Source organism: Numenius arquata, chromosome 2, assembly GCF_964106895.1.
Source record: "Numenius arquata chromosome 2, bNumArq3.hap1.1, whole genome shotgun sequence".
NCBI lineage: Eukaryota > Metazoa > Chordata > Aves > Charadriiformes > Scolopacidae > Numenius > Numenius arquata.
The window spans coordinates 54,704,515-54,760,665 of record NC_133577.1 but is presented as its reverse complement, the minus strand read 5'-3'; the positions used below and the strand labels follow the sequence as shown (position 1 = coordinate 54,760,665).

General features: G+C 42.6%; 1 protein-coding gene across 1 annotated transcript; it reads right to left on the bottom strand.

Moving 5' to 3' along the window:
• Positions 1-2,839: 2,839 nt before the first annotated feature.
• Positions 2,840-55,671, bottom strand: KIZ (kizuna centrosomal protein). The gene is made up of 14 exons (XM_074169002.1): positions 55,586-55,671; positions 50,076-50,138; positions 48,453-48,609; positions 42,962-43,054; positions 37,958-38,324; positions 35,040-35,280; positions 30,589-30,723; positions 29,314-29,478; positions 27,876-28,026; positions 24,218-24,377; positions 23,142-23,207; positions 13,124-13,223; positions 4,973-5,016; positions 2,840-3,080 (listed from the first exon to the last, which is right to left on the bottom strand). Exons 1-14 carry the CDS (start codon positions 55,669-55,671, stop codon positions 2,977-2,979), a joined length of 1,932 nt encoding a protein of 643 aa, XP_074025103.1. The 3' UTR covers positions 2,840-2,976.
• Positions 55,672-56,151: the final 480 nt, after the last annotated feature.

Genomic DNA, 56,151 nt, shown 5'->3' with positions numbered 1-56,151 from the left:
CTGCTGTACCCTCTCTAGCAGTTCCCTGTCCTTAGTTTCACCTCACAACTGTGTGTGACACAGGAAAGAAGAAGGTAGCGCCAAGCCATGGCACATACAGAGCAGGAACACGGGGAGACTTCGTTACGGTATTTTCCGTAGATGAGTGGCATGCTGATTTCAATCTGTTAAGGCTGTATTGATTACAGTCCCCCTGTCCATCAGCATCATCTGTCATCATCTTCGGGCTGCCAGTATGACAGCTGTGAAGGAGCAGAATAAAGTTGACTGGCAGAATGTTTTGCATCTAATGAGTCTGTGCACAATGAGAGTATAATAAATAATGCTTTGGAGGAACTCGGCTATCGCTTAAACACCGAAAGAGAGATATTGCCTTAGCAGAAGCTCCCCAAGCCATCTGTCATCTGTCACGAGTCGCATGTCTGTGGCTGAGCTGGACGGAGGGAATGGAAAGCACCAAAGACTGCTGATGGGCGCCTTGTATCGCGTACGAGGAGATATAAAGTGGGCTGACATCAGGAACCTGGAGTCACTCAGGAAGAGCTTAAAACGACAAAGGCACCGTGGATTTGATACCGCGTTACTTAGCAGCAGGGGCTGCTAGAGAGACTTCTTCCAGATGAACCTTGGGCTGACATTCACTGAAAAAATCACGTAGCTATAGTCTGTCTGTGCTGTGACGCACTGGTGAGCTGACGCTCAGCAGATGGCTAGGACCATCAGGAATGAATTACTGCGGCTTAGGGATGATCAGGAAAAAGCAGCGAGGAGTGATGGCCCAGGCACCAGCCCTCGGATGGTGGGTTCAGACATTGGTTCTGCTACAGGTCTCCTGGGTGACATTGAGCCTACAGCACCCAAAGGACAGTAACAGGCTGCTAGGAGAAGGCTACTGAGAAGCCCCTAAACCTACCTGATGGTCCACCAAGAGCAGCAGCATGATGGGTGCTAGCCCTTCTGGTTATACTGCCATCACACTGCAGAATTTGGTTTCAAGTGTCACATTTGGCAGGACAGTCCCCAATTCCCCCCAGCTTGAGGCTTTGATATCCAAGTGTTGACCGAGGTTGCCGGTCAGCAAGGAAGAGCTGGGAGGTGTGCAGCCCTCTCCAGCAGCCTGGCACGTGGGAATTGCTGCTTTGGGAAGCAGGAAACCTCACGTGGTCCCCACGGGCTGCCTTCTTTCCTCCTCTTCCTCTCTGTGCACCTCCCATCCCTTGACCAACTTGCCTGTCACAAACCACAGGGGCTTCTCTGTGGGGCAGCGGTCCCACAGGACACAGGGAATCAGTCTGGTAAAAACCGAGAAGGAGGAAGGGAGGGATTTTCTGGCCGAGGCTGTATCAGCTCGCCAGGCTCTGAAGGGAGGGATCACGGGAGTCTTAATCCAAAATAGCCTGTGGTTGAACAGGCACGGAGACCTCAGCGCAGTGGGGGAGGACATGAAAGCCTCCAGTGCAGTCCAGCTTTGGTCCTTCAGTTGAGCCCAGCTGTCTCGCATGACATCATCCCCGGTCATACAGTCGCCCAGCTCCGGCCGTGGTGCAGCTGACTTGCCAGTTGTTGGAATATTCAGCCCTGCACCACCGCCAACGTCAGACTGACAACCGCCGGCTGAAACGCAAGCCAGCAGACATCCGCACTCAGGATTTCTTCTCCTTTTCAGTCCTTTTGCAAGCCTTGATTTCATATTCCCGAGCTCGTCTTAAGACTACATGCTCTTTTTATTAAATTGAATATTGATACCGTTTAAAAATTTTTTTTTTTTTTTTTTTTTTTTTTTAAAATTGGTGCCTGTATTCAGAGATGCAGTACTCTTTGCAGCGGAGTTTAATTGGCATGCTGTTTTTTTGCTTTTGAACTTATCGTAATTATGAACAGATTTTTTTTTTTTTAACGTGTCCCCTGGTTTCTCCCTTTGGAAGAAAAATCTCATGTTTAATGAACTTAATTTTAGATAAAAGGAATTAAAAGAAGAAAATTAAAAATGCATGAAGCTCCTAGAGTCATCCAATTACTGTGATGTCCACACAGCAACGCCAGCATGGATTTTACAAAGCAAGTGAAAGCAGAAAACCACCGAGGCTTGCCACATGTAAATGCTGCTCTCTTCCAAAATGTGCTGAATTAGAAATGTACGATTTATGCATTTCTTCTTCTTGATCTGTTGCAGAAGAAGATAAAGATCAAACATGCCAGCCCACTCTGAGTAGCATATGTATGCATACCCAGAATGCCTGCTCTCTTTGCAAAACCACATCTAGCTCCGTATCCTAGCACAAGGATACACACGAGCGGCAGAAGAGGATGGTCTTTGCGCTCACAGCACAATAAAAGCAGGAGCCAGGCTGGTCCAAGCGGCACTGCTGAGCGCTGGCCATGGACTACTGCTGTTACACTCCAGCTCACCACTGATTTTGACTCCTCGGCTGCGACAGCCTCTTGGTGCCCCACAGAAGGGTGACCCGTCGCTGCTTCCCGCACCCTTCCTGCCGGCACCAGGCAGGAGACACTCGCTGTGAGTGGGGGACAGCAAAGAAGCAGCCCCCAACCCCAGTAATGGGGAGATGGGACACTGTACAGAGGGACCTGGGTCCCTCCCAGAGGAGGAAGAGGAGGAGGCTGTTTTCTAGACAGCCCCCACCCTCTGAGGTGATAACGCTCAGAGATGACCACCATGCAAGCACCTCGCAGGAAGTGGACATCTCAGGACATACCTTCATTTATTCCCCCAAAATGAAGGTGTCACAAAAAGGCTCAGTCTCATGGGGCAGCATTGCCATCAGAGCAGGAAAACACTTTGCAGTTAAGAGAAAGCACGCATACAATGAGGCCATGTATAGTACCAAATAATATTTATTTTGTATTTAAATTTTCTTTGACTATGAAGCGACGAGCCGCACGTTAGACAGCGGCGCGCTCAATATGTACAAGATGATATTGTTTACTTCTTCCCAAACGCAAGCGGGGGGAATCTTAATCATAGAAGTCATCAAATTCGTCTGCTTCGGTGCTGTGAGTTTGCGGGCGCAAAGCAGGCTCAATCTCAGAGCTGCTGTCGTCAGATTCGCCCCAGAAAGCTGAGGGGAAAGGTGAGGAGGAAAAAAAAAAAGAACGAACTATAAAACCTTTTCCACGTTTGTCATTTATGTCACAGACAGGATCATTCTGCAGCTCTCCGGAGGCAGACAGACACCACAGCTTATGGAGAAGGTCTGAGTCACAAAGACAACGAGACCAAGGTGTGTGTTTCCAATACAGCGTGCTGTCAACACCTCGTGGTCTCCTATAATGGAGCTGCAGTGGCCAAACAGCGAGCCCATTCAGAGGTCCCACTTCATTGTTCCTCAAGGTAGCTTGAGAGAACATTTCCACTCCAAGCGATTTACTTGACCAGCTGCTTGCCTGAATTACAGCTTTGTCTATTATGTTCCCCTTTCTCCCTCTACTTGACCCTGCAGTGAAGTCACAATCAGAGCATGACATCACAGAGTTGGCGTAAAAATGGCAATGATGTCACAAATGAAAAAAATCGCCGCTTTTGAGATAAGATCAAATACAGGCAAGATTGACTTCAAACAACTGCACGGCTTTAAGAATCACTCTGTGAATCAGCAAACAATTTAACTGAAACGAACAAAATCACCTTTAAATTCACAGTGCCTGAGAGATCCCGCAATACAGAAATTCATTTGACTCGCCAAAAAAAAAAAAAAAAAAGAAAAAACAAAGTAAAAAGCATGGCACGTGAGGAAGCCTAAGTCAGGCCCACGGTCGCTCACAGAGCCGTGCTGTCCGCCTGGCCCTGACCACTGTCAGAGGGCTGCTGTCTGCCCAAAGTCAGCGCAACAGCCGCGATGCCTCAAGTGAAGCTAAGACTTGGCAATCGGAATTCAGGCGGCAGGAGAGAGGAAGGCTGTCACGCCTCATACAGAAATTTCAGCTCGTGTTCGACTGAGGCGCTGTTAATGTGCTCCGTGCTTTTGATGGCACAAGCTATATAAACATCTTATCTACAAATGCAGCAGCTGCATCTTTCATCCTATATCCCCGGCCCCCTGGACTGCGGGTCTGCGCTCAGCCGGGAGCGGCAGAGCGGTGCCGGCTACACCCTGTGCTCGCTCCCACGCTCGACACCTGGGAAGAGGCTGAACACCTCAAAAGGCTCCAAAGAAAAAAAAAAAAAAAAGAAAAAAACAAATCAAACTCCCTAGCAGAGAAGGAAATGAGCTGGCGATATGAGAGCGCCTTTCAAATGGCACCAAAGCAGCCATCGTTTATGGCATCCTTAAGTCAGCTCTGAAACGCATTCTGTACCATTCCGGACCACACAGCGCTTAAAGCCGAGCTCCAGGGAAAGAGCTCCCTGCTCCCAGCACTGACTTCACTCACGGGAGGCTCCGTTAGAGGTGGCTTTCAGACACCAGTGGTCCTTATGGTGGTTAGAGAGGAAAACGAAATGCAGGGCAGAATGAAAACACGCAGGGCCCAAACACCGGTTTAAAAGAAAGCCTGCTTGCTCATGGGGGAAAAAAAAATTGTTCCAGATGCACACAGGGCTGCGGAAGCACCTTTGTGCGCCCACCTAGGGTAACCCTGCAAGTGCACGTGCTGCTGCCCACCCACTTCTGCAACTCCTATTTCAAAGGGAAGATGGAGAAAACATCAGCTTTTCTCCTTCTCTGCATTTTCTCCTACCTGCTATTTGCTACTGCTTGATTTAAACCCTGAAGCGAAGATCCCGACACCCTCCACATCGTACGCACTATGAAACACGTCCTCTCTGCTCCACAATCTGTCATTGTCAGCTATTTGCTCGGTTTTATGTTGAGGCAGAGAAGTTCCACGCTTTCCCCAACTCCTTATACTCGTATTTTATACAGTTCCATAGTGTTGTTCTTGGAGGTTTTCTACCGTATAGATTACACTTAGAAAGACATCGATTTTAAGCAGCATGATGTTTGTGTCTTACCTTTGGATTTTATAGCAGTTACCATTCCCTTCCTGGGTTCAGTCCTGTAAAAGAGACAGATTTCAAACAAGCAGCACAATGTCACAAAATTAAAAGAATGTAAGTTGACTTTTCTTTAAAAAAACCTGTGAAATGGCTTAAAAAAAAATAAAAATCAGTAACTTCTGTATCTGCTTTTTAAAAAAGCCCCAACAACTATTTTATCAAGGGTTTCTTCACTTTTATGTCTTCTAAAAGGTGGAGAAATTAACGTGCAGCAGGGACATTGGTCCAGATGTTGGGGCAGCGTGAACTGGAGTCAACCCTTGGTAACAGCACCCATTTACACCAGCAGCAAATTAAGGGTACAAAGGATCAGAGCTCCATCTATCCTTTACAGCCTTTCAGATAATGCAAAAAAAAAAAAAAAAAGTACAGAAAAAAATCCAAACAAAAATAAAAGCACCCCCCACTGATGCTCACTGAACTTCCTCGTTCCCCTTCCTGCCTGCGCGCTGCTCCAGCCCAGCTACTGGGTTCCCATAGCATCCTCCCCGTCCCTATGTAAATGTGCCATCTCCCGGCTGCCTTTGATCTACCTTGATGTATATGCAGTTGCGACTCCGTTCTGTTAAATGACTGCTCTTGTGTCTAGAGCATCACAGGCCCTTTTGAATCTCTCAAACAAGCTGGAATCATTTTGATCTTTTGTGTGTAGCGTGTGTATTGTGTTGGTGCTGTGAAATAATCACACAGGGGCAATGATGTAGGAGAATTAACCGTTATATTAACAATCCTGCAATAAGCTCTAAAAATAAAGCTTCAGCTGATTTTAATAAGGAAGATCAAATAGGAGATATTTGTGACATTACTGTGCGAACTTGTAAAATATAAGCAAGTGTCAAGCTGCAATTTGAAGCTGTTGCTGCAGGCGACAGGACTCAATCAGTTGTCAAAAATTTCATACAATTTGCTGCATTTCATTTAAAGACATGGCAGCTAATATGTAATTGCTCAAAGCGGGGACTTAAAAATATTCTAACTACTATTGTGGAGGCATTTGTGAAGGAGATAAAAAAAAGCAGAGATGACTGACTGCTTGTCTTATACCACTGTATTCCGTAAGAATTCAGGATTGCAGCTGGAAAGCTAAACTTAAAGCAGGCCAAAGTTTCATGATGTTACAGAGAAAGTTTCATGATGTTGCAGCTACCTACGTTACAGAAACTTTCCCTTTTAAAATAAGGGAGAGCCCATACTGTTTAATGCATATTCCTTTTCTACAAGCTGTGAATGCCATTAGCACACAATCTCCCCCTTTGCAGACATACAAAATTTCCCAGAAATAGGGAAATTTCAGCTATTAAACATAGCTGAAGTTCAACTGAGATGCCGAACTGGGGCTTAAGTACTAACACCAAGTACTAGCTAAGCATTAACAGTAACGTAACTAATTATGAACTTATTATTTAAGTAAAAAAATTAAAATGTTAGCCTTTAAAGGTTTATGTGACACTTTGTTAGCATGCCATCCAAACACCTTTCTGTTTTACTCAGAGTCAAACCCTACGCTGCATTACACTTCAACTTCTCATTCAAATACATTTACTCGACAGTTATTTCCAGCAAGTATTTTAAGTCAGAGCCTCTGGGTTGAGTCCTGCAATATGCTGCACGCCCTTAACTCTTGCTCGCTTTGGTGAGATTTCATGACCCTCAGCATTTCCCAGGAGGTGCTCCATGTATCCCAGGCTCAGCCCATAAAAATGTGCTCAAGAGGAATGCAACTCTTTTTCCCCTGGGTGTAGAGTGAGAAACCACTTGTTGCTGAGCTACAAATTGAGAGGTGACTTCTGTGGCAGACTGCACAAGAACTGTTTTATCTTCAAGTAGTTCAATAAAACAAGATGAGGCAGCTGGCAGCTACCGCTTCCACTGCCTGCTGCTTCGACTCCCATTGTCAAGGGAGGCGCATGGGGTTTCGTTATTCAGCCATGCTAGGAGGTCCCTAGAAGTGATTTTTTTGCTTCACGTTTGTCTGTAGTTGAAGCCCACATCAAACACGAGAGGGTTGGTCATCTGGGCCCAGAGCCTCTGCCGCGCTGAGGACCACCATGCACCACGTGGACCGCAGGACCACCAGTGGAGCACTGCCTAGGGCTCGGGTGGCTTGGTCCACTTACACAACTCAAAGCACTGCAAAGTGCTCCAGGTCCAGCCAAAGGCCAGTGGTCTCACAGAGAAGTGGTGCTGGACAAAGACCACCACGGTTGAAGGAAGGTCCGGAAACCTTCCCTCTTCTGCCCCAGCTTCTCATGAAGAAAGAGGTAAATGCTAACAGGAAAGGAGGACAGCGGGGAGTGAGGGGGGAAGACAGATGTTTGTATTTACCAAAACCCAATCCATTTGTTGGGATTCATCCTCCCGGGGTGAATGCACCACACCCAAGAGTGGGATTGACTCCCAGAACAGCACTGAGCGCTAGCACCGCGCGCCGGGAGCTGGGTGTTAGTGTGACACAGCAGTCCATAAAGAGAGAGATGGGGAACAGGGTGTCAGCAAAGGCTTGGCATGAAAGCTGCTGGCACAGAGAAATGCCTGGGGAGATAGGGAAAATGGAGCTAGGACATCAGAAAGGCCAGATGGGAAATCGCAGCTCCACCAAACCAAGCCTGGAAAATGCTTCAAGATAGCTTTGTAACAGGGAATAAAAATTCCTGAATTATGTCTGAAGTGTTAGTCAAGGCTGATAAGATGCAAGAAGACTTCTACGTTGCAAAACATTTGTATTCAGAAATCGCTAAATTCAATCATGAAAGTTATCATGCGGTATACTGAGCACACAATAACCACACAGACCTCTGCAGAGAAATTTTAGGAGTATAAATGAAGTAAGGCCAGTTTCACTGCCTCAACTAATCCCCCGTTGTGACCCTTCAATATCCATTTACACATTTGCTTTTTCCCTAAAATAATTCCAAACTGAACCCAGGCTCTAACAAAGAAAAAACCCAAACCAGTTTAACTTCAAAGGGCCTTTTAATCTCTCCTTTACTCCGATGAAATGGGCTTTTTGTATTGAAGATGCTGCAACAATAAGAAGTGAAAAAGCTCCAAGAAAATATTTTTCCCCTCTGTAAAGAAAATTAATATTATGAGGAAAATATCAGACCAACAAGAGCCAAGTTAATAAAGTTGGCTTACTGAAAAACAGCAGAAAATGTTTGCTTTAGCCTGAGTATCTTTTTGCTGAAGCACCTGTTGAACCTCTGTTTTAGTGTCAAGTGAAAAAAAGACACCCAAATGCCAAGGGGAAAAAAAAGGAAAAAAAAAGACACCCACTTGCCAAAAGAAAAAAAAGGACACAAAGAAAGCTATGCAAACACAAAAGGGGGAAAAAACACAACAGCGAACCAACAAAAAACACCCAAGCAAAAAAAAAAAAAAACCCACATCACCGAAATGCTAGATTTTATGAGAAAAACCAAACAAAATGCAGAGTGCAGCGGCCTCGGGAACACTGATCCTGTGGCTCATCTCGTGAGAGGCTCGAAGCCTGCGCGCCCCCGTCCTGCACGGGCATTGCTGAGGCAGCACCCCCCAGAAAACAAATCGAGCCGTTCTTTTTCCGCAGGGTGGTGCTTATTAACTCTCAGGGAGGGAAGCGATGAAGCTTCTCCTCCCTCAGCAATACGTGAGGATGCGGAGCCGCAGATCCATCTTTAAAAAAAAAAAAAATAAAATCGTTTTTCAAAAACATCTAAAAGCCTTGTGGCAATAAGTGAACCGGGCAGCTCCCTGGCAGTGCCTCCAGTGGGACCGTCTCAGCTGGGCACCCCCCGGAATCGCACACGCTCCTGCCAGCCCCTGCAGAAGCCTAACGGCTCTATCGTTTTCTGCTGATCGTTTACTAGAAATTTGGCATCGCAGGAATATTCCCCCACCCCCGCCCCGGAAAGTCAGTATAAACTAACAAATCCATTCATCGTGCCAGAATTGGAGGAATACTGTTGAATTTAAGTAATTATATTGCAAATAGGATGATCTTTATTTTAGGATACAAAGATTTATATCGAGCTACATTTATGACTATTCTCTGCTTAGATATACCAGGCTGAACAAAAAAAAAAAAAAACCAAAACCCATTCTTGCTTAGAGAAACCACTAACACAAAGACTCTATCACAGTGCTGTGATGAAACAGTGCTGGAAAAGCACAGGGCATCACCACAAAAATAAACTCCATTTCCTCTGTACTACAAAGGCAATATATTTAGATGGATGTTGTTGCCTCTCCCCACCAATATTCATAGAGCATCACACTGCAACGTTACTATTTCTGCAACAGCTGGATGTTAATATTTAGGAAACAAGGCTCACAAAAATGTCTGTAAGGTCAGAAAAATGTGCCCAAATTGACAGGCAGCTTCTTACAGAAGCGATCTGGCAACTGAAAGTACAGCAAAAGCGTAAGACAGGCAGGTATGTGCTCACGTACAGGTGCTCCTCTCTCGGGAGTGGGGGAACACGCTACACCTCTTCCCCTCAATCTCCTGCTAAACACATCTCCTGAACGCTCCCAGCCCCAAACCCTTGGGGTCTCTCCTCAGAGCCCCAGCCAAACCCGACGGTTCCCCCCCCTCTCCCCCCAGCTAAGCAATGTCAGGAGTGGTTTTGAGGGGGGATGCGGGGCACTGGGCTGCGCAGAGCCCGAGTGCCCCCCGATGGCCAGCCCACCTCGGTGCCGAGAGCTAGCTGGTGTTAAACATCACCCCCGAGAATCTTTAATAGGATGAATTATGATCTGTCCATTTTTATTTGCATATCATTACATCTGTGTTCGGTAAAGGCAACGTTCGACTGAAAAACAGCCTTCAGAGACCAGACCGGATTACTTCCAGAAGACAGATTAATCGAAGTTTAAAATACTTTACACTGTGCTTATGTCCTGACAAAATTGTTCTTTGGTTCTCGGTCGATAATGCATCTTTAATCTCCAGGTTATTTTGAAATGAGACAGCGCAAACAAGTCCAAGAAAAATAAACTGCTCGCATCAAAAATCCAGAATTACCCAGAAAGCTAGTGACCTCCACTGGCTGCATCCATCGCTACAGGACCACGAAATGCCACACACATCGCCTGCCACCCGCTCTCGCGGAGAGATTCAGTCCTGACTTCTGATACCTTTTCCCCCAAGTAATTGTATCATTTAACACGCTCTTTGCTGCTGCAAAACACTAACTCCTCAAACAAACATTGCATCTCCATGCATGTAAATATTCCCTCCGTAAAGTAAATGAAGTCAGGGAAAAAAAAAAAAAAAAAAGTAGTTTTATAGCTAAGGGTAGCAGAGGATATTTGCGGGAGAAGAGGAAGCTCTGGCATGCACCCCCGAACAAAAGGGAACAAGTGGTCTTTACTCGGAGAGCAGCTTCCTATTAAGACTCACTCCTTCGTACATTATGCCTTTCATCCCCACTCAACCACAAAATGATTTTGCTGTAGGAAATACAATGGCAGAAAAAGATTTACATTGAAAGAATCTTTAATAATAAACTGTTGCAGATCTGCCTACTTCCCCATGATTTATAATACAATAAACATCGGATTCTATTAAGTCTCATGCACTGAAGACATGCACTGAAAAACCGAATATGAAAGCCCTCAATTCTTCCCGTCTCCAGTACCATAATAGTGAAATGAGCATGTATAAATGTGCTAAGAGTATCTCTTTGCATCTTTTATAGCTTGTGTGTATTAATCTGTAAAGCTTATTAAGAAAGTCATTGCTATGCAAAGCAGCACCCAATCTCTTTCTCTCGCTTTTCAACAGAGCGCAGTGTTTAGCCAATGGGACCGGTCCCCTGCCCCTCATTCGGCATTCATAACATGCAACATTTGCACAATGTATCTCTCAAAGGCTGCTGAATAGAAAGCCTTAATACTCATGTAAACAACTGCAAACCAATTACTTAATGAATCAGGCCCACACATAATGAGGTGCCAGACAAAGAGCTATAAATGCATTTTTTGCGCCCCAGCCTCTGCTTTAAAGTAAAATCCCTCAGCTGTAGTTTGGGCTTAACTGGCACATCATAATTATTGTCTGGAGGACATCAGAGGAAGCCATTTTTTTTATTTAGGTCCAGCAGGGTCTTTTGCGAGGTCACTCATCAGCTCAGTGACAAAATGGAGCAAAGAAGAATTTATAAAAAAAAGTACCACCGCAGCGCTACGCAGTTATGTTTATTCTCAAGTAGTGGGTTTCGAGACCACTTGTAAAAGCAATAAAGCCCGAGAAGTGACTGCAGTAAGTGGAGCGCTTAAATGCGAGCCACGAAGAAATCGCACCGCGTCCTGGCCGCAAACGAGCCGCCGGCCGCCCTGTCCGTTCCTCCGTCTTTCCCTCGACTTTGGCTGCTCTCTGCCTCTGCAGAGCGGATGCCGAGTGCCCCAAAAGCAAAGGCTGATAACAAACTTCACGTTTAGGAGGCTGCATTATTTTTGAGTCATTTAGGAAAAAAAAAAAAAAAACACAACAAACTAACTTTAAGCCATCACAAGAGATTTTCTTTCTCTTTTTTTTTTTTTTTAAAGCAGCACCATCATGTATCAGTGCATAAGGTACGCTTCCTTTTCTGCGCTGAAAGGCATGAGATTATAGGGCAGAGTGAATTATTTCAAAATCTATTGCAAATAATAATCGGGGAAAAAATAGCAAAACACCCCCATACGCCATATGAACAGCATCTGAAAAATGCAGAAGGCCCCGAGTGCATTATTGGTAAGCAGGGCAACATCTAAGGGGGGAAAAAAAAGCCTTGGAGCCTTTTTGTAAATTAAATAAAAAAAAGTTCATTTTAAATGATACATATTTTATTCAGCTGCTTAACAGCAATCTTGTAAGCGAGTTCTTCAGGGCCAGATCCTTCTTTTCCTGCCGTCCTGGGCTTCAGTGAATGATGGAAAGTAATTCTCAAAGTTCCAGAAAATTTTAAAAGAAAGGAAAAGAGGAAAATAAAAAGAGTTTGACCATAAGACTGTAAGAATTAATCCTAAAGAAAAGCATAAATGCCATTCATCAATGTTGTATAATATGGCTTGCTTTTATTTACTGTACTTGAAGAATTACAGAAATACTATGATTTTAACACAAAATGCAGAACACCACTTGCAAAAGTGGAATTGTCTCTCATATCAAAACTGGCCTCAGCAGTAACAGCATAAAAAAAGCTACAGAAAGACACCAATGCTGTATAAACAGGACTCAAAAAATTATCAAAATGCTTTAAAGTCTCTTCCTGAGTGCTACTGGTGGCAGTTTTCAGACCAGGGTGGCGTAGCAGCAGCATCCACTTGCTGGGCTGTCCTAATAAAGAGCAGATAAGGATCTAAAGCCCAGGCAGTATTTCATGTGATGGCTGTGTTATAGCCTTTTTTCTGCTGCTTCTTGACCACTAATTTGATTGCTCCTGTTTGATTACTGTTACATGCCAATGAAGGCGGCAAGAAACATCCAACAGAACTGCTCAGGGACTCAAAGGAAACTGCTGCAGTTGAAGAAAAACAACCACAAAACAAAACCACAAAAAAAAAAAAACCACAAACCAACTTTTTTAAAAAAAAAAAAAAAAAAAGAACTGCCCCCTTTAGGTACATGTAAGGCCATTAAACATACTCAGTTTGAAAGTAAGAAAGGCATGTTATAAATACTCCAGTATCAAATATAAAAAAAAACCCCACCCCAAACCCCGAGCCCATGAAAAGCGTTATCCAGTTACAGCTAGTTTACATCTCGGATACACAGAGAAGAAACCCACCACTTTATTTCTTGAAGACTTTATATTTTATGTCTGCCTCTTTCCTGACAACTCCTATTGTCTGGCCCCTGAGTAGCCCTACTGAGAGCAGCTGTACACGCTAATTTGTGGTTCACTGAGATGTCAATTGAGTCTTAAAATGAGAAAACAACAGCTGCAAAACAATACTTGGCTTTGGCACAAATATTTTCTAAGGTGTACCAAAGTCTAAGATGTTTTCTTAGATAAACAAATATGAACCTTAACCCTAGACCAAGTGGGAAAAATAAAATAATCAAAGTTCCTTCATTTTCTGTCGGTGTTTCTCATTCTACAGAAGCATTTCAAATGTTAAAGGATTTAACAACTTTACCTTGAGAAGGGAAGACTTCTTTCATTCGATGAAGAACTAGTTTCCAAATGCATTTCTTGGCTTGCTTTTGCTTTGGAATTATTATCACCACTATCGCAACCTGTTAAGTAAAAACATGAAATATAAATTATCAAATAATAATGGCTGGACCTTACAACAGCCTCCAAGTCCCTAGCAGCAACAAATTCTTCTTTTCAAACAGATGCACGTAATGGCCACGCTCTTGGTTTGACGATGAAGTCTAGACAGGAGCATACAGCACACAGTTAGGGTGTCTGCCTCAAGATTGTTTGTTCACAGTTAGGTGGAAATTAGTTAAAAAACACAAGAAAGCAAGATTCCCCCACTATCAATTAAGTTATCCGATGATGATTCCTTGTGAATAGTGAACTTTTTGTACATTTTACTGCATTTTAGAAAAAAGAGCAAACACTGCAATTCTCTTAAGAGCTGTATTGCATCATGGCAACTTTAAGCAAAACTGAAGGATTTCAAGGGTCTTTTTACTCTTTTAATCTCTGAGTTCTCATTTACTTTAGCTAATCTGGAAGCAAGGTTATTTTTATTCTCCTCCTTAAACGTAGATTATTTTGGCTAGTTACCACTCTTTTAATATTATTTGATACGTCAGTATTTTTAACCACTCTCTTCTCTCTTGAAATAGAACTATGTTTCAGAGACACAAATCTTGGGATTTTTATGACTTAAACAGCCAAATACCCAACTATTCCAAAATCTTTTATCTATGCTTTCCGTTCTTTCCTTTCTCTGCCCTCTGTGTATCTCATTTCCATTCTGTAGAGATTGATTTAAAAAAAAAAAAAAAAGAGGTAAATTAATTAATTCACTAGAATTGTACAATTGCTCATCTTTGTACTTATTTCCAAAGAACATGATACTCAAGTACAAATCCCACTTTAAAAGGCTACTTTGCATATGTACATATAGTACTGAAATTATAAACAAGCCCTAATTGTTACCAACTTCATTCCAATCCAGGACAATTTAGTATTTTGGTCCATCTTGGACACTCCTACTTTCTAACCGGGCACCGCACGTTACCAGTGCGCTCCAGCGGATCACACCACTCTGTGCTTGGATTTCAGCGGCAGAAATCCTGCTCGGCCTCAAGGCACTTCCAACAAAGAGGTGCAGGACGTCTGACTGGCACAGGAGATGGCAGAGCTCAGGCATAGGAGCTGCGCTGGCAGTAGCGTGCTGCTTTACAGAACAAAGTCTGACCGCTTCGCAGAGGACGCAGGAAGGAAAAAGGAAAAAAAAAAATTTAAAAAAATGAAGAATGGAGAGGATTAAAAGAAAAGAATGGAAAAAAAAAAAGGCAGGGGGGGCGCTCCCCATCCCTATGATGTGCACGTGCAGAGTAGAGACCTGCTGAGATCACAGAGAATGTCCTACATGCAAGACTGATGGCAGGTCATAGCTGCAGACCAAGCAACGTGGGCATGCACTGAGAAACCACTGACCACAAAGGAACGAATAGTCGCACTTGTTTGTACATCACCTTGGGAAAGCAAATAAAGCTAATTTAATCAAATCAAGTCAGAACTCTCAGAAACTACTTTTCATTCCAGTAAAGTACTTAACACAGGGGTGTTTTTCAGGATCCTCATGCACGGATTCAAACTACAAAACACAACAGGGCCGAGACTGTGTTTGCTTCAGGAGAGCATCCCTCTGCCTCCAGAAAGCCTTGCACAAAGCAAGTTGTGCCTGGCTAACAGAACACCACAGGCCAAAGACTCCGCAAATGTTCAAAATCCAGTTACACGTGCCCTCAGACGTGGCTCCAGCATGTCCATGGCTTGCTCCTTGTGTGAAGGAGAATGTGAAGCAAATGGCCTCCATGCAAATCATCAGCTCTAAACACCCTTCCCATTTCAGCCCTGGGTGTGCAGAGGGACACGTCCACCTCGTTACAGTCTGTTCATGGACCGAATGCTTTTCCTCCATCCCAGCCACAACAGGTAGAGAGTTTTCAGAGTGGATGGTAGCCACAGAGGGTGTTAGCATGCCGGCTAAGTAGCTGCATCTGATGTGTGCCTCTCAAAGCCTTCCCTTTTGTTTCAGGCTAATCCTGGGAACCCCACCTTGAGCAGGGACCTGATACTGAGCTTGCTGTCAGTGAGGTCCCCTGCAGCAAGAACGCATCTGCAAACTCAGGGAAGCGCTTCTACCTGTGGATGAGTAACTTTCTCTGTTGCTGTTGAATGCTCTTCCCGTCCCTCATGGCAGTGACATGAGGCCCATCTTTGATCCAGGAATACCTGCCACACCTTTCCAGTTGGCACTTCAAAGTCCAGGTCTTTTTTGCCAGCTCTACCAAAACTTGAGCTGAGCCACTGCTGGAGTGCAGCTCTCCTTGTGGTTTTTGCACACATACCAGCCTCAAAAGACTACTCACAGAATCCCAGAATCTTCATGGTTGGAAGGGACCTTTGAGATAAAGTTCAACCAGAAAAAAAAACCACAACACAAGACACCACACCCCACACCCACCCACAAACAGACACAACCCAACAGTCTCGGGCACTAGAGCATGCCCTGAAGAGCCATGTCTACACGTTCCTTAAATACCTCCAGGGATGGCGACTCCACCACCTCCCTGGGCAGGCTGTTCCAGTGCCTGACCACCCTCTCAGGAAAGTCATTCTTCCTGATATCTAATCTAAACCTCCCCTGCCACAACTTTACACGGTTTCCTCTGGTCCTGTCATTATTCCCTTGGGAGAAGAGGCCAACACCCACCTCTCTACACCCTCCTTTCAGGGAGTTGTAGAGGGCAATGAGGTCTCCCCTCAGCCTCCTCTTCTCCAAACTAAACATGCCCAGTTCCCTCAGCCTCTCCTTGTATGACTTGTCCTCTAGACCCCTCACCAGCTTGGTGGCTCTCCTCTGGACATGCTCCAGCAGCTCAATGTCCTTCCTGTAGTGAGGGACCTAGAACTGAACACAGCACTCAAGGTGAGGCCTCACCAGTGCCCAGTCCAGAGGCACCATCACTGCCCTGCTCCTGCTGGCTCCCCACACTCTCCATACCTGCATTGGCTCCCCTTCCTTCACTATGTCCAACAGTAACACAAACTACTTGTTCTTCACCTTTAAGACCCTTCAGAGCCCAGCTTTGCCCTACCTGTCAATTGTAACACAATGCTTAGTTACATGAGACTGCTTTGCCAATTAGTCTAGTCATTTTCCTCAAGCATCTCCGTGCTGATGTACACTACAGAAATGGGAGATCCTTCTAGGAACTCCTAAGCCCACCAGCTCACCTCCCTGGAAAGCCTGCCTTGGGGCTTCAACTGGGTTGCAGCATCCACGAAGCATCTGACAACACATAACCAGTCAGTGCGCGATGACTCTGGCTCTTACCTCCTCTTACCCCTCGCATCCACTTAATCCCCCAGTTTTCAACGACAAGTCGGCGAAAAGGAAGAGCCTTGGTTACAGACATGCAGAGCTGACAACAAAACCAGCCCAACCTGGGCGCTTGGCAAGACTTGATTCACCATTGTGAGAAAGCACAAGCGATTGGTGCAACGTGCAGGGCAGAGAAGAAAAGACACAAAAAATATAATGCTGCTACAAGAGAAAACTCTTAAGTACTGCACTCCTGATGAACTACATTGTGCCATAAACCCCTTAGGCAGATCAGTGTATTTCCTTCATAAAACCGATCATCGTGTTTAAGGTTAAATGCAACTTAGTTCAAAATGACGCTTTTATTCTGGCTTGTGTGTTTCTGCTGTTTGTTTTGCCAGATGCACCTAACTTGCTGTGCTATAGTGCACAAGCGCACTATATAGTGCAAGTGCACCCTCCCTGTCACGGGCTGGGGACAGCAAGAGGCATGCTGTGCTGAAACACAAATACACATTTTTCCCTGAGCACACAACAGAACATGATAGCCCTGGCAAGAAAGATGCACTGAGTGGAGAAGAGAGGGGGGACAAAAAGAAACAAGATGGGTTTAGAGCACATCAGCAGTGTGCAGACTGAAACCCTTGGATAAAAAAAAAAAAATTGCCAACACCATAGAAATCATTCAGCAGGGAGCAGCAGCAGAGACAAGAGGAAGACTGCGGGCTGCAACAGTGCTGCTGGAGAGCAAGCAGCTCCTGACTGGCTGTCTCACACCACCTCCTGCACCATACACGGGCTTGCTAAAAAGCACCTCTACCTTCCCATCCAAATTTGGTAAATTCGTGCTACACCAGGTAAAAGACAGATGCCATCTGCTTGATGTTCTCTTCCTAAGCGGTTTTTGGAAGGAGCAGCTTCACCACCCAGTTCTCGTGTTCTGGAGACACCCCAGAAACAACATAGGCACGCAGAGGTAAAGCTATCTGGATGGGGTACTTTGAGCATTTCCTCAGCCTGAACAGGCAGCCTGTACTGCACAGACAACTGAACAAGCTTGATAAAACCCAGTCTTTAAACTCAAACTGGGATGTCAATAATGGAAAGTTCTTAATCCAATTGTTTGAGCAATACTGCAGCAGAATGGGAGCTGGTGTATCCCAGACAGTATAGCTCTCCTCGTGCTTTTTCCCTAGGCATTGTTCCTTCCCATTCAGAACTAGCAAAGGATCTACGATACCACTATTAATTAAAAACACTCCACACTTTTCAACTTTGAATTAATTGTGCTGTCAGCATGGGTCAAAGCAGCTTTCATGTCAGCTTTTACAATTTTGTTCTGAACAAAATAGATGTCGTTTTCTTCATTAGCCAACAATTCCAGGAAAAAACCACCATCGTTGCATAATGAATGCACTATTATTTTGTTCTGCCAAACAGTTAAAGTGATCTTTAACCCAGGACATACTATACCAGCACAGAACTGAAAAGAAGGTATTTTCTCCATGCATTCCCCCTACGGCCTAGGTTGCAGCATCTATCAATTTATAGCCAAACATCTCAGCAGCTAAAAAAAAAAGCTATGTGATGTAATTTTCTACAAATGAAGAGATAAGAAAGCTCTTGGCCTTGTACTTGCAACATCTATATCTTGCTAATTGTACTACCTCTCTCACAGAGGAAATCCACACTTTTTAAACATCAAAACCAGCATTAAAGCCCTTCACTGCAGCTGGAGTCCCAGCATAGAAAAGTCATCTGCAGACACCAAATAATCTTTCTACAAACAGTCTCCCAAGTGCTTGACTCTGCCTGTCTGGAAATGAGAGATGTAACTCACAAGGTTGCTGGTTTCTAAAATGCAGACTGGGAAAACAGAAATGTCACTGTGTTCGTGAGCAAAACTGAAATCTTCAACCTAAGCAACAAAGCACATAAGCAAGCCCTAGAAGTAATATAGTAGGTGCTGCTCTACTAGGAGAAGAGGAAGACCACTTTGTATGCCACTCAAAAGCTATGAAGAGCTATCATCCATTATTTCCAATAACAATCAATAATCCTGCATGCAAACGGAGGTAGTTGGAGGGCAAAAGACTATGGTGCTTTTGCAGACTCAACCCATGTATCTGCATTTTCCTCCCGCACGCAAGTGAGAAGCTACACCAAAAGGAACTTTGCTTTTTCTGTGTACTTTTATCACCAATAAAATAGTTAGCAGCTTAGGTATTCGAGCTGTCAGTAGATTTCAAAGTCAATAATGCCTTGAAAGGAATATTATCAGGATCAGCGGACCCTGTAAACTGTGCAGTTTTACTGTTACCTTAGCAATAGTTACTCCATCTGCATTCAGGAGTCCTGGTAGGTCTAGGCTGCCGTGCTGCTAGGTCCTGTACCAAAACAGAAAACTAACAATAGCTCCTGCCCAGAGGAACTTTAAATCTGAACAAGCTCCTCCACCATGTTAACACTAATTACTTTGCTTGCTGGTAACCTACAAAGTACTATGCGGGATTAGAGGCGGGCTGTCAGGTGCCATGCCACTGCCACCACACAAACAGCTGCTGTGCACACCTCTGCCTCGGGACCAGAGGTGTGACTGCTGGCTCTACGCAGCTCTTACATGCACTGAATTCCCTTGCAATAAAGCAAAAACCTTCCATATGGGGAGAAGATAAAGGCTACCTGCAAATCTGATAGAAGGATGTGCTCTTGGGAAGCAAATAGATGGAAAAAAAATCTCCAAATTAAAACCTGAGCAGAACACCGCAGTAACCAGCACCCAGAAGTAGGTCAAATACCGACTATTTCTTCCCTTCCTTTAAATGAAAAAAAAAAAAAAAAAAAGGATAAACACTCCTATCATCATAATATACCAACGTGCAATACTGTCCTCTCAAGAGGAGACACTTGGATGACCAGTGGACTCAGGAAATCCCAGGGGAGCAAGCCATCCAGCAAGAATACTTCTAGAAGCCGCTGCTTCTGTTTAAAGATCAAAGAAAAATTTTCATCCAGAATTCCTAACTATAAAAAGACTCTGAGGTCTTTCAGGAACTTAAGTCAAGCAGCGTAAAATGTCACCTACTGAAGTACATAATCCAAACTGATTTAAGCAAAACATACAATCTTACACTGTCTCAAGGTAGTTCTGTCAGAGCACAACAGCAGCAGTCATTAATCCCATACAGATGAACTTTTTTCATAACAGCAGTTGCGAATGGGTTGATATTAAATGAAGGGAAAAGTTGGGCAGACTTATTAATGCCTTTATTAGTGCACTCCAAGGAGAACCTTGGGAACCTTTTAGGTTCAAGCTCAAAGGAGGACCTCACCGGGAAGGATGTGTGGGCGTGGGAAAAGTGTTGGCAGGATTATTGGCTCATTAAAGGTGACCTAAAAAGGAAAGCAGCATTGGATTTGTGCTCTTTCATGTTCCCTTATGATATATAAAGAACGGCTAATTTTTTTTTTTTCTTCTTCAGAGGGTTTTTCCTCCTTATTTCTACATTAGAGATTTTATACCTGGAGGGTAGCTGGAAGGTGACATTCAAGATGGTGTGAAAGTGAAGCCTGATGCATGGAGAAGTAACACCATTTTTATTCAAATGCTTATAGCTTTAACGTCTATTTAAATCAAAGACATAAACGAAGGGTAGAGAGAGGATATGGTTTTGTTAAAGATTTAACAAACCTGCCCCTTCAATAAAATAACCAGTTTCCTACTCATAAAAGAGACTCTTAAACAGTCATGCGACAAAACAAGAAATAATGGATTTTATCCTTTCTTTTTAATCTCACGTTATTCGCCTACCTCAGGAACAGCAAAAAAGCCAAATGATTTCTTTTACACATCTTCCCACGATAAAAAACAAAGCACCCATGAAGAAAATGGGAATGAGTCCACGTATCTTCCTCTATCCTCATATAACCCGGTATAAAATGAGATTGCTATTAATAGCTAACTCCTGTCTGGGTGAGAGCACACACAAAATACAATCCTTTTAAAGTCAGTTATCACAACATAGCATTCCACAAGCTTAGGACAAGGCTCTAGGAAAGAAACCATCTTTATGCTGTGAGCTACATTGCCCCCATGCCCCCAGTTGACTACAGGTTTGAAACGCCCACATGTCCTGTCACAGGTGGGAACAGCTCAGCAGATGTTTAGAAGAGCTCCGGGTGAAGTCAGTCCTTGCACGAGCAGTTTCAGGTACCAACCCAGGCTGGCTCTAAGGGACATCCAACTCCACGCCAACTACAACTCTAAAGCCCTTTTCCCCAAAGTCACACAGCTATCGCCTTCCTCCACTACAGACATTAAAGAAAAAAATGCAAATATTCCTAGAATTTTTACAGAATATTAAAATATTTTGGTTCTTTTTCTGTAACAGGCATAAAAGAAAAATAAACCAAAACTACAGAAGCATTCGTAAAGCACCATCACAGAAGACCACTTGGAAGCACATCCACCCAGCTCTCACAGTGAAATCTGTCAAAACCCAAAAGCCCCAAGGCTTCCAGTGTTTCAAACCAACACTTAAAGCCCTTAAAGAATGCAAAAGGTACCAAAAAAAGCCCCAAATTTGTATTCCTTAAGCTGAGGCAAAATTGTACAGCAAAACGATAGCGAATAGAACGGACATTAAATATCAGTTCAGCTAAACACAAAGCCAAACCCTCAAACAAGGCATTTGAGCCCAAAAGACAAGGGGCAGAGGTGCTGCCTCTATTGCAGGCACAGAACAATTTCAGAGCTGCAGGGCCACAATCTGCAGCAAATAATGATGAGCAAAAGTTAAAAAGCGACAGGCTGGAAGGGTGAGAAGCCAGAAAAGAAAAAGAAGCCCAGAGAAGATCATGGGCTGAAGATGAATCGCATCTGAAAGGAGCAACTTTGCTTTCAAGTGAGATATGAAAAGCCTCACTCCTAGAGACAATGAGACCACTGGCTACTGGAAACACACTGCAAGAAAACAGTAAATAAAGCAGACTCAGAAAGCGGATTTTAAACTGAAGTTATGGACTTCAGTGTTTAGGTTAGGGAGAATTTATGAGCATTTCTACATAGAGTAAGTATTAGTATTTGCATGCCCATTGCAGTAAGGAGGCTACGGGAGAAGTAGGGAAGGGGGATGTCCATCGTGACTTGGCTTTTGGCTCACTGACATCCAACACAGCAAACAGCCACATGGACTGTCAGGGTCCCCAGCAGGAAAAACAGCAATAGAGAATTCCCTTGCGAATTCATATGCCAAAACAACCCCAAACCCAGTGCTGAAAAGTCATAAAATTCAGGGTGAGAAGCAAAGCAAAAGCCGCGGCATCTATGGAGATCCAAACTCAAGAGCTAGTATTCTTAGAAAGTATCAGTGATGGCATTAGTAGGAAGGAATCACTATTCCTGATGCTGTTCTTGCTGGCTCTCTCTGCAGTTCAGGGAACTTAAACCCCAATACTCAAATTTAAATCCTCTTAAATTACAGACAAAAACCAAACCAATCCCAAGGTTTGCAAAATTTTAGATTAATTTTCAAGTGAGAAGTGTGCTTTGTTTCATGAAAAAGATTTAAGTAGCTTTTAATTCCTCTGAAAAAAAAAATCAATGCAATTCATGCTTTAAAATAAGTTGCCATGTGTGACTGGAAGACATTTTAAGCAGGAAAATGGAAAGCATTCTACTCTCCAGAAAAAAAAAATAAAATTTAAGTTTTATTGGACTAACTTGGAATATTACTGCTGCAGTATAATTCAGGAATACAAGAAGCGCATTTTTATATTTCAGTTGCAAATTAGGCTCAAAAAGCAGCAGAAGAAAACCTCTGTAGAGAAATGAATTGCTCTCCAAAAGACAGGCTATTTTGAAGCCGTAAAAGAGCAGAAAAGCAACAGCGAGCATTGCATAAGCAGATGCCCTCGCACCTTTCTGTCAAGCGTACACACCTGCATAAATAAATATTTAGCCAAACATCAAAATTTATAAGGAAGCAGCCCACCACTTTACAAAATCAGGCAAAAGCAAATTGAGACTCATTGCAAAGAGCCCTGCCCTGAATACTAATACATTATTGATACCTCAGGACCAAAAAGCAGCCACATCTCGGGATCCTAAGCAAGCCTCATACATCTGCTGCAGGAGGATCCGAACACGTCTTGATAAAAACTTTATTGCTAAAAATTTCGTGTTATCAGGCAGCTTTTGTAACAGAGGCAAAGGCACAGCTTCCTGGCTAGCAGGGTTTTTCCCTGTGTTTATTCTAATGATACACATTCAATTACTCCAGAAAAGAAAAGAATCAAATCAGAAACATCTGTAGTTTGCCATATAATTACTGGATCTTCCCCATGGAGACTGACCTTTGTAACACTGATACCGGGACCTGAAAGGCTAAATGACAGGATATTCACATGGTTTAAATGTATAACATGATTACAAGGAATTAAATAGGCGCTGTTATTTTCCATCTTGGTTTATGTTAACATAAGCATGGACTTTATGATCTTATGTTTAATCTTTGCGCTCAGTATGTAGTAGCTGAATTTACCCACTATTAGTGGACCCAAACCACTAAAATGCCATGTTTTGATTATATAATAAAGTTGAATACTGGATCCAAGGTTAATATGCAGCCATTACTTTTACCTGTAATAGGAATGTTTTCGACCAGGCTTTCTTCCTTGCTCTCATCTTCACACCAGCTTGTGACTTCTGGATGTGAACACACCATAATGAAACACATTTCAAAGTCACAGTGATCAGACTGGTTTGTTTGCTTTTAAGCCCTACTCCCTTTAATTTCTCACTTTTGTTATCTCTTGTTTATTGATCTAAACTATCCATTACCGTTCTTAAAAGAGGCACCTACTGTGAACTTTCCTCGCATGTGAGGCTACCCTGCCTCTCTGTAGCTTTCAGAGAAAAGGACAAGCTAACCAAATGTCTTAAATAATTTAAGACCCAATGGGATTTAGGAAACAAACAACCCACAGTAACTCTGCGATCTCGTCCGGCAGCCCGACAGCAGCAGCGTATATCATACCGACCGCGGAAAATTAGTTTAAATCAAAGTCTCTATCTCCTCAGTGGATAAAAGTCATGTGAATTTAGGAGGCCTAAAGCAGTTTGTTTACATTTGCTGTGTAAAGAGCATTGCAACCTAATTGCCTGTCTCTTCCGGACTTTGATGTAAGGGATGCTCTGAGAGCAGACTGAGCAAGTTGCCATTGCCAGTTATTATGCCGGACTAATATATTACTTCCTTATCTAAAGAAATTAACTGGATTTTCACAAACACATTCACCTTCTAAGGCTGGAATGGCACCACACACACCTTTCTCAGCATGAACCCTTTTATTTTTGAAAATTCATTCTGCCATCTGGCTTTCTAATAAAAGGCAACGAATATACCCTGCAATTTCCAAACAGTAGACATTTTTTAAATACATGCACACCTATAGATCTGTTTTTATTAACTGCCACAAGGCTTTTCTACTCCTGCAGAAAAAAAATAATCACAATAGGCATCATTCATTTTAAGAAGTAACAAGAATAACAAACAGTACTAAGATATTTAGGAAAATCCCCTAAAGTTCTTTACAAATATACATTCATTTGCCAGTCACTGTAATACAGTCCCATGCAGATTTGGATAAAAAAATACATATATAGAGAAGGACAATAACTTCGAGCACACAGCTGAACCTTTTAACACTTGTTACCTTGTTCTCCTGCGCCAGTGAGCTGGGTAGTGTGTTTTGCCTGCTTTATTTCCCCACCGTCATTTGGGATCGATGGCAAGCTGTAAGATGATTCATTACTCTGAACGGCTGACCTATTCCCACACTCTTCTGGAAGGACCTCTCTCAACACCGGTAGAGCCTGCAGCATTACAAAAAATAAAAATAACCACAGCCCTATTATCCTTCATCTCAAGCATTTTCCAACATACATTTAGGCTAATCTATACTTCATGGTGTAATCTGTTTCCAGGGTGTTTTTGTTAGATGTTAAATTACCTCCGAGTTAAATCAGCGCTAGCTCAGGAATTGCATTCTGCCTTGAAGTAACACAAACTTTGAATTATTCTTTTAATCAATAGTTTCTCTGGAAATTCTCAGTATTCCATGACTCCCATATTCAGGATAAGCAAAAAAAAAAAAAAAAAGGCTGTATCAAATACGCTGCAACAGCAACAGACTGAAGAGAAATCTCTCCACTTCAGGCTTGCAGCAACAAGGCAAGTTAACCCACAGCGTTAGCAATAGCTGCAGCTTAAAACATCACCGAGACGGATGAAGCTGAAGGCAGAGAACCCGATGCAAAGCTTGCCCAAGCTGGCCTCAGCCAGGTGGGGTTCCGATTTTAATCCACGTTATTCCTGCATGCTCATAAAGTTTGTTCTCTCCCGCCTGTGCGTACAGCCCTCTGCAGCAGCACTATTCAGACATCCGTAGTTAAACATATTACACAAAAAATTAAGTTGGAAGGCAGCACCTTTACAGGGAGCTGAGCGCATTGTAAATATGGCCGAGTTAAAAGCAGGGTTAAAATAAAGCAAGCACTTCTTAGGTTACCATCTACCTGTGTTAAAAGTACCATGTGTGACTTTGTAAAGCTCTTTCTGAGAGCAGGAGAAATCATCGTTCCTGGCATTTTTTATTTCGCAAAGAGCAGCAAAGGCTTTTTGAGCATCCTTCCAATCTCTTTTTTACTTGTAGGGTGTTCCTCTTGGTTTTATTTTGTAACACAAAATATGGACTTGAGTCTTTAAAATCTATTATATTTTCTGCTGTAATTATCTAATTATTTAATAAAACAATAAGCCTTCAGCAATGAGGACCAACGTCTCAGAGAGAACTCCAGGTTTTGTAACAGACCTAAGAGTATGTAACAGCATTTGGAGTCATTAGAAAATGTTATTCTTCTGTACCTGCCCCCTCCTCATTAATCCATATTTATTCAGGAGCCCAGGATGGCAAAATTTTCAGTCTTAAGCAAATAGGTCACAATTTTTTTCTATTAAACTTACATATGGGAAGTGTCCACACAAAACCAATGCGAACAAGCTGCTACTTCATCCAAAAATGGGTATTTTAAGTCTCATTTTCCTGATGTAAAGAATGCCTTAAATTACAGGCAGGATTAGGAAATCTTTACTATTGCAAGAAATTAATTCCCATGTAGCAGTTTATCTCAGCGTGGATTTTTCACGAGTAGTGAAGTACTAGTACTAGAAGTACTTTGTTTAGCTATTTGCGGTATCATTTAACATCTAAACAGGCATGAACCACTATCACCAAATACAAGCAATCAATGTAAACTCTAACACTGTAATTAATCCAGGCAGAAGGAACAGTTCCCACCAGGGGAACCAAAGCAACTCCAAGGTGGCCAACATCTCCATCAGGGGCATGAAGGCATCTAACATGCTGCATGAGCCACATGGGTCTTATTCTTACAGGAGTGTAACTTGGCTGAAAAAGGCACTGGATTCCACAACTTCCACAGCCAAGAGACTATCCCACTGCCCAGAAAAGGTGTTTCTACCACACCATCTCCCTATGGCTGGCCCATGTCCACAGGAACAATACCCAGTTTTCTTAACAGGGGTAGTGGGAGAGATCTGTGAGAGAAGACAAAAACTGACAGTAAGAGAATAGAAGACAGACATAATTCAGTGATAAGAGATGAGAAAACAGACAGATTCTGTGGACCACTGGAATGAGTGAGGTGCTGAAGGCATGGCAGGAGAAGGTGGACCGGCTGCTGGTCATCACGAAACCTCTGTGGACCACAAGTGCTGATGGGGACAGAACTGGCAGACTCGAGGGTCTGTTTGTACGGTCAGGAGCTCAAAGACCCCTCCTGCACCTTCACCCCGCTGCCTGGCTGTATAGTATCATCATCCAGTGGGGTTCTTGACAGAGTATTTTTTTTTTTTTTTTTTAAGCCCTCAGAGAAAGAAGTCAACAACATGGGCCAAAAATTCAAACTTTGTAGTCATATATATTTAAGATCCTTAGGCGTAGATCACTTATGAGTTTACTACTACATTATATACATCTTTACAGTAAAGCAACTGTTCCTGTACATGCACATTGTGAAATTTATATGGATCCTGTTCTGTGCAACCTGCTTGGAAATGAGGTGTTTCAGAAGTAGAGTATGCATCCTGCCATTAAATTGAATTGACTGGATCCCCTTAATAGGTAATACAAACATTAAATCCATATGCATGGGACACAGTAACATGTAGTAATAAACAGATTATTACTGCAAATATTCACCCATAAGGCTTGTGTTATTGAGCGTTGACTTTGTAAAAGTTTTTACATGCAATCATACATTCCTTGCTCATCTCTGCTACTTGACTGAATGTTTTAAGGAGATAATACAAATTACTTATCCATGTAGAGTAAAAGAAGTTACCCTGGCTATAAGTGAAAGCGTACAACTGACTAAAATATTACATCTTCATTATTTGTTTCAAATGCTATTAAAACTAGAATATAGCAAAGGAGTTCGAACTGCCTTTTAATTTCTCATTAAAAATTAGAGGGAAAAAAATTTTTTTCAAATATTTTTGGGGGCAGAGCATGGGGCCAACTCCTTACCAGTGGGCTGCCTGGCAGACCTTCCCATTCCCACCACAGGGGTGATGCAGAGGCAGCCAGGACATCGCCTCAGTGCCAGAGTCCTAGTTCTCCTGGCACGGCTGCTGCCCCAGTGCTGGAAGCAGCTGAGATTGGAGCCGAGCCCTGCAGTCCCCGCAGGGCTGGCTGCTCTGAGTTTCCAACAAAAGAGGTTGGGGCATTTGCTGGTCTGCCGAATGCCAACTTTTTTTTTTTTTTGGTGAAAGTTACTTTATAATCTTTTGCATTAACATTTAAAAAACTGAGCATGCTACTGTTTATAAAATGCCCTGTGTATTCAGTGTACCAAATGTAACCCTGTATAAAAAAAAAATAATTAAAATACGTTATTCATGGTTAAATACTACTAAGCCACAGAGAAAGACAGATGATACAAGCCTTGTGATAAATTTGCACCACAGCACATGTGTAAAGCTTGTTTAAATAAATAACTGGTTTGAAGGGAGGAAAACAGACACCCTCCTGGAGATTTTAAAGAGACTATTCTCTTCTTTGCATGAAGTGCTTGCTGTACATGTTTGCCCTGAGAAAACTGAATAACTTGTATTCTCTCCTTACCCACCTAACCATCTCCAAGGCTGATTAATGAACACAAACTGCTTGTGGTTCCCCTTAAAACCCACACACTGGATCATGATAAGAGCACAGGGCTCATCTTGCCTTAATGGTGCAAATTAGTCTCTAGGTGTCACTGATTTAGATATTCTTAGGTGTAAGTGCCAACCTGGTCATCCTGCGACTTCTTGCCAGAAACAAGCAGGCTTCCAAACATCTCCACCACTTCTTCTGTGAGCTGAACCTGGTGTTTTTTCAAGAACAAGGCATGGTTGCTCAAGCAAGTCCGCAGTATGTCCACATCCCACTGCTGGTCTGGCCTGAGAAACAAACCCAAACTTCATTAGCACATATATGAGACTCACACAGGTGCTACTTATTTATCTGGACAAGCAGGTCAACATACAGTGGCAAAACCCATCATACATTTTGTCCTTAATTTGCACTTTCTTTTAAAAGCATCCAAAGTGGAAAATGTAAGAAATCACTCGTGACTTCTGCAAATGTCAGGAGGACAGGCAGGGGCAATCATCATGTCTGTCCCAAGAGACATTAAGCCTTTTCTGCAACCCCTAGTCTCAGCCATGGGCAGATCTCACTGACTCCATCAGGCACTCTGCTGAGCACCCACTTCCCCAGGCTTGACTTTATTTCCAGAATTTTTTTTATCATTTTTGAGCAAGAGTGCCTTCCTTTATTTTAAAGCAGAAAATATAAATACTGCAATCTTGTTTGCCAAAGATGTTTGTTTTTCCAGTTGCTCCAATGAAGTTTCAGAGAGGAGTGAATTCCAATTAACTCCACAAGTGTTTGTCCCTAAGAAACCATTCAGGAAATATAACAACGTATTAGTGCTTGCAGGCATATCAGCCTCGAAAGGAGAACAGGTATAGTTAAATAGACCATTCTTCAGCACTCACAAGTGCCCCGATCCTGCTAACACTTGAGCATTGCTGAGCATGTAACAGGGAAGAAGGTCTAGACAGAAGCTAAATAAGAAAGAATGGAAATTGTTTTCATTACTGCATTAGAGCACACAAAAAAAAAAAAAAAACACCACCAAAAAAAAAAATCAGTTCTTGCTTGTCCTTGTGACATACACAGAGGAAAAAAAACCACATTTTGAATAACTGTAGTTTGTTTTTAAAGGCTATATGCATCTTCTGCTTCACAGAAAAATAATTTGCTTCTCAAAATTACATTCCCCATCCTTATGTGCCTGAGACTCACACTGAAGATCACAGAAATTACTGGCAAAGAGGTCTCTGAAGTTAATACATTTCCCTCCCTGACAGAGCAGCCTGGGGTGGGAGATGCTGCAGATGTGGCGAGACAGGAGGACCCGGCCTGAGTGCTGCCCGGCAGAATAGGATTCACCATCAGTGAACGAAAAGAAAAACAAATGAATTTGTTTAATGTTCTCATTTCAAGTCACACAGCTGCTGCCAAGATGGGTGAAGATCAGCACTCAGATGTCTTTATTTTCCAGTGCAATCAGAGATCTGGCCCTGGGTCTGCTTTCTCTGCACCAGAGAGGCAGAGCAGACTTGGGGAGGAAAGAAAAGAATGTTAATCACACCGACATGCAAGTTTTGTGTCTGTGATACCTGGTTTGCTTTTCATCCGCTGCTCTACCTTCAGCATCGAGTGTTTTCTCAGGTAGGAAGCCTCCATTCAGCGCACTCTGTAATAGAGCCCGAAGCTGATGAAGGACAACTGCTTCGCATTCTTCAAGGTCGCCTTCTTTCAGACTGCCAGCCCGATTACAAAAGCTACAAAATAAAGCAGGTATTACATGCAACGTTTATTTAAAGCCGAGACAGCCAGCATCAGTTTGGAGGCAGAATCTGTAACACTTCTCCTGGGTAATGGGTTAACCAGTTAGACAGCCCAGAGGGAGAAACATCCATGATGCGAAAGATGCAGATCAGGACAGGGAGGTCAAACCCAGCACTTAGAAGACAACAGGTTTAATCTCACACCTTTGCTTTTTGACATGGAGAGAGGAACCTGTGCACATCCACTTGGTGAAACCACTTCTTGGCCAGGCAGCCCCAGCCATGCTGTGGTCAAAGTGGTTATTTCGCAGGAACCCATCTCCAGTGGTAGGCTGGAGGGGCCAGGTCAGTTTGGGAACCCTTCCACTTAATTCCCTAGAAACCCTCTAACCACGAAGTGCTTATGAGAATCTTAGTTTATGGAGGCTGACATATAATTTTAAATAAAATTACAAAGCCATTCCCAGTTCTTATAATCGGCAGCCTGTGCTACAGAGGGACAGTGAGGCCTCTCCAACCCTGGTTTTGTTAACACATGGGGTTTGCCGATTCTCTTTGCACATTTACCTCAAAGAAGTTATTTTTCTAGTTATTGTTGTCTACCTCAGCGAATCAGGAAGGATCACCTAAGGGATCTGCAAAGCAAGGCTGCAAAAAGTGCTACAAATAGGAAAGAGTATTTGTTGGAGTAATTTGCGTACGCGCTTCTAAGTGCCATATTTCAGCTCTCCAATGACATTAAAACAGTGCAAGGGGAGGGGGGCCTCTTAGCAACTGGCAATGTTTGTTTGCAAGAGCCCGCTTGCTCTTTGCACCAGCCATTTGTCACCGCAAGAGCGGGGACCCCTGGCTCAAATCTCAACAGGCTCCTGCAAAGCTGCTTGGTAACAGCCTCTTGCCATTGCTCACCTGAATTCAATTAGAAGCGTGTAAGCAATCAACAACAAAATTACTACAAGCATTACACTGGATGTATGGCAGCAAGCAAACAAGAATAAAGGGGATAGGGTTTAAGGCATAGGCAGCACTGCCTCCTCCCTGGTTCCTGCCAGCTCTGTGAGGGCAGCAGAAAGAAGAGGAAGCTCGCGATGAAGCGACATTAACCTGAGCAGCTCCGCTGTCCCCATCGTCCCCACGCACTTGCCCTGGTACAGCACCCGGTGCTGGGGGCTCCTCCTCACCACCACATCTTCTATCAACTGCAGCGCACGGGAGAGTCCTGCCAGCATCACGCAGTGCCTGTGAAGGGACAGCAAACAAGGCTTGAAGTGAGTCGAGCTACAACACGTATTTTAAACGCATTCCCATCACACCAGTTGGAAAAACAAACACCCTCATTTTAGCTTTTCAAAGCAAATGACAGCAAAACCCACATTGCTTGAGCTCTGCGGAAAGGAAAAAAAACCACACACACAACAACAAACACACGAGCAAACAAGCCATCCAAAAATCAGCCAGGCCCTAGATGCTGCATTGAAATTACCCTGCTCTGAGTAGTTTAATTCCTTCACCTCCACAATTGGAGTAAATCTGGTGACCACCTACAGGTACAGGGACATAACTGGGATCTCAGAGGGGTTTTGATGAAGCTGCACCTCTATAATGATGCAAATTAGGACTTAAAACATTGAAACAATATATCAGGCTAATCCTTGAACAGAGGTGTAAATGGCTATTCAGGTCCAGCCCGGCTGCCTGCTTTGTTGGGGACTTCCCAGACCAGGTCTCCACCAGCAATGGCCCCAGCTGGGCCTGGCCTGCAGAGCCCCACGTGTGAAGGAAAGATTCCCCCCCGCGACCCCCATATGTAAAAGCTGACATATTTATACAGTTAACCTTAGTTTGTGCTCCCTCAAGTGAAAAGCTCTGTTCATGAAAGCTTGCAGCATTTTTGCAATCATGTGAAGCTGTACTGGAAGTTGTGTTTTCCATCAGACTGTTGAGCAACAGTGAACAATGAAGTGGGAGCTGCCGTGCATTTAGTCGAGTTTCCTAGACATTTAATAAGCAAAACAATACCAGGGAGATCACATATGCAGTTAAACAGTGCTTTTTCTGTTCCCCCAGTCTTACAAACCCTGTATTTTAGCGGCCGGCCAGTTTCCCATTGTTTTCCTCCCACTGGGTGGTCCTTCCAGGGTGCCACTCGAGAGGGATACAATAATAAAAAGGGAAGGGGAAGGAAGGGACACCAACATAAAGAAAAACAAAATGTATGACAATCTGCAGCAGGCTACGGATCAGAGGTCAGCAAACAAGAGGTCCTTCTCTTTTACAGGTTGCTTCCTGGAAACAGTCTGATTAAGCTGACAGCTTGAATTATGTGTTACATTTTGTAATGCACAATCCATCTGTGCTAAGTCCTCTTCAATGCAGCTGAAGCAGCACAGGCATAAGCTCTGCCTTTTTCCACCCCCTCAGCATAGGCCTTAAAATAGTCATCATCTTTCTCTGTGCTAATTCTCAGAGACCCTCTCCCCGCCCCCCCCCTCCACTCCCTGGGTTTAAGCCCTTAAAGAAAGGGCCGGGTGCTATAAGGAGTGGTAAGAGGATACAGAGCCTTTCACCTCCGGTTCAGCAGCTCAGACCGGCAACAAGCAGCCAAGGACCAGAGCTATCAGGTGGCTTCACCTGGCGGGAGGGGAGATTGGGTGCCACTCGAACAAGCCAGGCAAAGCCACCCGCTTACCAGCAGGCTCCTGGGCTGCAGACCTGAACAGAAAATACACAGCCCAGGCTCTCGCACGGGGCTGAGCTGCCAGGACGAGTCTGAAGATGCACGTGTACAACCTCTGATCAATGCACCCAACCCAGCAGTGCTCCAAAACATGGAATTTAGTTATTAAAAATGATGATTTTGGAAAATAAGGTAGCAAAATCGCAGCACCCCGTTGCTAACTGCAACCAAGGTGCAAAGCTTATACTAAATAACCTTTCATAGCAACATCACTTTCCTTTGGTTAATAACCTAATGATGTTATCACGATAAACTGCCTTTTCCAGCTAGAGGAATGGTTGAAATTAGGCTGAAATCACCCAGAGGTAAAATATGACTTGCAAACACTTACTGTGGGGAAAACAACCCAGAACTGGTATTTCTGCAATAAGATAGGAAAGGCATTTTCTCAAAAAAAAAAAATATAAACTTGTGACTCCCTTACATGGAACAAGGATTTTGCTTTGCCTTTCGAGTGAGCTATGATCCCTGCACATGACAGCTCCTTTCCCCTCCATCACTCGTACTAATTTCAAGTAAGACACCAAAAGCATACAAATGGCCCAAAGATGACATGTAAGGAACGATACGTTGTTTGGATGCCACAGCAGCGACACTGCTGCATTGGGAAAGTCCAAGCTACAGATATTTTAATTTAGAACAACAAATAGAAATAGTTTTGTAAAATTTCTGCATATTTCTTCAACCAGCATAGGAATTTCATAAGAGAAAAACACATGGACTGAAGGGACTTCACAAGACCCGTGATATTATTCATTCTGTCAATCTGGCATGATACATTCATACCAGAAAAGCTGCATTCTCATAGTTTGTGTAATTCATATAATTGAAATTAATGTACTAATTACTTGGAAACTTTCCCCAAGATTTTCAGCTCCTGAATTATTTTGCAAGACTCAAGCGCGCACACTGAATTTCACGTGTATTGGAAAGATTAACTTGGAAAGCCCACCTGGTTATAAGCGCAACAATGGAAAAGGCTGCTTATCCCTCCACAAGACTTTGTGTCTGCCGTTTTTGACATTTCATCTGCGTTTTAATTCTCAGGTAAAACAAATTAAAATTTGTATCTTTTCTGCAGAAACAGCTAACAGTGGCGATCCCACTTCCATGGCCTTGAGAAACGGAGGTATTCAGCTTGGCATAATCCAAGAGGAAACCTCCACATTCTGGTTTCAGTCGTACTCTAGAGATAATGCGAGCAGTGAAACCTTTCGTATAATTTAGCTGGGCTTCAAGAGCATTGCACAATATTTTCATCAGTTTATGAACAACGAGGCATCACTAGCTTTGACAGGGACAGAACAAAAGGTTAAATTACTATCGCTCAGCTATGACTTCTCTAGCAATGACAGGCACTCTATGCAACTTCCCTACAAAGTGTTATGATTAACAGGTGTTATACAAAAGAAAAACTGGGTAAAAGCTATTTAGATGTAAATTAGATGATGTTTCCATAGCAAGCAACAGCCTGATGCAAATGTGAAAAAGTTACAGAAGTGTATATTGATGGCTGCTAGTTTCTGCTCAATTGTCATCTATTAAAATACAAACTAATATTAAAATCAGTACCTAAGACAATGTGACCGTGACTGTAGGAAGAACAGATGCGTTAAGCAGATGAAAAAGCTGCAGACAACCAAAAAGGAACAAAACCAGCCAACAAGAGTACTCCTCAGGGGTAAAAACACTGGTTTGTTTTGTACCTGGTCTCTCCCCAGTGTATAGCCATCACCTAGCCACCCTGTATCTACTAACCACTCCAGCTACCAGCATTCTGCATGTGAACAGTACCCACACAAGGTAGGGAGATCCAAGGGGAGCAACACCTGCTGGAATACAGCACGTTCCTGCAGAAAAGGCCTTCTTCAATATTTCTTTTGTGACTGGGGGCGGGAAAAAGCTGGTGAGGAGGGAAGAGGGTGTTGAGGATAACAGAGAACCCGGAAACAGAAGCATGGTGCTAAGGGAAAGCAGGCAGGAGAAAGGCAGCAGTCATACGTCACAAAATTGTCAGGTCGGGCTGGGAGAAAGGGGATATGGACATGAAGCACCGCAGACAGAACTGGCAGCAACCTGACTTTCAGAAGAACTAAGAGACAGGAGATAAAGATGGGTGGGATGCTGCTGCTGCAGCAATGGTGAGGACAAGGTGAGGACAAGGTGAGGACCCAGAAGGGATAATGGCATAGGACTGTTCAAGCACAGCAAGGGAGCAAGGCCAGCCCTCCCAAGCCACCCAGGCAAACTCCTTGGACCATCTCATGGTAAGAATTGCTTTGCCAGGATGGGGATGCGCTCCCCTGTCTTATGAAGGCATTGCAAGGCTAAAAATCCAGCTGTGATTGCTATTACAGGTGATACTCTGGTATTGCACTTGTTGTTGGCAATAAAACCCTACCACTTTCACACAGTAGAGGACAAGCTGTGCATCTCTGTGTTGTGCTTCCCTTATTTTCTCTCTGCTATTTCCAAACAAAACGCTCTTGAAATTCATCCCACTGGAAATTCTAATCCACACAAAACGTGCTGTTTAGTAACTCATAGATACTGTTAAATGAACTTGTTGAAATAAGATTTGGTAAAACTTAAATGTCTATCACATTTTAACAACAAACATACTTACCTCCTCCAAGTCTGACCTGAATGAGATACCTGAAGCCATTTAACCACTAGCTCAGAGGTAGCGAGATACAAAATAAAGAGTTTTGCCTACCTGAATGCAAGCTTTAGGTACCATGTATCAGCCAGTATCAGCCCTCCAGGGCATAAGCTAACAAATGAGTACCAGCAGGGAGAAAAATACGTAAAGACATACCTGTCTGGTGCTGAGCTGACCTCCTGCACTGCGTGAAGGTCTGGTGGTTGCAGCATGGAGCCCTCTGCAGTACAGACATCACTGCCCCACTCCCCACTGGCACCTGGCAAGGCCGTCCCCTGTGGTATGCCAGGAGCGCTCAGCATCACTTCCTCAACACTCGTGGGGACTGGGAGCTCAGCGCAGCTCTCCCAGCTTGCCTCCTTAGAAGTCCACCAGTTATCGAGGCAAGGCTTTGGTCCTGTAATAATAATAATAAACCATTCCGAAAATATTAGTAGGTCAAGGAGGACACCACAGCATAGAGAATTAAACTAAGATTACCTATGCTGTTTGTTCACCTCTTTCACTTATGTGTGATCAAGCATCCCTCTGCTCTCCCTTCACTGTGGGTTTCCCTGCCCACAGCCCCATGTCCTTCTGCGCTCCTCTCGCAAGGGGGAGTCCGGGAAGGCTCCAGCCTCCATGCTCATGCCCTTTGGGTTTGCAGCTCTCCAATGGGAGACAAACCTAGCACTCCTCAAAAACTGCCACAGGCATGAAGACCAGCTACTGCATTAAACCATCTCTGGAGGAATGATGAAACAGAAAAGCTGGAAAAAGCTTTTCTTAGGGGGAAAAGTGTGCACCTGAACAGGCTACTATTGTACACATTTTTTTAAACCTTGCAGAAGAAACACATGCCTGGAGGCTTTTAAACTCCGCACGTTAATTGCCTTCTCTAGAAGAGGAGAGTACAGGGCTGAACTGTGCTTTTAAGACGACAGATACATGCTACTTATCTTTTTATAGATTGCCAACAGTTAATGGACCAGCTAGTGCTGTAACAGATTAGTATTGCTACAGAAATTCCCAGTTTTCCATCAAACTCACCATGAGTTTAAATTAACCAGCATTTCCACACCTGCTAACGCTACAGCACCCAGCATTTCTGCTTGTCTTGGTCACGGAATTTCACTGGAACCGAATCACTTAAGGTTTATGCCAAACAGTAGCTGATGCCAGGATGGGGTCTTTTAGCCTTGTTTCCAAGTTTGTGAAGCAAGTCTGTGCGACAGACATGTCACTACTGCACTTGCTGGGAAATGAGGCTAGAGAGGAACAGAATTTTGTTCTCCAATTTGCAGGGAGGGGGAGAAAAGGGCCATTTTCTTGCTTCTTTAACCTGTGGGAAAACTGATTTGTTCCTTCCTGTATTTTGTGCTGCCACTGCCAAGCAGCAGCCAGGGAGCAGCAGGAGAGGCTGGCAAGCACCACTCTGCACCAGCGCAGCAGCAGAGCCTGGCATGTGCTCACTCCTAGTATGGGACAGCCAAGCGTCTTCATCAGCTCTCATCATTTGCAGCGTGGAAGGTCAAGCTTAGGAGAGCTGGAATAAGCCAGTACCCTCCACACATTCAAACCTGGACCACATAGTCCATTCACTATGCAACATGCATTTGGCAAACAGACATAAAAAGCCCCCTGGGCAGCCTGAGGTCATTACTGTGCCATTTGACAAAAAGCTCATTTTGATTTTGAGCCCAACCGCACAGTTTCTGTGAAGGTAGAGATACCGCATTCCAGATATTAAATGGGTATTTCTTTCCCCAGACACAATGCTGGCCACCTCAGCCTTCCCTGCGGGGAGCAACCAGCACTCTGCAGAGCCACAGGCAGAACCTGGGGCTAACGTAAGCCAGGCTGGACTGGTCTCCTTCCAGTGCCAGCAAGGACAGGCTTTCATTAAAACAAAGAAGTGGCAAATACATCATGTGAAAGAAAATGAGAGGCAAATAAATTCCTTAAAGAAAAAGGAATAGAAAAAAAACACACACCAAGAAAGAGCATGTCAGAAAAACCCCAAGAAGCAGCACAGAAGAGCATCTGATTGGGATGCCAGCTTTCATCTATAAAGAAAACCATAACTGTTACAGGAGAACAGGGTTGCCACCAGTTTCCGTTATAAATAGCGCCATTTTAGCAATTGTTATGGGGCTTGGAAAACTAGTTTAAGTTGAAGAAAATTGCTATGTTAACTGGCAAAGCATGGGAGAGTATTTCTGCAAGGTCTTAAAAAAGGAATAAACTGTTACTTAGTGACAAATCTGTCACTGTGACTTCAGAAACAAGTCCATTATCTTACTTCAAAGTAACCAACCAACCCAGTAAAACAGGAGAGAACACATTTTGCCAAGATGGGGAAAACAAAACAAAAACAAACGGAGTAAGAAGCTGGAACAGAGCCTTCAAGGGCAGCACGTCTCATCCCAGAGTAAAAGCATCTTCGCTGGGAGATACTCACTGCCTTTCTCAGGAAAGTCCAGAACAAGGCAGAGAACCACCACTGAGGAGGAGTTAATCCAGCCACATACAGAGACATACCGATCCTCAGTCTACATTGCCAAATCCCAGTTTTGGAAATGGGTGAACTATTGGACACAAGCATCTGAGGGAGAAGGAAATCATTGAAAAGCGTCGGAAGGGATCTTAAAGATCATCTAGTTCCAACCCCCCTGCCCTGGGCAGGGACACCTCCCACTAGACCAGGTTGCTCAAAGCCCCATCCAACCTGGCTTTGAACACTTCCAGAGATCAACCTGAACCAGAAGTGCTGTACTCTTCCAGTGAAGTAGGTTCACACTAAACCTCTTAAAATGAGGCTTATACTACTTCAAGACCATGGAAACAGCAGTGAAGAAATCTTCACTTTCTAATAGTGAATCTGAACAGGCTCAGCCCCCAGCACGCCCAGACGAATGGCCTGGAGAAAGCGGAGTCAAAAGAAAAAGAAAAAAAAAAAAAAAAAAAAGAGTGCCACCATGCTTCAACCAGACCGTAACACGTGTAAGGGAACCAGCAGCTGTGGGCATCACTCTGGCTGGGATGCACATGCCCCAGCGCCAGGCAGAGGCAGATAGGCATGTGCCCCACCATACCTGGGATGCTTCCCTGCAGCCATTCCTCCTCAGGTTTAGGATCAGATGCCGAGGAGATGAGCTGCTCAGAGCCTTCCTCGCTGGTGGCAAGGTCCCCACGTGTCGCTGCTCCCTCCACTGATGCATCAAACTCTAAATCAGCACTTCTGCTCTCTGGACCAAGTCCTTCAAGTGATGGAGAGCACAAAGGTGAGTCAGGTACCAAGCAGCCCTCTGTGGGCTGGGAGGGCTTCTGCCACATTCCCAAACCTCCAGGGGCTGAGACAGCTGACATGTGGAGGCCCATAAAGACTGTTGCTGGATGATACAGTCCTTTTGGCACAGATGTCTTAATGCCAGTTCCTGCCTGTCTTCCAACCTGCAGAATCTGAAAAACACAAGTGGGAGATGGCTTATGGAAACAAACAGGCAGCATGTTGCAAATGGAACTTCTAGAGGATCACGTTTTGGTTTCTGGAGAGAAAACTGTAACAGAACTCAAGTATTTTGTATAGTATTATTATTACACAAACACTTGGCATCCCTTTCTTGCATGATAGTGTGAAAACAAGGGCCCAGACCTCAAGTGAAGCTCCATGAACCAAAACAACTAGTGCCAAAACCACAACAAACACCCAACCTGACTAACAGAGACTGAAACACATAAAGGACTCAAACTAAACTAAACAGTAACTGGTTTTTACAAGCAGTCAAACTTTTAAAAATAGATTCCTTCAAAGGCTTCTAAAACCCTGGACCAAAATATGACATTTAGATCTACCCATCAACATCACTGAAAACACCTTGAAGTTACTGACTTCGTGTCCTATTTGTGCATGACTCTGTACAGCTGCTGGTAGCCTGTGGTTTAGGTACCACAGCATCCTGAAGCCAAGACATGATCATTATGACCCCATTGCAGTGTCCGTGGCACAACTGGCCTTTCTGGAGCCACCTGCAACAGCTGCTCTGAAAAACTTCCTCCTCCCACTCTTCTCATGGTCTTCTCTAGAAGGCAACAGGATGAGGAAGGGTCCTCAGAGTTTGAAAGGTACATCTGCCATCACTTACTTGTCTATATATCAAGCTTTGCTCACAGCCCATCAATAAAGTAAATAAGAACGAGGAAAAAAAAAAAATCACTTTATTCATTGTCTTCTTTCTGCTTGTTCCCATCTGTTAAATAATGCTGAAGAGGAAGAATGACTACTCAGCTAACACCACACAGATGAAATCGCGTTTTCCACAAAGCAACTCTGGGCAACAAGCAGAAATATGTTAAATGGCACTTTCCTCCAAGAACTGCTGACCTTGCATAAAAATAGTTCCAACAGTATAACCACTCCGCTTCTAAATCCCAGTGTTTTAATACTTGCCTTTTTTTCTTTGTAAATCTACTCAATCAGAACAATTTAGAAGGAGGGGCTACTGCCACTACTACTACTAAAAGGTCACCACCAGTTTATGCAAAGCCAAAATTAGCTATCGTAATACCATTGTTCATACTAAGCAGGGCTTACTTTTCAGCCCCAAATCACAGCAAGACAATTTACAGTCACCTCCACAACTGTCTCCTCCCTTTCATTGCCTGACCTCTTCCTACCATACAAAGTCAGCTGCCAAACCCAGCTTAAAGGAAACAAAGGCATCTTGTCTAGTCTGTGACCAAGTTTCATTAAAAAAGCTCAAATTCCACATAACAAGAAGCAGAACAAAAAACCATGAAGTTATTTTAAGAAGGAGTAAAGGTTTGCTACTCAGATTAAGTTCACAGCTTATTCCATCACCACTGCTCTCGGGCTCCTCCTAATTACTTTTCAGGTCTTGGATTTGCTGCTTTAAAATGCATCTAGCAAGTACTTTATGGATTTAGCAGCTCCTGGATGTAGTGTTCCAAAACAAATGCAATTCAAGCAGGTACAAGTGCTTGGCAGAGTCATAGCAGACGTATATCTATAACAAGCTCCTCTTTGATTGCCGAAAAAAAATAATCTCTTCACCGCTTTTGCATTCTCAGAGCAAAACTATGACAGATAACATCGGTCTAGGTACTGTTTTTACCACCAAAAGCAAAACAGTAAAAACGTGTAGATGACCCACCTAAAACAGTCAACACAATTACTGAACTTCATGTTGCTCCAGCTGGGAGTTAAACGAAGTCTCTGCACAAAGCACACTTAACAATCCTCTTTTTGCTTGTGGAGTGCAGGCTCCCCGCTTCTTCCTCCAGTAACAAATACATTCTTTTTTTTTTTATTATCATTTCACTGAATTTCACTGAATTTTTAGAGTTGGAAGGGACCATAAAGATCATCTAGTCCAACTCCCCTGCTGAAGCAGGATTGCCCAGAGCATGTCAGAGCATGTTACTCAGGACTGCATCCAGGCGGGTCTTGAAAATCTCCAAAGAAGGGGACTCCACACCCTCCCTGGGCAAATTAAAGTGTTTTGAAGAAAACAAAGATAAGGAAAAAATGCCTTCCATTAGGACTTACAAAAGGGCACAGTCTCCCCTGGCAGTAGACCACCACATGAAAGCTAGGGAGGTGAGGTCAAGCCAGAGGCTCATCTCTCCCAGGTGCCAGTGTCACTCTCACCTAGTGACACCTCCTTCCTCATGGAAGGATGCTCTGCCACCCACAGGTGTTCCTGGGAGGTACCCTATGCCCTGCACCTTACAGACATGGCAGTGCCAAGATGCACAAGTCCAAAAATCTTCAAGAGACTTCCAGGAAATGCTTCAAAGTTGAAGAAGCCAGACTTCATTACACAAAGGTTTCAGAAGCCCAGGTTATACAGCAATGCCACCTGAGAAGGACCTCTTCAGTACAGGACCTCTCCTTCAACTCTTTAACACTGGATTCCTGTTACACTGGACTTCAAAAGACTAGTGCTCAAGTCCTTTCCATGGAGAATCATGATTTTCTAGTCAAACACTCTTTGGGAATATGATTTCTAAGCTTAAGGACTCCTGTAAAAACTGAGAGTCCAAATGAGTGCATATCCCACGGCTCAGAAAAGGACCAGGTATTCACGTTGGTGTTTTAGGGGCATTGGGGTACTGACCCCAGATTGCTTCTGTGATTGTCCTTCTTGGTCTCCAAGATGCATCACTGACAGGGTTATCACACAATCACTGGCATGCTGACTAGCCTGAAGGAAACCATTATGATGCCAGTACTGGCAAATAACACTGGTTCCAAGCTGTGATTATTTGCATCCTGGATATACCACCTGCTAACTGCAAGTGCTCCCGACAATTACTCGGTGCCACATAACCAAGAACAAACTCTTGTGTTTTGGACATGAGAATAAGCAGATTTTAAGTGAGGTGAAGGTGGTGGGAATCAGGCACAATCAGTCCAAAAAAAAAAAAAAGTAGTTACAGAGTAAGATCTGAGACACGGCACATAAACAAGGCAAAGGGTGCATAATTTAGTTGAAGTTATTATCTTTGTATTTATGAAGGGAGATGAGAAGGAGAAAGAAGGGGGACAGGGGAGGAGAGAGTCCACTATCAAGCTATTAACTGTAATGCAACATAAAGTGACATGACTTGGTACACACCAAGTTCTTTTACTGTCCAAAACCCACTAACAGTTTTTAAAAATTTAAGTCATGCAGTAAGTCTTTGATGATGTAGTATTTATGTTAACTTTTCCATAGGTTAGAAATCATGTCTCCTACAGCGACTGCTTTTAATTGAAAAATCTAGCATTCAAAAATAAACTCACCTTTCCACATACCTCTGAATTAAAAACGTAATTCGCAAACTGCTGGAGGCCTGCTTATATAGGTCAAGGTTGCTCGGGTTCATTGCTTTGTATATTACAGTTTAAAGAATGCTCTAAATTCAAGGTTTTTAACTTTTTAATCTATGGGGAAAACTTCCTATAAACTCAGATTAACAACTGCTAATGCACTGAAGAAAGAAAACCCAAAACCTTCCTCCTACTATAAAAACAAAATAGTGTGGCCTCTGTTTCTTTTCTGATAAGAGTCTTAAATACCAAACATTTAACTGCATAATAACATTTACTGGCAGCAAGGCAGCCTGCTTAGCAGATATATAAAGCAGGTAAAAGGAGAAAAAGTTAATTTCTTGGCTGAATGATTCCATCGGTAGCTATAGGGCAAACTAGAAAGTCTTTTAGTAAAGTAGCAGTTGATTCTTCTATCAATCTGCAGCACACATACTCTTCCAAGGAATGCATTAAATATGAAAATCATATCCCGTTATCATCTGTTTCCAGCTTTCAGCCCAGTAAGCTTTTCTTAATGAATGCTGTAGCCTAAGGGACAAGCATGCTGTTGGCTTTTCTGAATAATGGAGTGATGCTACCATTTTCGCTTATTACAATATCGACTAGCTGAGGGGGTTTCACACATAGTCACAAGTGACTACTCTTGCCAGCATGCTCCAAGTTATTACAAGATGTTTTTAGACATTTCATCTAAAAGAGCTTTACTGCTTTTAGTGAAGAAAACAGCCATGGTCTTGAACTGTATCATTTATATGGAGATAGGAGGAGGGATTAGAAGCCTGCATTACTGCAGATATATAGCAGAATATATTTAAGTATTCCTTGTCAGTCTTTTTGTCTGTTACTTAGATATGCAATCTCTTTTTGCTTCTTCTGAGAAAAGGTCAAAATGCACAAAATTATAAATACACCATATGAATCAACTGCCGCATTTAAAAAAATATCATTCATTAAGAATATTTCCTCCTCAGTCAAGACTATTCTCACTATTCGGCATAGGAATTACAAAAACCAACATGAAGATGAATACAGACAGAGTTCTCCCCCCTTTTTAATTCTAGTTCTTTGGTTGAAATAATTGCACTTTTTACCCAGATTATTCTACTTCACTCAGGCACTAAACAGTATTTCACACTACAACTGCCACAACAAAAAAAAAACCCACGCAAGGACTGCTTAGCGATGCCTGCCTCCTCACGCAGCAGCTCAGCGGAAAGCACGATGTAATAAAACACATTCCCCCCCACTTCTTCTGCATTACCTGCTTGTTGTATTCTTCTTCCTCGTCACCTTCTGCCAACAAGTTACCCTCTTGAAGGGGTAACACGCTTTTAATTTCTGTTCCATACCATGCCTAAATGGAAACAAATCCATTACATAAAATTGAAAGCAAAAAAAAAACCCCATCACAAATCAACTAATACTTTGCAAATTGTGCACTTTTAAACATAATGTCCCAGCAGCATTTTTCACTTCGACTATATTTAAAAAGCCAGAGATCCCATTTTCTCCTAATTTTTCTGCTTCCCTGAACAAATGACATGGCCTGTACACAATCTTCCGCAGGTTTTTAATACATATTTATTTATTCATGTAATTTAGAGTCCAACAAAATACTAATAACTTGTTGACTCAAATTTATCTCATCCCAACTAGTATTTGTAACGCCAAATTATTTCTGCTGTATCCAGACAATGACTCTGCCGCTTTTGGATGAAACGAGCTTTAGAATTTGGTTTTGCTTTACATACATCATCTTACAACTCATTGAGCTATTATAAGGAAAAATATATGGCAGATGTTATAAAGAGCAACCCAGCATGAAAGGCAACTTGCTGTAGTGTTACTAACAAACAACTGCATAAACCATCTTCACCTCCACTACATTGTTTAATTGACCAAATGTAATGCATTCATAGTAGGACTACTGCTTAAAAGCCAAGCACATGCAGCACCTATAATTAATCCTGTTTGTTAGTAATTGTAAACCCCAATAACAAGTTACATCAGCCCTGAATGAAAGCACTTCAATACCTATTCTGCATCAGGTAATATGCATGAAAATAAATCTTTAAAACAATTAACTTAACCAGCTCTGCACTTCACTCCAATGGTGCATTTAGCAAGTCTGCTATTTCCCAAGTAATAGAAGCTGCTCATAAAATTGTAAACGTGAAATTTTAAGAAACAAAACCTAACCACATTAGAATTAAAGATGCTCACAATAAACTCAAATATAACTACTGGATTTCCCTGAAAGCTTGAGTGAATCTACTTATACTCCCCAAAATTATTGAACAAAATGCAGACAGAGAAAGACATGGAAATAAAGTGAATCTTTCAGAAACAAAAGAAGTTTGTCAGCTACATAATAAACTGTGGACATAGTTATGATAAAGCAGTCCTAAAGGGCATTCTCTCTCTATGGAAAAAAAAGAAAATAGCAGTAATTTCTGTCTATGTACTTCCGTGATAGATTAAATGATTACATGCTCCATAATTCTTATGCAATCCCCAACAAGGGGGCTTTTCATAACTGTAGCACAGAGGATATGTAATCTGTGCTTTGTTCAACAGCTCAAAAAAAAAAAAATAATAAGTCTAACCTGGCAAAAATAAAATGGATGGCATAGAAACATCAAAATGGAAGCAATGAATGAAAACACTGCATGCAGGTCCACCCATGGCACAACTGTGACTCGCATCAGTATGTCGTAACAACCTACCACTAGTCGAACTGGTGTGCATTACGGTTGCTCAGAAAAAAAAAAAATAATTCTTAAACACAGGGTAAACCTAGCATCACAACATAACCCCTCCTGCTCTGCTTTAAATAAAAATTAAAAAAAGAAATAAGTGGGGAATTACATGCACGGACACAAAGGGACAGCCTCTAAACTATAGGTTACTAAGCTGAAGCAAGGACAAGATACTCTGTGAATATCACCAGACCCAACGGGCTTAAAAGAATCACCAGGCACCAGCAGGGCTACAGTTGTGCAAGGAATTTATTAACATGGGCATGCACCCATGGGATGTTAGCCAGCCCACTGGTTTATTAGAGCTGAAATCAGTTGCCACCCTAAGAGATAACTACATCTTTTCCTTATTTCCAAAGGCACAGAGACCAACTAATGACCCCCCCCAGATCACCAGCTCCTTAGCTGAAGTCAAGGACAGCACGTCCCAAATAGGAAAAGTACACAGAAACCTACTGGCTACATTCAGAGGGAATGTTAATCAACACAAACAGGTCTCATCACCCCATCTCAATTACCATACATAAAAATCTTCCACATGAGCAGAGAAAAGCAAAGATTAGGGTTATTTACTTTAATATGAAAGACTGAAGGCAGAGTTAATACATTGGAAGTTACAGCTAACATGGGGAAAGTTGTTTGGAGCTAGTAATTGCTGTTCTTAATAAAGACACAGATTTTCAATCAAATCAAAGACAACTAATTTAAAAACAATAAAATGGGGGGGGGGGAAGATGTTGTTTGTTTGGGTTTTTTTTTAGCCATATTATATAAGCTTTTTGTCAAATCAGTACAATACGAGGATTCAAAAAAGGACTACCCACTGCATTAACACCTATAGTTAAAATCCATCATAGATTTTTGGAAAGGACAACAGCTCAGACTTCAGGTCACACATCTATTGAAAGAAAGGAGCTTTTCTAACATAAGAATTGCATAAAAAAAAGCTTTCTTGCCCTTTACTCTGATGCACCTAATGAAAGTCAAACTAGACGGGGGGGTGGAGGGGGAACCAAAGTACATTGCTGCTTATACATCCCTACTTCAGACTAACTTCCTAGTGCAGTGTTTCTAGAGCGTGTAAAGACAGAAATTTCAAGAAAAAAAAAAACATTTTAAAGTAATGTTTGCTTGTTTGTTTTCAAACTTACACATCTTATACTTTTTCCCCTTCCGCTCCCCATGTTGCGCTCTGACTCTTTCCATCCCTTTGCTTTTTTTTCCAGAAGTGCTCATGTATTTCTTTTTACATACTTGGAATAGATATTTGCTGTATCGGAGCCTCTCTGCCACCCCATATTTTTCTTTCATTCCTGTACCACTGTCATCCAGGGGCGCTGCTGCACATCCACATTTTCTGGAACCTGGATCCCCAGGCTTTTTGGACACCTCCTTTTAAAAGGATCACAGTGTAAGTTGTACTCTCTCAGATCAAGCTGTGTGTGCCCCTGAAGAGAGCGAGGAAAACAGTATTCTCCAAAAACACTGCTCCTGTTCTAATTCAAACTGCATTTCAGAGAAGTAAAGAACAATCACAACTGAATTCTAGACAGCCACACAAAAATGTGTCAGTACCACATCACAAGGGCTTAAAATACCTCAATTAATTTGTTTCCTTCCCTCCTTTCTTCCAGCAAGTTAAAAAAGGGGAGTGGCAGAGGGAGAGAAATAGCCCCTGCCAAATATTTCTGAAAAACGCTACTGCTCTTAGCAAGGAGATATAAACACATTTCCCTTTCACTTTTTAGCTCCTCAGAAATCTGACTCCACGTATTAGCGGCATGATCACATCACAATTTTATTTTTTAAATCTGAGATCATTACCAACCGATACCACTTTGCAACATCCCAAATCGTTCTTCAGTGAATAGCAAGACAACATATTAATAACATGATTCAAAAACCCTCAGAGCTTGGCTGTTTCTTATACTAGCCTATTAAATTGAAAGTACTTCAGTCACAAGGTATGATAAAAAAATCCTGCCTATTTTATAACCTTAAATACGGATCCTGATCAAGTTTGTTTCAAACATTACTATAAGACATGCAGAAATCTCTTTACTAGTATGGAAGAGTTTCATCTTATTTCTGCGCTAATTATAAAAAGGGCAAGACCAATGTAACTATTCAACCTACAAGCAGCATTAATGACACATAGACATAAGGAAAAAGACTGAAGCCATTTACTCCAACAGGGCTGAACAGGAAAAGCAAAAAGTCCATTCACATTCGCAAATCAGGGTCTAAAAGACTGGAAAATTAAGAGAATCGTCAAATTTTACTTCAGCATGAAAAAAACCCCAACATCATAGCAATCCAGGCCTAGTGGTAAGTGATCTTCTTACCTCAACACAAAGGAAATTACTATAACGTAATCCACATTACACAATAGTAACGAATAAGAAGAATCCACACGATTCTTTTTTTCCTCCCATACTATTTTAAGATATTGAAGTAGATTGACTACATACTGGAGGTACAGAAATCCCCATTTCATTTAGTTCTAGTCATCACAAGGAGAGATATTCCCATAGGGGCTTGCTAGAAGACACATACTTTTCTCTGAAAAGAAAACACTGTAGAGTCAAGCTGACTTTTGACAACTCTTTCTGCAATGAGAATTGCGGACCAAACCAACCGAAACAGGCAGAACAAATAGCAGAGGGTGACTAATGTAGTTGTTGAATGGTCACTTTCATTTGTCTTCACAAGAGCTTTTATTCTTTCTTTTAAAATGTAATGACCGTGCGTATTTTCTACCTGTTGGGGTAATTTTTAAGAAATTAGTAATTTAAAACCAGAACAGGCACATTCTGAGGTGTGTGAGGTCTGAACCACACAAAGAGGTTCAACAGCCTCTTTCAGAAGGATAATTCATCCCAGCATGAGCTCTCAAACTGATGACATTCAATGAAGTCAGTAATAAGACCCTTTGAGCCGACAGCAGTCAAGGTTATGAGTGGAGAGAGGAAAAGCAGCACGTTTGCAGTCATCTTTGGTAACAAAGGTGCTACAAAGACAACAGCAAGAAGTATATTCTATTGGATACTGGCTCTTTTAAAAGTGGCCATTTAGTACTCCTTCCATGTCAGTTTTGATGCACAACTCAAGCATACAAGGTGATGAAATGCTCTCTAGGCTTTACTTTACCAGCCCAGAAGGCTGGTAAGAGAAGTTCAAAACTTCCAACTCTGAAGGCACGTAAATCAAATAGCTCTGTGTACATGCAAAAAAGTGTTACCAAAAGCAAAGACCTGAGTGATGCAACAGGATGCTAGAGGAAGTAGTTTATTCTCTTACCACTGTTCAAGTATTGCTAGTTGACTGTGTAGTAACAGAACTGAGTGTGACCTCATTTTAGCTCAGCTTTAGCACAGACAGCTCACATCTGTTGCAAGAGAAGTTACTTACTGCTGATGAAGACAGAGCAATAAGCACGGGCAAGACTAAGGATGGGTATTTACAGTGTTCATACCAGCAAAATGAAAAATACATCCTGAAACAAACCTTCCATGAAAATGTATTTAGGCATTTTTAAGTAAGAAAAGCCTTACTAAAATACAGTTTTATAACAAAGTCTTTATGAAACTATTTCAACTCAAGTCATCTTTTTGTGCTAACCTAGATAACACTGGTTTATTATCTTATCACTAATACTCCAAAGTCACAATCCATTTATGCATTTTTTTTATCTCATTCTCCCTCACTTCCAAGAGACTCAGAAGCACAGAGCACTTTACTATAGACCAAAGGCAGAGTTCTGTGAAGCATTGCTGACTACCTCTGCAGGTACAGTAGGGTCTATTAGATCATAGATTTTCACAGTTTGGGTTCATTTCAAATTCCCAAACATTACCACTTTAAACACTCCAAAACATATAATGAGGTTTCAGTAGCATCTGAAGTCTTGATGTGCATAATACTCAGACAAAACACATTTAGCAACCCTGTAATAACAGCAAACACTAACGTATTAGGTCTTAATAAAGTTACTTCCATCTTCTGAATCATCTCTGAACTTGAAGTCTTCATATGAGCTTCAAATTGATCGAATTCCTTTAAAAAGGTCTGGTTTCGCAGAAGAGCTCCTTTTTGTCGTTCGTCTATTTCTTTCAAGTATTTTTTCAGCTTCATGTATTTTACTTTCATTCTACAGGGGAAAAAGAAACTGTGTTTAACAGAGTATGAAAATAAAACCGACACATCTATTACAATCACTTTTCTTCAGACACATATATACTAACGCTTATGTTGAAGGTGCTCCCTCAGCCCCGCAAAAAAGAGTAGACACATTCTTCTGTGCACTGTCCAAAGCTACATTATACAACTGACAGGATGTCTCCTATATGACTTCACAATTTATATAGGGGGTTTGGTGTTCAAAAGGATAAGTATATTAAAAAATCCTTTTAATTTTGTTTCAAATGGATTACGCTTTAGTCATATCCCATTAAATCAAAATGAAAACTGTATTTAGAAGAACGCGCCCCGAAAGTCACACAAATGGTGACATTAGGGCTGCAGTTTCACAACTGCTTTAAGCCAACCTAAATCCGTGCTGCCACCAGAAAAGGCATCTCGCTCGAAGCCTTTCTTTTTTGTGCCAATGCTATCTGCTATGTGGCCACATGGCAAATTAGGCCAAGAGTAATCCAGCTGAAAATCCATCTAAATCAGTTCTTACCCACTCAAAAAACAGATTCCCTTCAGCCAGACCTATTTTCTTATCTGATTACAGGCCAGCCACACAAGTGCTAGTGCCAACAAAGAGAAAATGTGAACCAGGGGCCATCAGGAGCATCTTTTGGTCTCAATCTACCTACAGGTCTACTTAAATCAGTTGTGGAATTGAAACCTAAATCCCCCAAAGCTGCCAATATTTTCAGAGAAATTTCAACTCAAAGTCTGTTAGATTAAAAAAATAAATAATCAAATTAAACCACAAAACAAAGTACATGTGATGTTTTCCCACCTGTTCAGGCATATTTTTTTTCTTAAATTTATGTCTTTATTTTCTAATTTAAAGGCCTTCTTTCAGAAGAGGACTTCCTAAGGGATTGACCGTTATTGCAACTAGCCCTTAGTCCGTTAAGATGAGATAGAAAAATCACCTCTACGAGCTTTACAAAGCACATTTGAGGAAAGGAACATGGGATGAGATACTTTTCAGCCCTCTTTTGTTGTTGGATTTTTATTTTATTTTTTCAGACTGTGTATGCATTTTACATTAAATTGATAACGCAGAAACAATACAGGCAGCAAGATCTGGGATAACCTTTAGGAACTCCTAAAATTTTCAGACTTTCTATGACCCTACGACTTTCTAGGAGGAACTATGCTACAGTGATTTTGTAAAAGTTGCACAAAACCAGCTTGCATGTTAGTTATTACTAACTACTACAATAAAATTTCAGTATTAATAGAATAAGGTAGTTATGTTATTGCTAAAGTTATTTAATCAATAACTTAGAGATACGAACCTTATATTATACTTAACATTTGAATATGCATTTACTGTCATAAGAAAACTTCAAGATAACATTCTAAAAGCATCCCATGATATTTAAGTCTTTGTAATTAAAATAAAACAATCTATAAGAAGCTTGTAAAGCTTACAGGTATGCATCAGACCTCATGTATTCCATCAGTTTTCTTTCTAATTCCAGCCTCTTGGCTTCACTGGAAGAAAACAAACAACATATAGTAAGATAAAACTATTTCACACTTTAAATTCTCAAAACGCGAGAAACAAAAGCATTTCACAGAGCATAACCTTTTCAGAGCAGATAGTACATTTTTGCCAGACTGGTAGTCTTACAGACTAATCTGCCAACCAATCTTAGCACAAGAAAACCCAAACCAACAAAAAAAACAAACCTCAAAGCTTTTACTTCTTTGCTCCTCATTGGAACAAGGGCTAGGCTGTTCTGGAGGCAAAAGATGCCTGAACATGTATATGTTCACACAAGACGCACCAAAATAGCCGGAGACTTCTGCCCAACTGAAGTTGCTGTTTCAAGTCGCTCCTCCAGGAGCCCCGGGAAGGGCTCTAAACCCCAAAACTGGCAGTTCATGAGTTCATCTCTCCCTTTCTTCCCCACTCCAAGTCCCAGAGCAGACAACTTTCAATGAAGGAAATACTTAGCTGAACTCGTTCAAACGAACGGCTCCCCAGAACTTCTCATAGGGATCTATCAACACATTAAAAAACAGATTTCCAAAAAATCCAAACTCTTTCCTGGCTTACAGACACAATGTATTTTATTTAGCAATTTGAACTTAAAATCAAGTACATATTTCACACTTATGCATTAAAGCCAGGTACACCTAGAGATATGCTAGCACTACCTGCCAGAACTTCCTAAAGGGTAACAGATATAAGTAACCATCAAAAATATTTATGGTTGTGAAAATGCTATGGGACCATCTGTATCTGCCAAAAGCAATGCAAGGGTATAGGCCCATGGGGATGATCAGGCTGATTAAGAACAAACTCCATGCCTCACCTGCAATCTATTTCAAAGAGAATCTATTTTCAGGAGGGGAAAAAAAAAAAGAGTAAAGCTGATCTAATTTAGTAATTATAAATTGCATCTGAAGATGAGCAACCATCCCACGAGCAAAAAAAAATTAAAATAATCAGTTGATATGACAGAAGCTTCCAGTACATTCACTTTAAAAACCCTGCAACAATCAAAGCAAGTACACCAAGTTGCTTATTAAAAAATAATATCCAATTCCTATTAGCCAGGAAGGCTGCATATGTGCAAGTGATATGGGCAGACACATGAGAGTGCATGCACCAATATGGCTAGGCATGCTTATCTATGGGTTTGTGCACTCCCCTACAAACACACCCATGTCATAGCTACACACATTTGCCTCCTCCCAGTTGCCCTGCATAGAGGAAAGCAAGGAAAAAACCCTTTTTGCTTCTTAGTCTGAGGGATCAAGGCATGCATTTTATCCATCTGATCCTGCCACTGTCTGAAACAAGATTAGGTTTTCATGTCATGTATGCAATTTAAAAGCCACGCTTCATCTGGGATCTCATCCTTTCAATTTCCTTTTACATGATGGACAGCTAAGCAAAAGCAGATTTCAAGATCTTGTTTTTACACTTCTAGAAGTAATTTTCATGACTCAATGAAGAACACTGATATCCTGATGGATGTAAAAGCCGATGGATGTGAACAGCCATTGGCTCCAACCCTATTTCTCACTTTGATACCGCAGGTAGCACATCACATTCCTTAGCTCCTGAAAGATCGTCTCCTTTCTACCAGCGTGGTTTTTCAGTATCCCATTCATTAGTCTGTGCTACAGCTATTTAGACAGCACATGAATATATAAGTATGGTGTTCTCAAGGCAAGACAAAGCAGTACAAAAAACACCAGGTAAGAGCCTCTCAGCATTTGAGTATCATCATTATGGATGCCTAAAACGGTTACTGCATAGCTTGTGGTGTTTTATGACACAACTCTGTGCAAACACTGAATTAGAGGTAATCAAGACTTTACTTGTAGATTTGCTGCTTGCCCAGGTTCTGGCAATGCTCTAGTACAGTGCCTGTGTGCCAGTGACAGAAGTGAAGCTTGAAGCAGCACAGGGATCATTCCAGCCACTCCATTGCACCACCACCTCCTTTTTACATGAAAAAACAAAGCTCTCTCCCTGAAACTTTCATTAATTCACACCGTTTTGCATTAGGTTAAAGCGATACAAACAGTCAGGTATCAGCTTTTTCCTCAAATGGGCAAAACCAGCACACTTCAGAACTTTTTAAAAGATCCAGGTGGCTCTTTTTCAAACAACCATGAATCTTCCGTCTACAGAGAAAGAGTGTTAGTTTGGGATTTGAGAACAGAGTTAAATTCCCTGGTCAGCAACAAGCTCTCTCTAATCTCTGGCATTTCACCAGGCATCGATCTCTAGTGATATTTGATCCCTCACCTCCCATTTAAGCCAGCAGGACTAAGATGCCTCAATATTTTTGAGATATCAGGCCTTAGTCTCTTTGTGCTCCAGTTCCGCATCCGTAATGTAGGAATAACGGTACTACTGCCATGATACCCTGTTGAGATAAGTACATAGAAAATTGTGCAACACTTGGGCACATCGCAATCTTCCCATAAAAGTAAGAAACATTATTTTTACGGTTGTTTTTCTACGCTAGTCTGACATTAAATCAACTGTTGAGCACTGAGCTGCATCCACCTTAGCAGCCTGGAGCCTGGCCAGAGCCTGCTCAAGCCTTAGCCAACTGCACTCGTCCCCATGGGATGCTTAGAGGGGGCCTGTTTAGCATCATCTTCGACATGCAACTGATACCAGCAGATATTTCTGAAACTAATAATCCTACCTGGTTTACATTCTCTGTTCAGGACATCTTACTATTTGTACACATTTACTGCAAATCACCCTTAGCGTGAAGCATCTGGCCTCACCACCTGAAAAGCAAAGCTAATTGCAAAGTTAGTCACGGCGTTAAGTACAGCACTTAACTAAATAATTTATTTACTTCATGGCCCACACTGCTCAAACCCTGCCTTTCTCACCAGCAACCCCTGAAGATTAAGTACTGAGTAATCACAACATGGTCAGATCTGTACAAAACACAGAAGGTAAACTCTCTGCCCCATTTCACTTATTATCTTAGACATCTCAAACCTAATTCTTTATAATTTTGCACACAACACAGATATCACTGACCTGCATAACAGAGACCTATGCATGCAGTAATGTTTATATTTAGATTGGACAGAGTACCAGCATTAGGAAATAAAATGTGGCCAATAAAGTCTAACATGTTATTTAAGGTACAGTTGTAGGGTTTTCTTTGCACAAGTCTCAGAAGTTTGGTATCTGATGGCTAATTTCTCAAGCACTTCAGAACTCGAGTATTTCAAGGAAAAAAACAGATTTGTGAGAACAGGTGGGAAAGAAGTATTCATGAGAACTCCCTTCTAGTTCACCAAGAGTCAGATGGGGGACATAACCAAGGAGCAGCTTCCTCCACCACACTCAAGCTCTTGCACGTACCCCTTATTAGTAGTGGCTCATTGTTTGCTTAAGCACAACTGTGAAATGAAAGCAGGACTGCAGTGGGGAGTGAAACAGCTGTCAGGTACTTCAGGTCTCAGAACAGGCAACTTGAAATTAGATCAATGCAGAATTCCAAAGCGGGACATAAAAAGCTGAAATCCTCCAGTGATATAACAAAAGTTTTTATATTTTCTACTTTAAAGAGTTGTTTAGATAAAAGGTATCACTTCAAGAAATTCTGAAGAGACAACTGCCTCTGCAGCACAATTCCAAGGGGCAGCAGAAACATACAACTTGCAGTCCAGCGTAAAAATTACTCCTTGTTTGTCAACACCACCAAGTACAAACATATGTTTTATTTTCTATTTTAAAGTACATACAACAGAAGCATGCCAGGCAGAAAAGGTCTATTTACTATCACAAAACCTGTTAAGCTGGGTCTCCAAAGGAAACAAAGCTGCTGCAATCATGCTGTCTGTTTGCCTGTAATTACCCTTCCCCAAATAACTCCTGAACCTTGTGGTGCAACCAGATTAGAGAAGCTAATATCTGAAATGTATTATTGTTCCCAGAGGTTTCGGAGGAGCCGGAGAAGTCCATTCATGCAGCGTGAGCTCAGCCATAGGCTCAGACAACAGAGAAGCTACAAAAGAGGTGACTAAACTTCATGCAGACCAGGCTCTCGGGAGACAGAAGACACACCTACTCCTAATACGAGAGATATCTGGACAAGACAGCACAGTTTAAAGCAACATGCAGTCTAGAACACTCAGATTTTAATCTTCCCTCTCCCTTCATTTTCTAATGCCACGATTTAGATCAAGTGTCTTCCCTATCTAGGGCTCACATCTTTAATAATTTCTATACAATAAAAATATTCTGTGTATATCCCTATCCAGCCTTTTAAACAGCAAATTATTCCCATTTTGTCTGCCAGTGATATTCCAGACCAGAACAGGATATTAGTGAAGATATACAGTCATTTTTATAAAAGCACTATCTACATGCAAGTTTAGATTCTCACAGCCATGGTGTTATTATTTCTGCTAATTCTGGATGTTTGAGATGCTAGCACGAGACCCAGAAAATCAAAGTCTTCTGTATTAGACAGAAAACAGGTACTACTTAAAGAGCAACTTCATAACAGTATACCGTAAATGATCTCGAGAGACTTCCTCCGGCCAGAAAAAAAAAAGTGCTAATTGACACCAATTACTGTAGTTATTGCAGTGAGTAACAGGCCAGGAGCATCGCTAATTGCGCACAGCTTCAGAGGAACTGACTGGTGATTGAGATCCCACAAGCCAAAGCCCCTTCAGAAAGCTTGCATCACCACACACACTTGCTTTTTTCCTGAAGTCAGAACCCCGTGAAGCATCCATAAATTGGAACACCTAAAGGAACTTTTTTAAGATTAAAAAGATGTCTGTAGGAGAAATATCTGTACGTGTCCATTCATCAACTAGCCAGCTCTGAAACATCAGTATCTGTATTATTTGCTTGTTTGCTTAAAGTAACAAGTCAATTTTTAACTATTACCAGAAGTACTTAGACAAGCAGTAACAGGTCTACAGTGCTTTTAGAAGCCACCCAATATGCTCATACAGGAGTCATACAGCACAATGAGCAAGAACACTGACATCAAGTGTTACTGATAAGCTAGCTTTAAGTACACACACAATATGTAACCTTCCAAAAAAAAAAAAAAAATTATAAAGCAGAAGGAGGTGACAGAAGTCTGAGACACTGTTGGAGACCCTGCACTGTTCCCCCCATCCCCGCAGAAAGCCCCCCAAGGGACAACATCCCAGAAGCACCCCATAAACCCCATTCCATTTTTCCCGGAGCACAGCACTGCCGCATTCCCAAGGCGGGAGTCCGCCTCCCCCGTCCCTCTCAGGTGAGAGACCAGGCAGCTGCCCCCCGGGGCACACAGGAGATCACTCCACTCCCCTCCCGGCCCGGGTGAAGGGAGCCGAGGCCTACCGCGGGCCCCCAGGGGGCCTGGCGGGCAGGCCGGGCCCGGCGCGGCCGCTCTCGGTAAAGCGAATCGCGGCAGAGGGGCGTGCGGTCTCCTCACCTGAGGCGGAGGCTCTCCAGGAGGCTGCCGAGCCCCTGGCAGCAGGCACGGGGGGGACCGGGCGCGGCCGGGCCGGGCTCGCTCATGCCGCCCTGTTTACGCCGGTGGCCAGAGCGACGGCTCCCGGCCTGCACCGCGACGACCCCGCCCCGGAAGTCCCCGCCCCCCCGCGCGTTGCCATGGGGACAGGGCAGGGGGCGGGGGGGGGTAGTGTCCGCCTCTCGGGCGCTTGATGGCTTTTTTAAGCTTTTGAGGCATTTTTAAGCTTTTAATGGCTTAAAACCACGTCAGAGGGCTAACGAGAGCGTTGCTAGTGGGGGAGACGGTGGGCGTGCAGCTCAGAGCTGTGAGAGGGCTCCCCACCCTTGTGCTGGTAATCTGTGGAGGGAGTTTGGGGACTCTTACGATTTACAGCATTGATTCCTAAATTATTACCTCATCTGTTCATACAGTATTATTAAATCTGTTAATTTAGGCATTGCTACAGCAGCTAAAATGGCTGTCCTGCCCAGTCAGGTCTCTGCAGGCTGGTGCTGAGGAGAACTGGGCCCAGCCTTTTCGGCGAC

Coding starts and splice junctions, on each gene's coding strand:
- KIZ (XM_074169002.1), bottom strand. CDS start 55,671: ATGAGCGAGCCCGGCCCGGCCGCGCCCGGTCCCCCCCGTGCCTGCTGC. Junction 43,055..48,452: donor AGATGATTCAGAAGATGGAA/GTAACTTTATTA, acceptor GTTTCCATTTAG/GCATGGTATGGAACAGAAAT. Junction 38,325..42,961: donor AAGAAGAATACAACAAGCAG/GTAATGCAGAAG, acceptor TGTGTTTTTCAG/ATTCTGCAGGTTGGAAGACA.